This window comes from Thermobia domestica, chromosome 3, assembly GCF_964235325.1.
Source record: "Thermobia domestica chromosome 3, izTheDome1.hap1.1, whole genome shotgun sequence".
Classification (NCBI taxonomy): Eukaryota; Metazoa; Arthropoda; class Insecta; order Zygentoma; family Lepismatidae; genus Thermobia; species Thermobia domestica.
The window spans coordinates 258,367,640-258,439,728 of NC_137456.1; the positions used below are offsets into that span (position 1 = coordinate 258,367,640).

General features: G+C 36.6%; 1 long non-coding RNA gene across 1 annotated transcript; it reads right to left on the bottom strand.

Moving 5' to 3' along the window:
• Nucleotides 1–19,281: 19,281 nt before the first annotated feature.
• Nucleotides 19,282–43,869, bottom strand: LOC145681622 (uncharacterized). Its single transcript, XR_014130840.1, has 3 exons — nt 43,287–43,869; nt 39,258–39,395; nt 19,282–20,266 (listed from the first exon to the last, which is right to left on the bottom strand). It is a non-coding gene; the product is annotated as an uncharacterized LOC145681622 (long non-coding RNA).
• Between the last annotated feature and the right edge of the window lie 28,220 nt (nt 43,870–72,089).

Below are 72,089 nucleotides of genomic sequence, written 5' to 3' on the forward strand. Positions count from 1 at the left end.
CCACCTCCTTACCTGAAACGTCTATATAACTGAGGGGATTTCAACGACAGTTGTCAGTCACATGACGACGAGGGAATTGCAGTGCCACCTCCTTACCTGAAACGTCTATATAACCGAGAGGATTTCAACGACAGTTGTCAGTCACATGACGACGAGGGAATTGCAGTGCCACCTCCTTACCTGAAACGTCTATATAACTGAGGGGATTTCAACGACAGTTGTCAGTCACATGACGACGAGGGAATTGCAGTGCCACCTCCTTACCTGAAACGTCTATATAACCGAGAGGATTTCAACGACAGTTGTCAGTCACATGACGACGAGGGAATTGCAGTGCCACCTCATTACCTGAAACGTCTATATAACCGAAAGGATTTCAACGACAGTCTCGATTGGTCAACCCCTCCTCTAGCTTGCTTTGGAGCTCTACGAGATACCTAACCAAAGAATGAAATTTGTTTCGGAACTCTAGGATTTATTTCTTCCCGCTTAGCTTGCTCCGGAGCTCTGCCAGACAGTCGTTTAGCTTTCTTCGGAGCTCTGTGATTCTTAACGCCCTCTTTGTTTACTTCGGAGCACTGGAAATTCCTAATCCACTCCACCTAGCTTGCTTCGGAGCTCTTAGGAGATCCTTGTCGAGGCTGCTCGACCCTTTGTTTACCTTTCTTTATCTTATATTAAAGAAGTTACATTATTCTAGTATTTCTGTAAAATACTGTTTATAGAGGATTTTATAAATTAAAAAAATGCAGTGACGCCTATACTACTTGTAAATTCAGAATTAATATAGTCCATTTTAGTAATATTCTAGACCAGTGATCGCCAAACCGTCGATCGCGAGCTATTAGTAGCTCGCGGGAACATTTTCGGTAGATGGCGTTAACGCTCCTCCACTGAGCTGACTCTAACAACAGGGTGCGTTGACGACAACAGCTGCTTGTTTCTTTCTCGCAACTGCTATTTTCAGCCTCATCTCATAGTTCATTGTGGAAGAGTGAGGTTGTGTACGTTATGTTTTCCGTGTGTATATTACACATTTGCTAAACGTTATGTTTTCCGTGTGTATATTAGACATTTGCTAAACGTTATGTTTTCCGTGTGTATATTAGACATTTGCTAAACGTTATGTTTTCCGTGTGTATATTAGACATTTGCTAACTTGGATAGCTTGATTTCATATTACTTTCAAATGTAAGTTTATAGGCAATAAATAAATGTAAGAAAAAAAATTGATAGTTCTCTTGATTGGTAGTTCACGTCAGGATTTATAAACAGTACGGTAGCTCAGAAACTTCATAAGTTTGGCGACCATTGTTCTAAATCTTGAATATATATATATATATAAATATAAAACTATCCGAAACGTCAGTACTTTCATACGTCATTCAAATGAATTTTACTCGAAACGACTAAGTTTTTGAAGACAGATTTCTCTATTCTTCCTACTAAACAATTCTCAATATTCATTTATTATCTTACTCTCCCTTCTTCCCTCTTTCCGCTTAACTAAATTAATGTTCAAATAAAAAATACCGTGTCTGTTTAATTTTCATTGCACATTTTTTGTTGTCTTATAAAAAAAAATAAAAGAATAAAATATGTTGTCCACTCACCTGTAGACTGTGGAATATTCTTCATCTAATCAATGATTTTCAGGAAAAAAGCTTCCATGTTATAGGGAGTCGTGTTTTACTTCATAAAATTAAGACATATATTCTCCATATACTTATGTCTTTTGCATATCAAGTCACAATCTTTTATCTTTACTCAACTGTTAAATAATGTGATTCTTAAATGCTTTGTAATTTTTCTGCATAGGCAAACTAAAATTGGCATCCAAGGTTCAAAACTATACATGGTACCAATCACCGATTCACACTTAAAATCTAAAATTCATATTCCTAAGCTTTCTGAGCTCACTAGTTTTTTTTTTTTTTTTCAGCTGTAGAACTCTGATTTGCCGACCTAATAACACTTCGTTGTGAATCACTCATTCGAAGCTGAAAGATATGAAAAGAAAAGGGTAAGAATAATGAAACGGGTGAGGAAGCAAACAATGTTTAGTTTAATTAACTTCACTTAAGCAATACTGATGTGCGTGAGCACCGATATTTCATGCATGCGTATTCGTATATGCCGATTGTCCGATTGGCTTATTCATCATGTTAGCAAATACGAGTTAGTTATCCAACAACGTTGGAGGAGACTTATGTCGTTACCCATTTGTTTATATCAAGTATGGCTCTTATAGCCGATCAAGTGTAGTTATGGATGGGTCAAGCAGGAGTACTTCAGCCACTACTACCGGAATCATATTTCCCGTAGATTCCAAAGAAGAGTGCTGCATATAGAACATAATACTGATAATATGTTGCATAATACTGGCCTCTAAACATTATGATAAAGAAACAGAATAGTAATTGTCTAAATTATCAAAACAAGAAACTTTAAGGATTTAGTAATTGAAAGCAAGGAATATAAGAGAACCTGTGAAAATAAATGTAAAGTATACAAGGATTGTTCGTTTATTTCTCATACTGGTACTGCAAATAATAATCATACGGACTACTTTAGGCCTATCTGTCTGTCAAAAGCGTCATTTTTGCCTTACTGTATTTCTTCTACTCACCAAATTAGCTTTTCTGTTACCTATACTGAAATGTATCTTAAAAGGCAAACGATTTGATACCAGCCAGGGCATCGTAGATCAGTCGTTCTTTCAGAAAAAAATGTTCCAGGGAGGGCCGGCACTAGCAGTTTTGCCGCCCTGGGCGGTACTTTCAAATGCCGCCCCTTTAACCCGCAATCTTATTTTGACAGAAAACGTTCAAGTGTCACGAAAAAGTAGGATGCCCCGTTTAAAAACATGTATGAAATGTAACAGTAAACAAAAAAATTGAACTACCTCTCTCGAATGATTACGTAATATTTAAATGACTCCATATATAACACAATATTCAGTATGCTCGATTTCGCTGTATACCTGTGATATACAGCAGCGCATACAGAAAATAAAATTAAAAAAAAAAAGTGCTTTAGTCACAACTAAGAATTTTAATTTTTAAACTTATTTTATATCAAAAGGTGTTTCCAATAGAGTTGGTTGATTGAGTTGATTTTTAGTTTAGCGTCCTATTCGACACCGAGGCTATATGAGACGTGGACCTACTGATTAACGTGGAATCTGAACCACATGAGCTCCCGCCGGGAATCGAACCCAGGTCTCCCCCGCCAAAGGTTTTTCCAATAGAGTATGAAGCATGAAAATAATAGTGAATCAGCTATTACGGCAAAATTAAGTGATTAGCCTAAGCCTTATGATGTACTAGAACACAATAGTGATACATGAATTTAACATGCCTTAATTGAAAGAAACTTCTTACTTTGATATGAGCAAATTTGTGTATAACATTCGCGTAGTCCAATGTTTCAGCCAATCCGTGTTGTATTGATATAATCGCTAGGCCACTCAAGCGTGTTTCAGACATGGAAGACGTAGATAGTTTTTAATAAGCTTAAGTTTCGAAAACCTTCTTTCTCCACTTGCCACGGTTACCGGTAAGGTTAACAAAATCCTAAGTGCAACACTAACATTGGGAGTAAAGTCATGTTCCTTAATTAATTTTAAAGTTTCTTTTGTTGAACTTTTACGCTTAACGATAGCGGATAACACTTTTAGTTCGTCTTTCAAATCACTGGAGTTAATATCTTTCGATTCTTCGTGTGTTAAAATGCCGGCAAGTTCAGTACCTTTTCAGACAAAAGTTCAGGTGACATATCTTTAAGATTACTTATATCGTAATGAAAATTGAAATACTCGATGTGATGTTTAAGTTGCTCAATCTTTTCTCTTAAAGCTAACACAATCACGTCTAGAACTTTGCAATAAAAATCGCTCTTGTATCTTGTTTGTGGATCTTCAATAGCTTCATCCTCTGCCTCGTACTGAAATTGTCTCTTCCTCTTTCGACTTCGAGCTTGCACTGTATTACCTATCCTTGGGTCATCCACGTCTAATGCAGATGACAACTCCATCATATCAACTAAGTAAGATTGAAACTTTGCTTCATTTCTGCTCCTCTCAAAGTATTCAGATATATTGTCAAGAAACCCCAACTGCATCCAACACACGAGAATCAATGCTTTGGAGACTATTATTTAATTACTATGTTTATGTGGAATAAAAAATCATACCAAATAACTAATGAGTAAAGGAAAGGAAAGTTATGCAGCTGGTTTGCTATACACAGAGCATCGACGGCGACCATTCTATCTGTTCTATTGCCATTACTTATTCGAAGTAAGGCATCATAAACTTTCCCTGTTTGATACGAGAGACTCGTATCTGAATGGAGTCGGAGCATTAATTCGGCTCTCGCATCTTGTGGTGCTCAATGGTTTTAAAGTGAGACTGCTAATATGTTCCTTTAGTATGGCCCAATGTTGAACTGATGCAGAAAAAATCTAACTTTTTTAGCTATACAAAAAATGGAACGGCGTACTGAAATGTTGTGGCTGCATCATTAACGACAAGGTTTACTGAATGCTATTGCGAAGAACATAGAAGACTCGGGAATTTATTTCCAAAATTCTCTTCTGAATACCTGAATGTTTTCTTTTCATATTGGAAACATTGTCATATCCTTGGCCCCTTATGTCTTCGATAGGAATGTTAATTTCCTTTATATGTTTAATTATTACTTCTGTCAGTCCTATACTAGTGGTGTTTGTTACCGCTACGAAACCAAGAAAGTGTTCTCAAATTTTTACAGGGCATTCTCCATTACTGTATGTAATTTGTACATGAACGATTATTGCCATTTGCTCGGTACCAGAAATATCTGGCGTACACTCTAGTATTATACTATAATATTTTGCAACTCTCAACAAAGACAGCATTTTACTTTTTATTTGTTCACTAAGAATCTGAATGGTTCCAGTTTTGACATCTTTTCCTAAGTAATTGTGGTATTTATTTTGTCCTCCCATGGGTCTCAAGTGGGAGTGTACCTTTTACATACTTGGATTGGAGCGTTAGAACATTGTTGAATAGAAAAACATATAAAATATACCTTGATAATCTTATCCACCCTAGCTGAAAATCTTATCTACGTCGCTGCAAGGGAAATATTGAACAATACCTGTTTGATAATTGAAAATGAGGAAAAATGCTCCGGATTTCCTGAGTAAGTATTTTCCTAAATGTGAGTGAAGTAAGTTCAATTATACTCTCAGATGAACACAGTTTTATTTTTACATATGGGCCCATATTTTGATGGTATTCTTTTCCTTTTCAATTCTTGTCGCCCATTGGACTTGCCGTCCTGGGCGGTGGCACGGCTCGACCCCCCTCGCGCCGGCCCTGCCAGGGGGCACACTTAGTATTCCGGGGGACACTGCTGGTACTTTTATATTTATTATTATACTGCAGACGTATTATTTTGGTCTTTTCCGGGGGTACTCTCAGAGGTTCCGGGGAGCAGTGCCCCCCAAAACACAGGTCTGGAAGAAACACTGTCGTAGATAACAAGTAAAGGAAATTTCAGCGCATTTCACAACAGCCACTCCAAGGCTACTTCCGCAATGGCGACAACTTTAGAATCGGAGTTTAGCTGCAGCACGAAAGCACTTTCAGGGAGATAAGCAAAGATGGGGACTACTTTTGACCTATTTCTGTTTTTGTCTCCCTGAATGTGCTTTCCTGCTGCATCTAATCTCCGATTCTAACGTTGTCGCCATTGCGGAAGTAGTCTTGGAGTGGCTGTTGTGAAATGTGCTGAAATTTCCTTTTCTTGTTATCTACGATACCGTGGCTGCTATCAAATCATTTACCTTTTAAGATAAATTTCAGTGTACGGAACAGAAAAGCTAATTCGGTGAGTAGAACAAATACTATAAGGCAGGAATGACGTTTCTGTTAAAGAACTAGTATACCACTCTTGAAGTGGGACCCAAAATATTGTCATTGTGCAAATTGTGCAAACGCTACTGTTCAGATACCCACTTATCTGGCACATAACCTTTGTACTGTTATAATCATGTAACCGCTGTGGCACAATTCTGTATCAGAGCCCTGCACGGGCCGAACCGGGCCAGCCGGGCTCGGCCCGGACACTCTGAAAGACGGATCGGAAACTAATGTTAGCCTATGCTAATCGTAATGTGTTTGGGAAACTGACTCTTTATTCAAGACTGCAAAGTACTGTAATACCACTACTATTACCACTTCTACTATTAATACTACTACTTCTACTATTACTACCATGACCACTGCTAATACTACTACAACTGCTACGACTTCGCGTCAGAGTTGACATGTCTGGTGGTACCGAATTTACCTTCTAAGTACAGAAAAAAAGGAGAAATACTAGTTACTATGGCCAGTCTGCGTAGAATGTGAACCGATGCTTGATCTAGGAGGGACAACGGTGGTTCATTAGGAAAAGCACTCACATCTGGTGTTAGAGGTCGTCGGATCAATTCCTCCTCGTGCTATGTGAGCTTTGTGGTGGACAAACACCGTGTGCGTGGGAGTTTCCGGGGTGGTTCCGCTTTCTCCCACTGTTGTCATTCCACCAATTCATCTAATCATCATCCATACGCCCTGAGTCGTAGTTACCTAAGGAACATATGATAAAGTCAAGTACTTAACCTACTAACAAGGGACATGTTTCGGTTCGAACGCGAGGATCAACATAAAACTTGGTAGACATATACAGAACTAAGTACTGACCACTGTAGGGGTAGTCATTCTCGTGTAAAATTCGTTTTCCGCCGACAGCGCCACCTATCCTTCCAAACATAAGCAGTTAAATTCCACGTTCTAGGCGCTGAGTGAAGATCAGCCAGGTGCATCAGTGTGTGGTAGTAAGCTCCAATTAGTGTTAGGTATGGTAGTCAGTGTGGAAAGATGGGGGGAGCTTTTGGTGTTGTTAAAACGCAAAGTAAAGATGAAGAAAATGGTACGGCACAGGAAGACATCTATGATAGCAGTTCAGAGCTGGGACAAGGCAGTAGTCAAAGCGAATACGAAGTATCTCCAGCACGAAAACCTAAAAGAACAGATGTTTTATAGCAATTTACGGACGTGGAAATCCGAAGTACTACAAAGATTATCATGAAAGAGGATACAACTTGTATAGGAAGCTTCTGTTACGACAGAAGAAAATTATTTCGTTAAATAACTGCAAATCTATTTTGGATTATGGACACACGCTGTTTACGAACTCCACTTCGTTCAAAAGAAATCAGGAAGTGAAAATCCAAACATTGAAATGTGTAGTCATCAGATTATTTGACGAAGTGCGAGGACATGGAGCATCAGTGCTTTAAAAGAAGTTGACTTAGCGGAGTTCAAAGCATCGCGAACTTTCATTGAAAATCCTAAGAAACAAGCAGGAATTATTTGACCCACTCTGAACTGCTATCATATACGTCTTCCTGTACTGTGCAATTTTCTTCAATATTTCTGCCGAGTGTCGATGTATGTATCACTTCTAATTCATTTTCGCACTCACTGATAATTAAATTGCACAAACATGTCGCAAATGACTCATGTTCAAATCCAGCTAACGTTTGATCTTTAAATCTGCACCTTACTTTGCGTTTTAACAGTTCAACTACATGAAGGGGGTTGATGCCAACAGCTTGCCCAATTTTTCCACTCACTGCCACACCTAACACTAATTGGAGCTTACTACCACACACTGACGCAACTGACTGATCTTCACTAACGCGGAATCTTAACTGCTCATGTTTCGAAGGTTAAGTGGCGCTGTCGGCGAAGAACGAGTTTTACACGGGAATGATTCATCCTGCAGTGGTCAGCACATAGTCCTGTATATATCCACCAAGCTTTATGTTGATCCTCGCGTTCGAACCGAAACATGTCCTTTATAAGTAGAATTTGGTACGCTACCATTAGACCACAGAGGCCAAAACCGTGAACTGGCGTGCTCATAAGATCAGCGCAATTTGTAGTAATGTTCAATTAGAAAGGGAAATACCAAATGATGTTACATGTTCCTGTATTGTTTATAGTATGATACTACAAATATAACAAAATATAATGATCAAATAAATCACCAAGACGCCAGGGTCGATAAGGTGTTACTGGAACGGTGGTCAGTGGTTTGAGTGTTCACCTCTGGTGCATGCGGTCCGCGGTTCGATCCCAGCTCTCGCCAAGTGAACTTTGTGGTGGACAAACACCGTGTGGGAGGGGGTTCTCGGCGTTATCCCGTTTCCTCCCACTTTATTCATTCACCATTTCTCCTTTAGCCTAGCCGGCATAACTGTCGGACGTAAAACTCAAAGATTTCAGTTTGATTGCTTTGTTTTCGTGTTACTACGAGTAGTAATAGCAGTAGTGGTATTCGCTGTCCTATTAGTATAGTAATGAGTAGTAGCAGTAGTGGTAGTAGTAACAGTAGTAGCAGTGGCAGCAATAGTGGAATTAGCACTAGCATTCGTAATCGTAATAGTAATAGTAGTATTAGCAGTAGTAGTTGTAGTATTAGTATCACATATGGTGTCGCAGTTTTACATATCTTCTCTGTTATTCGTAATGCTCTAATGAGTGTAGTATAAGACTTTTACGTCCATGAGCTGCATTATTGTACCTAGGTATAATAAACATGGCTGGAGAGAGCAAGCACAGATGACACATACTCTGACAGAATAGGGATATAGAAAACAAACCTTGGGTAACCTTTCACACGATTTTCTCACCCAGAAGCAAATAGACATTGCAATATTATAACGACACATTTCTCGTTTTTCATTGCATATTGAAGGATTGACTTGACTTGTCAGACTTGGTTGTTCTCAGGCCGGTTACGCCCGGCCCGTTTAGAGCCCGGCTCGTTTGTGCCCGGCCGGTTTAGGGTCCGGCCCGTTTGTGCCCAGTCCGGTTAGAGCCCGGCCCGGTTAAAGCCCGGCCCGTTCTCCGTCCGGCTCGAGCCGCGCACAGAATACAGATCTATCCGGGCCGAGCCGGGCCGTCTTCGGGCCTGGATTTGCAGGATTCTGTTTTGTATTCCTCCTTATTGGCAGTTTGGTTACTTGGGAAAAAAATGTGGTTAACGATCCCGAATCCCTTTTTGTCTATACACCTGGATAAAAGATGACTATCCTTAAGTCCGAACATACTATTAAGCGATATCTCAAGGTACAACGTGGCTGTCTGACTGATTTTTTAACACTAACTTTTCCCTCTTTTAACAGGTGTTTACTACTTAGTGAGGATATCAGAGGCTATTAGCTGATGTCCATGAAGACTACATTCATATTCCATACACACTCCTACATTTCTGTATTCTCTTCTTAGTTGTCAGAATCTCAGAATTGTTTTCTTGATATCATAACTTCACTATAAATACGAATAATTTTACATTAATACATACACAGGCATTAATATATATATATAAAGCATGTCTTAGGACTTACCTGAGCCCGAAGAGTAACCATGCACAAGTCCTGTACTAGAACATATGAGTGCATGGAACATTTTAGTTATCCAAACATGGATCTTCCAACTAATACAACATTTCGTTTTATAAAACCAAAAGCTGAACGAATTAAGCTAATCCAGTGACTGAAATCCCTAATTGTAAGAAAAATACCAATGTTCTCTAAACACAAATAAACCATGGTCCAAACTGAAATTAAGAAAGAAATAGTTTATAGCTTTTGGCAATCATCTTGTCTTATCTGAATGTTGTGTTAAAGTTAGCTCCTAATCCATTCATCAAACATATCTATGCGGAGGAGGAAGGCTGTACGCCGCTAGGGTAGAAGTGCAGAGACCTATGGAATGTATGTATAAATTGGAATTTAAGTGTCTGAAATGGATACAAGGATTACACTATACTAGACTACCCTCAGTGTAAAGATCCGAATTATTTACAGAGGCGTCGAGCTTTCTAAATTATCACATGCCTTACTTGGCTTCGTTTTTGTTGCCTTATCGAAGCAAGGCTTCTACTATTCGACTCGATTGGCATTTGCGTGTCTGTCCATTTCTCCGTCTATTCCACAATAACTCTCACAAAATTTACTGATTTCTTTCTCGGGCGATTTATTCAAAAACAACTCTAGCAATGTTGCTCATATTTCATAAATAAATGTTCAATTAAGAAACTTATAGTATAATATACATCACTTTTCATTTTAAAAATTCACAATGGGCAGTTTACTCTTCGTACGAGTCTTTTTACGCTTTGCTCAAAAACAACTTAGGAAATTTACCTTATATTTCAGAAGTAAATGCTCCATTAGAAAATCTACAATACAGTATAAGTCATTTTTCATTTTAAAAATTCACAACGGGTAGTTTACTCTTGAGAGTGAGTTTTCCTCGACGATTTACTTAAGAACAACTGAGGCAACTTGGTCCGAAGTTCATAAAAGGATTCTCTAACAACCCTTCTATGTATATGACTTTAATATTTCTCATGAAAAGATCCTCAAGGGATAGTTTGGTTTTGGGGATGTTTTCTTCGTATAGTTTTCCAAAATCACTATTACACTTTTGTTGCATTACACACATAAACGTTTTCGTAATAACTACAGTTTAATACGATTTGAGTTAACAAATAAGAGCGAGAAAATTTGGTCCGGTTGTCTATACATTTTATTTCGTATTTGATTTACAAGGTAACCAAGAAAAGTTCTTGCCGTTCTAGGGCAGTGATGAACAAAGAACAATACAGTAGATGATACATACTTTTAGGTTTGAAAGTAATTTCAATCAGCATTCCGACATATTTTCACAACCCACCTGCAACTACACAATACCCTAGTGATAAAATTCGGCAGTCGTGGATGCCAAGAAGTTCGTCAGTGCGTTCCGCAGGTCTCCCTCATTTGCGAAGGATCTTCCAGGAATGTGATTATCGAAGGGATGAAACAGGTGGTAATCTGTCGCAAGGTCCGATGAAATTGTGTATGGCACAATATCTCCCAGCAAAGTCACTGAAGGCCCTTCCGGGTTCTCTTTCCCACGTGTAGCTTGGCATTGTCATTCAGGGGCAGCACACCCTTGCGATTCGCCAATGCCGACTTTTTTCTGCAATGCACCGTACACCCTTTGCATCTGGTGAGAGAGAGTAGAAAAATGAAATGAAATCTTTCGAGTTTTACGTCCCACGGTTATGCCGGTGAGGCTAAAGGAGACGATGATGATGAGTAATGAATGAAATGGTGGAATGAAGAAAGTGGGAGGAAACGGGAGAACCCCGAGGAAACCCACGCACACGGTGTTTGTCCACCACAAAGTTCACTTGGCGGAGGCAGGGATCAAACCCGGGACCCCAAGCACCATGAGAGAGAGTGTAGAGGTAAGCAGTTTATGGCCTGACCAGGCGCAACAGTTGCTGATAATTGTACCATACAGAGAGCATAACCTTTCGTGTGTGTAGAGGTTGTCTTGAGGTGTGAGGAACAGGGTTACGTGATGACATCCAATTTCTGGTACACTTGGGAGTGTTATAGAGGACCCACTTTTAGTTCAGTGAGCAAGCGCTCAAAGATGAGTGCGTTCAAGAGCTAAGTGAGCAAGAACAAACAGGAAGTTACTCGTTGTTCCTTATTGGCTGCCGACAATCTGTGGAGTACCCACTTGCGTAACTTGTATGATTTCCCTATCCCATATAAGTGCAATTTGGCTGTTTCAACGGAAACATGGAACCATTCTACAAGTTCATCTCACATTAGACCACTGTTCTCCTCGATGGCTACTTGCAGAACCTCATCACCCTCGTCATGGCCTCGTCAGAGCCATGTGGTCATCCACTGCGAGGTTCATCCGAAAGGTTCACATGCCGAACGGAATCTCTGGAAACAATTTCTGGAAACAACAAACACACGCGAGTAAGCTGTTTTGATACTTTCATTTCTGTTCGACACTGGATGAGCTATGACTTCTGTATGTGCACAATGTGCCTGTATTACTAAAGATCGATGGTCAGATTAACTCCCGACCGCTTGGCAGGCACGTGAGCCGTTTCATTTCCTCCCTGTTAGTACATGATTAATGGGATATCAAAAACGACAAGAACAGTTTTGGTTATTTTGTTATAAAGAAGTAAAGAGGGTGGGTGGAAAAATTATCGGCGATTACAATCATCATAATAAGAGTCCGTAGCTAGGAGTTTCTTAAAGTTAGAGACATAAAATTTGCTTTCTGATTTCTCATTTAAAATAATAAGACATTTGATGTAGCGTTGTATTTTTATGTTGACCTACAAGGGAATGGTCTTCTTGTTCTTTTCTACACGTAAATGGCAGAAGTATTACAAGATCTCTTACAAGACCATTGGAGATAGATTTGGCTATAAGAATTTCTTTCGTATCTATCTTTATAGGTTATCCAATATGAAAGCTTTGAAATATGCACGCCTCTCTGAAAAGTATCCAATCTTCTTTATTTGGGGGGAAACTACAGTGTTCAGATTGGTTGCACTGCTTCCATTGGAAGAAAGGTACGTGATATAGGTCTAATTGAAAGTGGGGCTACCTCCATTTGCGTCTGTTGAGGTCAAGACCGTTTGACTTCGGTACTGTCGTGCAGTCTCACAAGTTACTGCTGCGAGTATCTTTTTAAAGCGTGATTTATTAATGCAGCGGATGGACGTAAGGCATGTATGTGCCCGGGGTTTTGACACAGGAACAAAACTAATTTCGTGTAAAAATTGGGGTATTCTGAATACTGTAAACACAGATCCTCCTTTCCTGTGGACTATTGACTTGAATCGATTTCAGTTTGGAGTCCCTTTCAGCAGCGAGGCTATATGAGACATAGACCTACAGTTTAAAGTGGGATTCGAACCAGACGAGCTCCTGCCGGGAATCTAACCCGGGTCTCTGAATCATCTCAAGCTCACCAAGGCTCTATTTTCGACGCGAACACAAAGACATTTTATCAATCTTCTCCATTGTATATTTTCAAAACACATACATCCAAAAGTGTGCAACACTGTACCACTACACTTTACCCTTATGTTTAGTGATAATAGTGCATTTTAAATCTGTGCACATTTGTATATGGTGCTATTTCATACAAAATACTTTTATGCTGAGTTGGCAACACTGCTTCATCTATGGCAACACTGTTTGTGGTTTTCGATACGGCATTTTGTTCTCATTATATTATGCACCTTTTGTTTTGATTGCTTTAACGGTTTTCAAGATATTAAAACATAGTATATATTTCCATGATATAATTTTTGAATTTTCAAAAGTTGAAACCCCGTAGGTCCTATCCTTCTGGTTCATAGCACTTTAAATTTTGCTCATTTTCATTTCTCATGATGCTCTATCAGATGTGCTATGTAGCAATCAGATTTGAGCGACAACTTGTGGGACTTTTCCTTGTAATTAAAATACTCTGTACCACCAGCGTAGCCAGGATTGTTGTTTGGGGGGGGCTTAGTGCTTATATATATATGCGTTTCTTGCTCAGAATTATTATTATTATTATTATTATTATTATTATTATTATTATTATTATTATTATTATTATTATTATTATTATTATTATTATTATTATATCTATTCTGAGGTGCTGACTTCTCTAGATATTTCTTCGTTGCTTCTCAATTGCTGCTTTTGCACACCACTACTATTATTTTCTTCGTTCTAGACGTTTTCCTACATCGTTCTGCGAGTCTTGCTCTGAATTAATATCTTGTTTAGATTATTCTCAGTTGTTTTTTTTTTTTTTTTTAGTTTCTTTAAACATTTTTCCCACCGAAATTAACACAATTGCCTTTTTTCCGCTTTAACTACTTTTGTAAAACGTTTTGCGACATTTTGCAATTGCAAAGTAAGTTCTTATTTCGACACCATGAACTCGTCTAACTTAACCAAATCTGAATTGCTCCAATTGATCAAACATTAGATATTGTTGTGAAATAGTCACGTGTTTACTATTGTTTTCCACCCTCTCGTGCTAACATTTTTTCCTCAAATATTTTTCATTTAAATGAACCAAAACATCGAAGAAAAATCTATTTTTACCCCTTCTTTCTTTCATTCAGCTTATCCAGAAACTGTTTAGTGAGATGTTCTTAAATAGAGTACGTGGAAGGCAATTGCTGTTTATTCGAAAAAAAATTACAAATATCAAAACACCAAAGTAAACTGTCGGAAGCTTTTGGGGGGCTCAGCCCCCCTGGGCCCACCCCTTCCCTACGCCACTGCTCTGTACAGTCTAATAGTTGAATCTAAAACTTGATTGGTATGTGAAATAAAAATAAGTATTAGTTTAGAAAGGTGATTTTACTGCTCACTAATTGAAACATTGGAACACTTTTCGACGTGGAATTAACCTGAAACGTTAAATAGTAATCGTGTTAACTGCAGTTGCCCAATTATCCTCAGCCACCTCTTTTAAAAATAGTTTGATTAAAGCCTAAAGCTTCCGAGGCATATTCTAACCAGTCAAAAAAGACTAACAAATGGCTATACTTACTTATTAAGACCACGTGAAATCTCATTTACTTTTGAGATCATAGGAATCTCCTTTACGCTGGTATCATAAAAATTTCATTTATTTGCTGACAGAAACAAATCTCAAATATTAAACTTAACAGACTTTGCGAACAAGACGCTAAAGAAAAGGAAAACAGAAAAGTTAGTTTGTTACATATGGAAGTCCCTTAAAAATTTTAAAAGTATTAAATTAATTTCAAAAATAAAAGTAGCATTGCAATTAACGATAAAAATCTGCTAGTTCTTCCGTAACAGATTATAAAAATAGGAAACGACGGACAGTATACAATGCAAGAAAGTTTTGTCTATCCAAAATACGCCTACGTCTATAACGTTTTCTTGTTCGCCACAACCATAGGTTAGTGGACAACAAGGGAATTTTAAAACTTTTCTCTTTCTTGGGAGAGCTGTTTTATACTTTGATAAGGTCTCTTCCACGTAACTGCATCTAGATATTCTATCCTTGGTCTTCCTCTTCCTGGTTTTCCTTCTGCTTTTCCCTCTTCCAATCAGAGTGACGAATAAGATGGCCAAACATGCTGTTTCTTCTTTTTCCTATTATCTTCATGATTTGTCGTCCTTCATTGGCTTTCTTTAGTACGTCTTCATTCCTTTCGGTCCATGATATACACAGCATTAACTTACAAAATTTAAGTACAGTTCAGAATGCTATTTTGAAACAAATTCCTAGTTACTACTTATCCTCGTAGCTCAGTAAGGCTTCTGAGTATTATATATCATCTATGAAATCATCAAATATTTGGCATTCCTGCAAGTGTGTGAGCTATTGCAAACATAGTTGCGAGAAAATAATTCAATCGATTTTATAATTTTAATACTCATAAGAGTTGCTGTAAAACATCATAGTTTGTTAGAAAACATCTCGTACACTGATAAGCTAAGTGTCAGTGACATACCACTGAGATTTCTTTACTTCCAAACAAATATTGGGATTGTGAAATGTTGGATTTTTCGTGTAGTGGATGATCATTCTATGTAATGAAATCAATGGATGGAGCGAAGCCACACGCACAAGCCTCAGTATATGTACAGAAAATACGCACAGGTGCTCTGTATGTCAGGATGAAATGTGTTGTTAAAGGAGGTCATGTGAAAGAGCATTGTGGAGAACATACAATTGAGAGTGATTTTCCTTTACAACTTCAAAATGGGACATTCAGTATACCGGCGTTCGAGAAACACCCGCAGAGCATTTAGATTAGAAATGGTGAATGAACGTAATATATCGCCGTTGGTTTGTGAATTTTCGTGTCGGTGATACAACATTGAAAATTGAGCACTCTGGCAACCGACCAATAACATCTTCTGATGAGGTCCTCAGTAACACCGTGAAAGGGGATCCTCTGAAAAATGTTCGTGCAATGCAGACGGGTTAGAAATACACCACTGTCGTTCGGTGAATCTACAATCAGTGCCCTCGCTGTGCTGAAAAACATTAGATATATAGGTGCTTCCTGAGTTCACACGTGATTTAACAATATCTGTCTTGTGTTTTCTGAGTGTACAGAATAAGAGAAAACGTTTCCTGCATCAGATTTCCACTTTTGGTTAAAAAAGGACTAACTATGACCATGAAGACTCCAGAAGAGTTTCCAAAATTCGTAGATGGTGTAGCTACTGATATGGTGTCTATGGTACGGGTGGTCCACCATGTCTTTTTCAGTTGAGGCGAGGCCACCATCGCAGATCGTTATAGCGCTGAAGTCCATAAAATACACCACACAATAGACCGTAAGTATCCATTAATGTTACAAAACAATGTACGTCGATACGTCGTTCAAAGAACGGTACGGACGCTCGAAGACTTGCAGTATGAAACCCTTTCTCATCCACTTTATTCTCCTGACGTCTCTCCTATCACCAGCAATTGCATTGGACAAAGAATTTCCCTGATGATCAGACTGTGGAACGTAGGACGTCTTCGCAACGTAGATTCCAGACTTATTTCAAAGTGAAATCCAATCGCTGGCCGAGGGATGCTAAACATTCTGGCAATGGCCGAAAATTATTTTGACTACCAAGTATAATATACGTAGTACGGAAGGAATAACGTCGTTGGCTTCCCGCGAAAAGTTGTAGTGACGTTTATGGGAGTGACCAGCTTGGTTACTCGTGGCTCGCTGAGTGGTGGCTGGATACTCTCTTATCACACCCCTAGTGACGAGCAGGTCCAAACGCGGGAAGCAAGCGACGTTATACCTCCTGGACTATAGTTTTCATTATTTTGACCTTTAAAAGTGACACAGACCAGTCGGACATTTTTACTGCACAACTCGTTGTTTTCTAAAAGTCATACTGTTAACTTTTTTAATATACTTTCCTAAATAAGAGTAATTAACATTATTTTCCATTATCTTGTTTTATAGCTTAATATAATGAGCATTTTTAATTAAAAATAGAAATATTGTTGTGCTTCCTGCTTACGAAATCTTCTTTATCATTTTTAAGCGTGTTATTTGTTCTAATAACAGTTATCTATATAATTTAATTTCATTCTGTGCAGTAATGCGTTCGAAAGGAATATTCTTTCGTGATAAAGAACAATACTACCACAAAATACAAAATTATTCTACTGTATCCTGCGTCATGAGCGGGTTTGAGTAGTTCAAAGTTGATTAACTTATTTTAAAAACTGAGAACAATGATGGTTTCTACCTAGTTTCAGCTAGAGTAAGAGGAAGTGTTCTTTGACACTGCGAATTTGTGGAAATTTGTGTAGACTGTACGACTACTTTAATTCAGTGAAGTGCAATACAAATTTTGTTAATGTATTACCAACATGGGAATGATGTGACCGGTGTTTCCAATTTAACTGTAATCTCACTTGTTTAGAGAAAGTATACAAGTGAGGTTATTAATGTTGTATTGTAAGGTTGTTAATTAAATACAGGGTTTGTTCACGAAGTTTCAAGACTGGTTTCCGAATAACAAATGTATTACACATGTACAACAAACTAAAAGTCTTCGAAATATGACCCTTGGACATCAACACATCACTGCCAGCATGTTTTCCATTGTTCATAGGCTCCCTGAGTCTTCGCACGCAAGGCTGTGAAGCGACCTCGTAGAAGCCGCCTGGACCGCTGGAATAGTGTCGAATTTATTCCTTTTCAGGTCTTCCTTGATTCGGGGGAACAAAAAGATCGCTGGAAGCGAGATCGGGGCTGTAGGGTGGTTGTAGCAGTATTGTCATGTCGAACTACGCCAAAACTTCGGCGGGGGTGAGCGACGTATGAGAGAACGCATTATCGTTGTGAAGAACCCAATCGGCTTTGATGTCTAGGCGAACTCGGTGGACTCGATCCTTCAAGCGGTAGAGCACTTGAACGGTAGAGTGGTAGAGAACAGCGTAAAATGGACCTGTTACATTCTGTCCGGCAGGAACAAACTCTTTGTGGATCATCCCTTTGGCATCGAAGAAAACAATGAGCTTGCTTTTCACGTGTGACTTGTTCGTGCGAGATTTCTTCGGCTTTGGAGATGAGGGGGGGTGCTACTCCGCACTTTATCATTTCGTTTCTGGATCATACTAGTAGACTCAAGTCTGATCACCAATAACCACTTTCTCCAAAAAGTTGGGATCATCTTGAAAACGTTCAAGCATTTCTTCACAAACAGCCAGGCGTCATGCCTTCTGTTCATTCGTCAGAACTTTGGGAATAAGTTTGGCACACATTTTTCTCATCTTCAAATCTTCTGCCACTAACTTGAACACCGTATTCGCACCGAATCCCAGTTCATCAGCAATTAATCTAACACTAAGACGACGATCAGTGTTTAAGAGTTCACGCACTTTCACCAGATTTTCTTCAGTTCGGCTTGTTGCAGGTCTCCCAAAGCGTTCATCGTCTTCGACGTCCTCACAGCCCTCTTTGAACCTCGTGTGCCACATGAAAACCATTCCACGTGACATGGTGTCTTCTTTGTAGGACTCTTGAATCATACGAAAAGTCTCTGTAGGTGTTTTGTTCAGTTTCGCACATAATGCTGCTCCAAATGCCGTTGCATCTTCCACTCACTCAGGTTTCGACGGGGGTTACTGACACGCACTCACGCCACTAGCGATCTACTTACTCCCATGTCTCGGAGACAAATGACGCTCGTGAGGTCGGTTAGCTGACACCCCCCCCCCCACATCTGCACCCTGTCGGTGGAACGGGACTGCGCGCGCGCCCCTACTCAGGTAACACTCAGTCTTGAAACTTTGTGAACGCACCCACAAGAATCTACAATTTTAAATAAAACACGAGTGGTTGGTTGAAGGGATTGACTCTTTCCAGCAAGCGTACTAAATGATAAGTTGACCTACAATTTAAGATGGAATCCAAACCATTGTAATACCTTCAAATTGCTATATTTCGAACTATACCGGGTATATACTGATTTTGAACTCGAGACTCCACCAGCACAAAAGAAAACGCGTAGTAGTAGTCTACAAGAGAGTTTTTTTTTAGATAATAGTTGCCAATACTGTTGAAAAAGAGCTTGGTAAGTTCACTACGAGTGTAATTTACTACACTACTGCTTAGTAACCTTCAGTTTGTCGTTGAAAATAAAGCTAAACAACTTGAAAAAGAAAACACACAGAGAAAAATGGGGTATAAAGTCTACATAGATAGTTACGTAATTACTTACCTTCCTCTAATCATTTATTGTAAAAAGAAGCATCTCAGGGTCGTTTTTCTTAACAAAAACTTGATCTTTATAACCATTACAATTCACAGTTTAACTATAATCAACCACACAGGTATTCAGAAAGTTCTCTCTTTGTTTGCATTTTTTACTGTCGAGCACTTACGCAGCACTATTTAACTTCATGCCTTAGCAACTCGTTCCATAAATACTTTTAGTGCAACGTATATAACAATTTAAGATACGAAAAGCTATATAAATAGTATTCATTGATGTTAGCCTCAAATTTATAATGATGTCCTCAAATTTAGAAATAATATCAGATTCTTAAAAATCGATGATAGTCATACTTGTACTTCATGACACCAAATTTAGGGAGAAGAACTTTATCTCTGAATATAACAGAAGATGGAATCTATGCTCCGTTGTAGTTCCTCGGTTGAGGTTTAATCATGTTAACAGTCCTATGAAGAACCGTCTGGAATAACAATTCCTTTACTTGAGCCTCCCATGGACTCGCACTGTTGAATTAGTAATGCATCTACAAGCATCTATGTATTGTATTTGCTGAACTTGATTATGTAATCTTTCCAATAACGCTTTAAATGCAATAACATTCGCCTATACGTTCACGTACTCAGAAGTTCTGTCCTAATACACTATTATCTGGAGCACTTAGGCAGAACTTGTTTAACTTCATCTTCTATCATAAACACTTTAAAAGCTCTGCATATAATAATTTAAGCTATAAAAGTAGAGAAGGAAACCATATAAAGGTAGAATTCGTTGATGCTTCACTCTAGATCCCAAATTTAGCAATAAATTAAATGGATTATATTCAAAATTGTCTCCAATTTGTACTTTGTTTCCACTGAATTCAGAAGAAAATCTCCGTTTCTAAAAGATGGTAGAACGTATGTTCCACTGTGGCTACTTAATTCAGTTCAACCATGACAACAGTCCCACAAGGAACGAAAGAAACTTCTCTCTAGCATTTTCTGGAATAACAATTCCTGCACTTAATCCTTTTATAATCTTGCACTTAGGAATCTATCTAGAAATAAAGCTGAAGTATTAAATGTAACTTCAGTAAAGAAATGTCTTGATGCATAGTAAGTACCTGAAAGATTAAGATGCAAGTTCATTAGTATTTTACTGGTTATAATAATAATAATAATAATAATAATAATAATAATAATAATAATAATAATAATAATAATAATAATAATAATAATAATAATAATATAATTACACAGCAAAACAAAAAATATAGAAGTTCTGTACACCGAACCCACAAAATCCAAATTTCGAAACACCAGGACGATTGACAGTGTCAATTTTGTTTTATGGGCGAAAAACTACGTACCAAAATTCACTGAAGTTTTTCGCCCATAAAAAAATGACACTGTCGATTTTCTCGGGATTTCGAAATTCGGATTCTGTGGACCAAAATACATCGAATCCATACCTTGGTGTCCACTGCACAGAACTTTTATTATTTTTATGTGGCTATGTTATTGTTATTATTGTTATTATTATTATTATTTTAAAAAATATTTCTGTTTCTTGTCAGTAATTCAAAACTAAAACTCAAAAGATATGTATAATTCTACAACATTAGGACATGACGGGGACTAAAGTCGAAGATGAAGCATTTATAAATCGATACAAGGTGTATTCAAAAAGAAAAAAGACCGAACTTTTGTTGTTCTTTTTTTACTGGTCATTTAATACTCAACCACTATTCCCTTTAAAGTACTACCCTCTATTATCAATACGCAGTTGCCATTGTTTCTCCCAAATTTGGACAGCCCGCTGGAAATTTCTTTTTCAATAGTGGTCACTACTCTCGTTGCATTTTCCTGAACTTCCTGTATGGACTTGAAACGACATCTAAAGCCTTCAGCAACGTAACAGTGTTGAAAGACAATTTACACGAATTAGAACGCGTAAAATCACAGCGTATTGGTCTTCTGTTAATCTATAAGGTTGTCAAGTCCTTGGATTTTTTGGCACTGGAAATTCTGTCCTCTTTAAAAAGTTTAAACCATTCGGCTAATGCTGTCATCCTCACATGCTACGTTCAACATTTGGAATGTTTTCGTAAAAATTTTAGACGGTTTTGCGAAAAGTTTCACACAGTTCAATTATCAATGCAACTGTGTACTGTCAGTAGTTGAGCCGTGTTCAAGAAAAATTCAAAACCCGGGAGCCATCATTTCTGAATGGGAAACGAGTCCTCCTGTTACATGACAACGCTAAGCCCCACATGGCTCGGATGACCCGGGACACCATTCTATGCCTTGGATAGGGAACACTATGCATCCGCCATACTCCCTGAACATTGCACCGTCCAAATATCACCTGTTCCATTCCTTGAACAATCATCTCAGAGGACGCCAGTTCAAATCCCTAGTAGAGGTGCAAAATGCGCTTGATACCTTCTTCATTTCACGGTCCACAAAATTCTACAGCGATGGAATCCATTGCCTTCCAGAATGTTGGCAGAAGGTCGTCCATGTTGATGGGGAATATTTTTGATCTTCCAGGTACATCTTAGGTGACGTATCGATGTTGGAAGATGGTGAGTGAAAACGCGACAAAACTTTTTTGGTTGCATTTATATTAAGAGGAAACTTCTAGAGAATTACACGTACGAGGAAAGTAGTGTTAATCGCACATCCATCACGAGTGTTTTGTCCCTGCATAAGTGGCAAGCTAGAAGTACATCAGCACCTGTTAGAGGATGACACTGATCGAATTCTCGGAATGGACAACAGAGCAAATACGCAAAAATCCTCGTTTAATCTATGACGTCTTATTCACAGAGAAGGCCAACTTTTGCGTTTCTGGTAAAGTTAGCAAGTAGAATGTTCGCTACTGGTCGGATACCAATTCCCATTGGTGTGGAGAATCTGCTGGCATTCCTCCAAGAGTGATCGTGTGGTGTGGCGTGTGAGAAACCCATGTTGTAGGTCCTTTATTTATCAATAGTATCTTAACAGCAATCGAGTATCGTCGAACGTTCGAAGGAGATATCTAGCTAGCTATCCTCTTATCTGAAGATGGGACATTACCCGTCTTCTACCAACAGGATGGTGTTTCTTCTTTTATGGAAGTTACGTTCGTGATTATTTGGGTGTGAAGTTTCCCAACTCGTGGATTGGTAGATGTAGTGCTGCGGAGTGCTCACAACATTCTCCTGATCTCACTCCCTTAGATTATTATCTTTGGAGACATCTCAAGTCCATTGAATATTCAGTGAAAATTCGGAATATTCATTACCTAAAGGAACATATAACAAATATGTGTGCAAGAATGTCTGAAATCACTTTAAGAAAGGTTTTGGATGAATGAGAAAAAGAATAACTCTGAAAATTCAAAGGAATGGACAACACATCAAAGACGGGAGAAACGATGGTATGTGACTGACGTTGTGAAAACCAAAAAGCAGTCAACTTCGTTAAAGCAAGTGATAAAGCAAAAACAAACTCATCATTCAATTTCTGAATAAATTTTAGATGAGAACATATGGTTTACATTTAAGAAAATGAAAGTGAATTCAAAATTGCGGATTTCTAGATGGCGACAATCAATATCACATTTCCTAAAAGTTTTCTCCTCACTTGTACTATCAAAGTACAGTATTACGTTTGCAATTCTTTTAAAATCCTTCTTTTGATGTTTCCTCACTTTTGGACTGCCTTGTATAGAGTTAACCTTACAACACACGCTTACGTATCTTCTACTCTTAAAATTGTACTTCTTTAATAATAATAATAATAATAATAATAATAATAATAATAATAATAATAATAATAATAATAATAACAATGTGTGTGTTGCATCAACTTTTCACCAGATCTATTCACATACGAAGCATTTTTTTTCCACCTCTAGGGAAGATGTCTAGCTTACATGCCTTGCCTGCATGCAACCAGCAATACATGTTTGTTTCGCGGGCTCATTTACACAAAAGGATATGATTGGTGCTCATTCACTTCCTAGTTACGTAGAATAGAATGAATAGAATTCTATTAATTGGTGACATTTCCGATTACATTTCAGCCTAATTCCCAGTAAGGAGGGCAGTAGTGGAAGTATGTAAAACTATCAAAACGACCGATATTAGTGTCGAATTCATAGTTTTCGAAGTAGTTGAGATTGAAGATAGTCAAGATTACATTCAAAACAAGTTTAAGCTAAAAGAAAAAAGACATGTCAGCTAATTCAGGAATTAATATCAGCAACGCCGAATATTTCACTCATATGGACAGAGACAGTGCCAAAGACTTTTTCTTCGTTATTATTATTATTATTATTATTATTATTATTATTATTATTATTATTATTATTATTATTATTATTATTATTATTATTATTATTATTTTACTCATATTAACAGGAACATTGCCAAATGCATGGTCTTCGTTACTTATTTCATTCCTATTGACGGGAGCAAAGCTAAAAGCTTTTTGGATGAAAAGATGCAAAACATTTCAGGCAAAAAATTTCTTTTAAGTCTTATATCTGGAGAACTACATATTGTGTAGCCAAACTTAACTCAGTATGATGTGCTTATTCCGCAAAAGAAACGAAAACTCAATTTAGAGACCGTTCAAGAATTTTGTATAGTTTGATCCAAAAACTAATTATTGGCCAAGAACGCAATCTTTTGATGCATTTTTTGGATCATTCATAAAATTCTTGTTTCTTCCTTATTTTTTCACTCATATTAACAAGAGCAACGCCAAATGCATTGCCCTTTGTTATTCACGGATTTCACTCATGTTATCAGAATCAATGCCGAAGGTGTTTCTCTTCCTTAAGTCTTCTAGAACGGCTTTGTCCGTCCACCAATCAATCTGTTTCTCGACAGATATCAGAGCAAACACGATAAGGAATATGGAGATGTAGTTCACTGCAATTGATTCATCTTTCCAAGGATAGGTCCTGTCTCTTCTGTTAACTCTCTATTCGAACTGGAAGTGGTTCAAATTAGCTATTTCCTGTTTCAACACTTATCGGCATAGAACAAAAATAGTAATATAGATAGCAGGCAAGCAGTTTTATTCAATCGATTCAGTTTCTTAGCAGAACATATCGCCACAACCCGCAACAATTATTCAAAACCAGAAGTGGTTGAAATTTACTACTACATCCGGTTTCGATACTGATTTTCATAGAGCTCATATGTATCTAATACCATTTTGTTCTATGGCTATAAATGTTGAAACCAGAATTGGTTAATTTGAACAAGTCCTGGTTTCAGTAGAGTGTTAATGGAGAAGATAGAAACTATTCTTAGGACGGTGAATCAATTCCAGAAAAACGGATAACGATATCGAGATACGTTTCTCTGGAATTGATTCACCGTCTTAAGAATAGTCTCCATCTCCTCCATTAAAACTCTACTCAAACCAAGACTTGTTCAAATTAACCAATTCTGGTTCGCATCAACGTTCGTGTATATCCGTCTTTAGGGCGAAAACATTTATAAACTGTTAAAAGAACTAAAAGATGATATCTCCGTGATTAAAAAAAAAAAAAACGACCTTGAGCGTGAACTTGGAAAGTCTCTTGACCTGGCGCATCAGAAACTGGATGAAAATGCAGACATCATCAAAAAACAATCAGAAAGCATTTCAGCGTGTCTTGCTACTATTGAACGGCTGAAGGAAGAAAACATCGCTCTCAAAAAGCAGCTACTAGACACTGAGATGAGATTAGATGAGCTCGACCAGTATGAAAGGTGAAACACGCTAGAAATACAGGGTGTACCAGAAAAAACGAACGAAGATACATATGAAGTTGTAAAACAGTTGAGCCGTGCTTTAGACATAAACATTGAAAGAGAAATGATAGATGTATGCCATAGAGTTAAGAAAGCTCCTCACCAAACATCAGGAACAATAATGGTTAAGTTTGTAAGGAGAGAGGTTAAAGAAAATTTCCTCCAGAAACGTAAAGTAAAGAGGAATCTCAATTGTACCCACTTAGGATATAACCATAATGAACCCATCTATGTGAATCAAAGTCTAACTCTAAACCGCAGAAAGGTATTTGGAAAAGCCAGGAAAATTAAAAGCGAAAAGAATTATGCCTTCCTGTGGGTAGATAGTACAGGTAGCGTAAAGTTGCGTAAAAGAGAGGGAGATAAAGATGTTTTTATATTACGTAGCCTAGAAGATTTTGATAAATTGACGTAATTTTCAGCAAAAGCAGGTAGTAAGAATTGTAGGAAGGGTTAAATAAATGCTTGAAACATGTTCTATAATTGAAGATATAAATACTCAACAAAATATCGAAACTAATGTATGCGAAACTGTTACTTTATTTAATAACGTGTTTAAAGGTAAAATTGGTATCAACATCTTGAATCTTAATATTAGAAGTGTTCGTAAAAATTGGGATGAGCTTTTAGTTTTATTACAAAATTTAGAATTTAATTTACATGTATTAGTTCTCTCCGAAACATGGCATAATCAATATGAAATAAATTTAAAAAATTATCATTGTTTCTTCACAAAACGATCTCTAAATAAAGCAGATCTTGTAATGGTATTTATAAATAATAATATTAGTATTGAGAATATTACAGAATTAGAATTAAATGATGCTTCTGGTCTAAGTTTAAATATTTCATATGGCAAAGAAAACTATAATTTAATGTGTATTTATAGAACACCAAGTGGTAATGAAGGAGAATTCTTACGCTCCTTCGAAAATGAACTTAAAAATGTCAAAACAAATGGGTTGGTTATTGGAGACATAAATTTTGACATATTAAGTAATAGGTACGACGAAAATGTAGACAACTACTTAAACATACTTTATAAAAACGGGTATATATCATGTATAAATAATTATACAAGAGTAACTGAAACAACTAAAACATGTATAGATCATATCTTTTTAAGACAAAAATATAATCAAAATGTCACTGCAGCAATATTGCATACGGCAATTACAGATCATTATATTACTAGTGTTAACTTAAATATGGAAATTGCCGATAAATCAATAACAAATAAATCTCGAACTATTATAGATTACCAAAGACTAAAAAATGAAATACAGAAGTGTAGTTGGTTGAATGTGTATCAAAGTTTGGATGTAAATTAAGCTACTTCAGCTTTCATTTCGACATTACAAAAATGTATTAAAACTTCACAAATAGTAATTGAAAAAACTATCCCAAAATATCGTAAGTTAAAGCCATGGATAACAGATGAATTGAAAATGAAATCTTTGAGTTTTACGTCCCACGGTTATGCCGGTTAGGCTAAAGGAGACGGTGATGATGAGTAATGAATGAAATGGTGGAATGAATAAAGTGGGAGGAAACGGGAGAACCCCGAGAAAACCCACGCACACGGTGTTTGTCCACCACAAAGTTCACTTGGCGGGGGCTGGGATCGAACCCGGGACCCCAAGCACCAGAGGTGAACGCTCTACCACTGAGCCACCGCGGCCCCCACAGATGAATTGATATTACATATACGAGAAAGAGACAAATTAAGCAAACTTGTAATAAAAAATAAAGATAATCTAGAAATAAAAGAACACTATAAAAAATATAGAAATAAGGTAACACAACTAATAAAAATGGTAAAAAAATGAGTACTATAAAAAGCAGATTGTTAATTGTGAAAACAATACAGGTAAATTATGGAATGTAATATCAAACACTATTGACAAAAAAGAAAACAAAAGCATGGACAATAAAGTAATACAAACGGCTACGGGTAACATTAACTTTCAGCAATATCCTAAACTAGTAGTTGACACATTCAACAAATATTTCTGCAATATAGGTGAAAGGTTAGTAAAAAATGTAAATTTAACCAAAATAAATGAAAATCTAGAAAACAAAGCTAAAAACAGTATGTTTTTTACGCCTATTACTGAACAAGAAATCTCATTTCATATAAACCAACTAAAAGCAAAATCGGCTCCAGGACTAGATGAAATAACTGCTAAAATATTGAAAAATGTAAAAGAAGAAATAACTAAACCACTGTTGCATATATATATAATATGAGTTTAGAAACAGGTATTTTCCCTCATCAATTTAAACTAGCACTTGTGAAACCAGTATATAAAAAAGGGTCAAGAAAGGATCTCAATAACTATAGACCAATATCGCTACTTAGTAATTGTGCTAAAATATTAGAAAAATGTATTAAAAAGAGATTAGTTTCCTTTCTTGAAACTAATAACATACTTGCATTAAATCAGTTTGGTTTCAGAAAAGAGAGAAGTACATCTGATGCAATTTATAAACTAACGGAAATAATAACAAATTACATGGATCATAATGAAAAAATAATAACAATATTTTTGGACTTAACCAAAGCATTCGATACAATATCTCATAATATATTGTTAACTAAGCTAGAACATTATGGAGTAAGAGGTGTAGTACTCTCATGGTTTACTAGTTATTTAAGTAATAGATTGCAAGCTGTTAAAATTGGAAATTTTATGAGTGACTTAACACAGGTTAGCTATGGAGTGCCACAAGGATCAGTATTAGGTCCAATTTTATTTATAATTTATATAAATGATTTGTACAATATAGGCATTGATGGTTATATTCAATCTTTTGCAGACGACACCACTATAACAATAACAGGGAATAAATGGGAAGAAACTTATAAAAAGCGGAAATAACAGTAAAGAAAGTAAAACAATGGCTTGAACAAAATTCCTTGGTACTAAACTTAACGAAAACCAATTATATTGCTTTCTCATCAACAATAACCGGACAGCCACAAAATTTTGTCTTAAAATATCATAACTGTATTAATACTTTAGACTGTAATTGTAATACAATAAATAAAGTAACTGAACAAAATTATTTAGGAGTGAAAATTGATAAACATTCAAAGTGGACATCGCATATTCAACATTTAGCCAAGACATTAAGAAAATTGCTGTATAAATTTGTACAATTAAGAGGGTGTTTAGAATTAAAAGTTTTACGTATGGTATATTATGCACTAACACAAAATATATTACAGTATGGTATTTTAAGTTGGGGATCTGCCTATGAGACGCATATAAGACCTTCAAAAGTTCAGCAAAATAATATTATAAGAATATGTTTAAATAAAAACAAAGAAGACAGTCTAGAAAACCTGTATAGAGAATTTTCAGTCTTAACTGCTGAAAAATTATATATAAAAGCAGTCCTACTCTATGTAAAAAAAAAAAAAAAAAAAAAAAAACATGAAAATGAATGGAATAAAATTTCTCATGAGTATGGAACAAGAAAAGTAACTTAAAAAAATCTTGAAACAATAAAAGTAAATAAGGGTATATCACAAAATCAAACATATTATTTGGCTCCGAAACTATAATAATATTCCAAAAGAAATTAGGGAAGAAGGAAAAATGCATAGATTAAAAATACTAATAACTAATTGGTTAAAGGAAATGAAGAATGAAATGAAATGAAATGAAATTTGTGAGTTTTACGTCCCACGGTTATGCCGGTTAGGCTAAAGGAGACGGTGAAGATGAGTAATGAATGAAATGGTGGAATGAAGAAAGTGGGAGGAAACGGGAGAACCCCGAGAAAACCCACGCACACGGTGTGTGTCCACCACAAAGTTCACTTGGCGGGAGCGAAATGAAGAATGATGACTTAAGAGCGTTAACGTATTAAATTAATGTATTAAATTAGTAAATAATCGACTAACGTCACTTGAAATATGCTTATCTACAACCACTGGGGTTTTTATTTTCATAAAGAAAAAAATAAAGGAGAGAAGGAAGAAAAAGAGAAAAAAGAGGAAAAAATGATAAAATTTCACTCATATATACTTTATGAAGAGGGTTTCTCACTCACAAGCGAAAGCTTCTGTGAAGAGCCATCTATCATAATCATATTATGTCATTAGGTTGTATTATGTATGTGTCTTCTTGTTGAAAGATAATGTAAAATTAATAATAAATTAAATGATAGTTAATTGAAATTGTAGTAAAAAAAGTAACAGCTATAAAAATGATTTATAATATAATACTGATTAATATTAAAGAAACCCTGTCAAGAACTGGTACTTAACCTCACGGATTTCCGGAGGTTACCAGTCGTAGTGCTAATAAATGTAAAAAATAAATAAATAAAAATAAAATAATTTTATAGTTGTGGTGTGTGTATTAGAAGTGTTGCCACAAATATATATATGTATGTGTCTGTCTGTCTATGTATTTCATAGTATGTGTTTTATTTTATTTTATTTTATTTTATTTATTTATTTATTTATTTATTTTTTTTTTTTGGCCTCGTGGAACACCGGAGGCCATCCGGCCATATAGGCTGGTTTCTAAACTAAGTTTTTTGTATAGGAATGATAATAAGTCTCTGGAGTTCCGGAGAATTTGCGGCCTAAGAATATAGATATACTATTTATGTGTGCAGTGTGTGTGTCCACTATGTCTGTATTGTTACTTGTATAAATAAAATAAAAATAAAAAATAAATATGCGGTTAAAAAAAGCTTCTAAATCCTACATAAGCCAGAAAAGTAGAAGAAGAAGAAAATAAAATGTTTGAGCTTTACGTCCCACGGTTATGCCGGCTAGGCTAAACAAGACAGAGATGATGAGAAATGAATGAAATGGTGGAATGAAGAAAGTGGAAGAAAACGGGAGAACCCCAACGAAAACCACGCATATGGTGTTTGTCCACCACAAAGTTAACTTGATGGGAGCAGGGTTTGAACGTGGGACCCCATGCACTAGAGGTGAATGGTGTACCACTGATCCACCACGGCCTCCAAGAAGAAGAAGAAGAAGAAGAAGTGTAGCAAATATATTCTGATTACTATTGTTTTATCTCTTGTTCGTTCCCAGATTTTATGTTGATTGCTGTTAGTGACTGGCCGTTATGACAGCAAACGTATATTGTTTCAGACGACTATGTGGATGATAGTGTAACTAGGTACTTGTTTATAAAAGAAAAAATAATACTGAAGATATAGGATAGTCACAAAGCCCCGTCACCCCTTGATAAATGCTAATGTAAGTTTTCCCGTTACCCTATTATAAATGGTAATGTAAGGATTTCCATTGTTTCAGATTGTGTGAACGATGGCTGATAATTCCAGTTACAGTATTGAAGAACATGTTATTGTAAGTTGTTGGATGCTACGAAGCCCAGACCTCACCACCTGTCACAATGTGCGCTATAGTTCATAAACTGAATCATTGCACAAAACCGTTACGATACCACTGCCGCACTGACATAAGTTGTGAAACAAGCTATTACTCAAGTTAAAGCTGCAATGCTCCGCAAAATGTCGCACAGAACCTGGCAGCTTATTATCCTTTGTCATGAGAATGCCAAAGACCAGGTCCACAGACTGATCCTTTGGACATTTAATGTTTCCTATCTCAATAACATTTCTCGAAAGCATTGTTGTTTATGTCATTCAGTTCGTTCCGTGTAGTTATTTACGTAGGTTTAGTGGTTTATGTTACTTATTTTCAGGGTCAACGGAACTGTGTAGCCACTCTGTATAACTCGGATGAACGTAAGATAAGGACATATGTAATCTATTTGCTCTGTATATGGAAAATAGTTGTAATATGTTGCATTCTAAGCCCCCCAAAAAAGTTAAGCGAGCATTTATTTATATGTGGAATTGTGCGTACAAGACCTAATATAAAAATGTGGGATTATACAATCAAAAAATTTTGGTTATCAGTTTCAACATTTATAGCCATAGAACAAAATGGTACTAAATATAGTATATGTAGTGCGTACGGTTTTGTGCAATCTATTTAGTATGTCAAGAGAACATGCCATCACAACCCACAAGACTCTAGCGCAAGAGGTTGAAATTTACTACTGCTTCCTGTTTCAATACTGCTTTCCGAACAACGGAAACGGTCCAGGGGCGGATCCAGGACGGACTTTTGGGGGGAGGGTGTTGTACTGCTACTTACAGCTACTTTTAAGAGCTCTAAACTCTGGGATGAGTTTTATTTTTATAAAATAATCGCCCCGATCGCCCCTGACCTGGATCAACTCCTGAAACGGTCAGAACTATCGAGTTGCAGTTTCTTGCAATCGATTTAGCTTCAAAATTGTAGGTTTTATCTCCTTTATTGAATCCGGAAGTGGTTAAAAATTTACTACATTTCTGGTTTCAACATCTATCGTCATAGAACAAAATTAGAAAGACAAAGCAAGTAATGGATTTCTGATATACAGCGTGTTTCAAAACAACACCGACAACGTTTGAGAGGTGATTCCTGACATCAAGATAAGACAAAAAGTAAACACCAACCTGCTTGCACAAATGCTTCCTTTCGGAGTTTAGGCTGCCAAAAATATGAAAAAATGAAATTATAGGTCCGTAGCTCGAAAACTATGGAACTACCTTAGTCGGGTCAAGACTTTACTTAGGACCTAATATGTGTGCTATCCAAAAAAAAATGTTTCAAAATCCTAAGATACTCACGAAGCAATTTTTATAGAGGGAGTTTGGCTACAAGCATATAATTTGAAGTACTCTCCAACTACCGCTATAAAAATTGTTGCGGAAGTGCCACAGGATTCTGAAACTTGGATATTTAGATAGGGCACATACTAGTTCCTCAGTAAAGTCTTGACCCGATTACGGTAGGTCCGATTGTTTTTGAGCTATGGACCTTTAAAGTTCATTTTTTCATGTTTTCAGCAGCCTATAACTCTGAAGGGAAGTATTTGTGCACCCAATTTGGTTTTTATTTTTGTTTTATCTTGGTGTGAGGAATCACCTCCCAAACGTTGTCGGTGTTGTTTGGAAACACCCTGTAGATTCAGCGTTCCGGGAACACGTTCTATCTTTGATCTTATTAATCTACTGTGTCGAGTAGTTATAGACTTTCTTCAGGTTTGAGAATTGGATTCTCATAGTTTGTAAGTCCACTGTAGTAATGTGAAACGAAACTCACTTGTTTACTTATTTACTTCATTCGTTTCCTTTTTCTCAAATATTTTGCATAAATTTTTCCTCCATTTTATGGAGGAACAATGGGCATTTTAGGTAGTAAAAAATTTAGTAATGTAAAATACTGTTTAATAAGCCCCCCCCCCGCATACACACACAGCCCCCTGCTGATCTAGGTAGCTGAGTAAACTAAATACGATCCTGCTTCAAAGTCAACCAATCATTCAGGGGAGAACGGTGGCCCAGTGGTAGAGCGCTTACCTCTAGTGGGAGGTCCCTGCTTCGATCCCTAGCTAAGTGAGTTTGTGGTGGACAACATCTTGTCCGTGGGTTTTCTCGTTGTACTCTCGTTTCCTTCCACTTTTTCATTCCACCAATTCTTAGTCAAATGAAAAGGTCCATTTGGATATATTCGGACAATGTGTTGAGGGAAATGTTAGTCCAGTTTGCTGTTTATGTCCACATATGTGTTACATTTGTTGCGCATGGGCGTAGTGTGCCACGTTAGCAAAGGTTGGTTACTGATCAATGTTCCTTCTCTCCCCCAGGTAAGACGTGGCGCCGTGTGACACAACAATGGAGGTACCAGTGACCAGCGTTACCAAGAAAGAACAGCGAGATGTGATACGCTTTCTTTATTCGGAAGGTGTCCATCCAGCGGTCATACACAGGAGAATGCAGGGTGGGTATGGTATGAAATGTGTTTCAGACAAAACAGTGCGAAAGTGGTGTCGGCGTTTTCGTGGTGGCAGGAAGACACTGACTGGCGACCCAGGCAGGTGACGAATCTTATTGCTGATGAGACAGTTGCTGCTATTGACAACTGCACTCAAACTGATAGACAGGTCTCCTTGGATGACATTACTGCTCAAGTACAGGTGTCCCATAGCGCTGTGCATGACATTGTGCGCAATAGACTTGGTTACCGGAAGATTTGTGTTCAATGGGTCCCCAAGTGTTTGTTTGAAGAACAGTGACACAACAGAATGGGAATATCACAGAACCATTTGACGCGATATCAGTTCTGACACGGGGGACGACGATTTCCTTGGAAAGACCATTGTCAGAGATGAATCCATACGTCCAATTTTTCAATAGGAATCCAAACGTGAGAATATACAGTGGAATTATGCAGGGTCACCTAAACCAAAGAAAATCCGTTCCACAATATCAGCTGCTAAGAACCAAGCCTGTGTTCTTCGACGAGCAGGGGCCTCTACTAATGGAGTTCCTCCCAAAGGAGAAACAAACGCCATCAAGTACTGTGACATTCTCCGTCGTCTGCACCAAGCAATCAAGAATAAACACGGGGTAACCTCACAAAGGTCATCATTTTATTGCACGACAATGCCCTGCCTCATGTTGTCTAATAACCACAGGATCTTTTGGCGTCGTGGAAGTGGGAACTGATCTACCACCCCGCGTATAGTTTTGCCTTGAGTCCCTTGATTCCCACATTTTTGGGCTACTTAAGAAGCATTGCCGGGGCCACCACTATGGATCGGATGAAAATGTGCAGCAACCTGTGACAGACTGGTTCCATGCTCAATCCAAGTTCTTCTTCCAAGGCATTCGTAATCTCGTGTCAAGATGGGATAAGTGCAATGGTCATTATATATAGTTCTAACAAGTAATAAAGTCTGTACATGGAAATGGACCTTCTCATTTGACTGCACCTTGTATAAAGTAAAGGCTCTATGTAATACTGATCATTGTTGCTGGTGCTGGAGACGTTGACTGGTACTATGTCTTAAAACTATTTTAAACTAATTATTAAATGCTACATGGTTAAATCCCTAAACTTTTGTCATACATTGTATGGGATTGCGCGTCGCACAAGTGTGTTGCGACACATCATTTGGGGAATACTGGTATAATATATACCATGTCCATAAATGTTTACTCTGATTTCAGGATTATGTATCAATTATATTTATGATTCTAACGTTGGATTTTTATTACAGGTCTACTTGGGAAACCATGAAGTTTCTGTACAATTGTGTCTCGTTCAACACTTTCACCACAAGGAACACTGTGTGAGCTATATCGTAAAAATGGCGATAAAAATGTCAGTTCAGAAACGCACATGAAGCAGCAGACCATCTGCTTCTGAATAAGCTGTGTAGGCAACGCAAACCGCATTCACGAGGTCGACACAGAAATCTATTAGACAAGCTTCGCGGCAGCTTCAAGTGCCAAGGAGTACAGTACATAAAGTGGTTGGGAAACGTCTTAAATTGTATGCGTACAAAGTCTAAATTGTTCAGGCATTACAACCAGATAATCGCCCAAAACGTGAACAATTTCCTAAACACATGCTGAACCATTTGGATGAAGACAATGATTTCTTGGAATATGTGTATTTTTCTGGTGAGGTTACATTTCATGTCTCTGGATCAGTTAACCAACATAATGTATGAATCTCGGGATCAGAAAATCCTCATGTCATACGAGAAGACATTTGGGACAATCCAAAGGTTAACGTGTGGTGTGATTTAATGTGTGATCGAGTGATTGGCCCATTTTTCTTCCTTGAAAGTAATGTAACCGGTTATATTTACTTAGACATGTTGGTGAATTGTGCTGTTCCACATTGTTGTCTTTAAGCACGATAGCGCTGTCCCACATTGGGTTTATGAAGTCCGCGATTTTCTTAATGAAACTTTACCAACTGGTAGATTGGCAGAAATGTCCCAATTCCATAGCCCCGAGATCATCTGACATTACTCCTTAGATTTCTTTCTTTGGGGATATGTGAAAAATATTGTGTACATAACAGCAGTTCCTGATATTATGAACTTGCAACAATACATCAGAGATGCTATTGACACAATCACACCAGACACATTGCAGAATGTGTAACAAGAGACTGAATACCGACTTGGTATTTTGCGTGCTACCAGGGGTGCACATTTTGAAGTCGTTTAAATGTTGAAGTGTATTAATTGTATTACATATTTCTGTATGGATCAAAACTTAATAAGTAGAAGCATATGTGGTAAAACGCATGTTTCAATTACTGTATCCAATTCAGAGTTACATTGTTATAGTGACCAGCACATAGCATGGCAGCTCAAGGTCACTGCAAGAGCAGACGAATTCCGACCAGCGATCCTACCGTCAATCAGCTTTCCAATAACCACCAGTGCTGCCAGCTCTACACAATTATTCCAGCATTCAATAACAACAAGTATAGACTGTTACAGAGGGATTAATAACAGATAAAAAAGAGTCCTTATAGTAGAAATAATAAAAATAAATTAATAATGACATGTGTGCGTTATTTCTGTCTCAAAATTTTAAAAGTGAAATGAAATCTTTGAGTTTTATGTTCCACGGTTATGTCGGTTAGGCTAAAGAGACGGTGATGAGTGATGAATGAAATGGTAGAATGAAGAAAGTGGGAGGAAACGGGAAAACCCCGAGAAAATCCACGCACAGGTGTTTGTCCACCACAAAGTTCACTTGGCGGGTCTGGGACCGAACCCGGGACCCAAGCACCATAGGTGAACGCTCTACTACTGAGCCAACGCGGCTCCGTCTTAAAATTTGAGATTAAAGTGCAAGAATTCATACAAAATGATGACATTTATATTGTACAGTGCGTCCCACTAGCTTTCAAACCAGAAAATAAAACGTTATAATTTCCGAACAAATGTACATAAGAAAATGAAATTCACAATACACGTACAGTATTTTGTTTCATGCTAAACACGAGAAAGGGTTGAACAGAAGCGCACACGTCAAAACAAAGACGATAGGTGGCGCCAGGGGAAGTGCTGCTTGGCGTAGTGCGCGTGCGTTAGTGTGACTCGAGTCGCTGCATCGCGAGGATGGTTCTATACACCGTACAGGAACGCGTGTTCATTGTTTAAAAATATTGGATATCGAGATCGTATCAGACTGTTCAACGTGAATTTTGCCGTGAATTTGGATGCCGTAAAGGACCATCGAAATCATCAATGCATCATTTGGTGAACAAGTTCGAAACAACAGGAACGTTGCTTACGGGACATGGAGGCGCGCGTCTACGGATGTCCGAGGAGACAGTACAGAATGTGCGCAAACGTCTTTTGCAGTCCCCTAAGAAGAGCCTGCGTCGATTATCTCAAGAGGTAGGGATGTCAAAGTCAACTGTGCAAAGTGGTGCGTGAATTGGGAAAAGCGCGTGATGTATTGTCGTTGGTTGCAAGCTTTGTTGCATGACAGTCCAGGAATCCTAGACTATACTTGGTTCTCAGATGAAGCTTCGTTCCATCTCTCCGGTTATGTGAACCCTCAGAATACTCGGGTGTGGGCGGCCGAAAACCCGCATGTGTACCATGAGATTCTACTTCATCCCTTGAAGGTGGGAGTTTGGTGTGCAATTTCCCGACAGCGTATCATTGGACCCATCTTCTTTGAAGATACAGTAAACACACAAGTTTAGTTACACATCTTCAGTGAATTTGTGAATCAGCTGGACGATTAAGAACTGCGTCGCGGTTATTTCCAACAAGACGGAGCAATATGCCATACTTCCAACGTGGCTATGGCAGAAATTGAGTCCTTTTTTGGTGACAGGATAATCTTCAAAGGATTGTGGCCGCCAAGATCCCCGGATTTGACACCACCTGATTTCTTCTTATGGGGTTTTCTTAAAGCTTGTGTCTACAGAAACAACCCACGATCACTGCAAGAGTTGAGAAACAACATGAGATCACACCGGAGAACCGGAGACTCTACATCGGACTTTTCATAATATGGAACGCCGTGTACAAACATGTCTTGTCGTCCAAGGAGGACACTTTCAGCACCTACTGTGACTGTCATGTATTCAGCATGAAACAAGGTACGTGTATTGTGAATTTCATTTTCCTATGTATATTTGTTCGGAAATTATAACGTTTTATTCAGGTTCGAAAGCTAGTGGGACGCACTGTATAACCCATTTTTATTTTAATCCGAGAAACTGTGTAATATATTTAAATTTTATGACAGCTATCCGAAAAATACACGAACAATAGTACCAATTTGTCGTTTGACGTCCTTACATTAATCTATACTGTGTAACATGAACATAATTCCAGTGTGTGAGCGACAATATTTTCGCGTATTTACTAGAATATTGTGATTGTGTTTTATACACATACGCATACCTCATAACTCTGGGGCACTGTAACGTACACTCTGCAGTGCAATGTACCTAACTACCCTACCAACCCTGCAAGAGAATAAAGTGGAAGCTCGCCTCGGCCAGCACATTGTGACCTTGAGCAGTCATGCTACGTGCCGGTAACTATGTCAGCGTAAACATTTATGGACACCTGGTAAAACACTGCAAATTTTCCAATTAGTGCTTGCCTGTCTTCTTTTGAATTAATTCTCTTTTAATGTTGAAGCTATAAAATGAATAATTCTAGCGTTCCTGACACATTCTAAATTCTAGGTACAGCATTTGTCCAGAAAGTTCCAAACTTTTTCTAAAAATTCTTTAAGAAAGATTTTAAAATACAAGAAATGAATGTTATGCTGTTCTCTAGAAGTTTGTAATAACTGGAAAGAATACTTCCGTCAGTGTCAATTCTGCTGAAAAATGGATCTGGAACGACAATAATAAACCATGACAGCAGTCAGATTTCGACCAAGGTCCAGGAGGATTCCAAAATCCGTAGATGGTGCTGTTGCCGTTATTATGTCTATGGTAAGGGTAATCCACCATGTATTTCTCCGTTAAGGCGAAATCACCATTGATGATCTTTATAATGATAAACTCTATGAAATCCACCGCACATTGGTCCGTCAGCATAAATCAATGGTCACTAGATACGATGTTCTCATGCTACAGAATAAGGCATGCCCACACGTCACTCAAAGAATGATGAATAGTCTTCATGAGTTTCAATACGAAACCCTTTCCGACCACCATATTCTCCTGACGTCTTTCCCATCGACTACTACCTCTTCCAAAGTCTCAATGACTCTTTTGGCAGGGCAGAATTTCACTGATGACCGGGCGGTGGAACGTGTGGTTGACAACTTCTCGGTATCGCAGACTTCAGATTCTTTCGTCATGGATTCCAATCGTTGACTGAGCGAAAGCCAAAGTGTGCGGCTGCAGACAAAGACTACTTTGATTAACTAGATATTGTAGTTTCCATATTTGCGTCGTTTGAGTGATACAGGTCTAAATTGCGCTAAATTATTTTTTACGTAACATTTAGAAACTGATAAACATAAATCTGCATTAAATGAAAGTAAAAAATAACTTGAGCAGGATCTTGATCATTTCTTCTTATGCTATTTGTCGTGAGTAACATGAGTTTCCTCCAGATTTGCGCAAGAATTCATAGAAGTAAACACTACTCTACCGTGAAAATTAAAAAGTACCTCTGTAATGTGTTTGTTAATAAAGTACACATGTGAGCAGATACAGACTGAATCAACATTGGATAAAAAAAAACGTAGACGTGCTAATCGGGGTCGTTGAAAGAATTACGAAAAGAATTACGCGAATGAAAAGAAGCGTAGTTTTAACCGACAAGAAGGGAAGGTGTGGGAAGGTTTCTTGCTACATGATTATCAGGTAGAAAACGTACGCATGAGCCCAGTAATATACACAAGATGGGTTTGGGGTTAACCTCCCCTTCAGCAAGATATTATGTAAAAACAAACATTTACTATATTAAGATAAGTAAACAAATACCTAGGAATATGTGAACTTGAGAGGTTGAACTCTCCCTAACTTCTCTGTACACCATTGCACGAACATCAAGATAAATGAAATACCCATTCCAAGGGTTTTTTTCTTTAACTTTGCTGCTCCCAAAAATTGTGCGATTGATAAAGGTTTTGGGTTTCGATTTGACAAATATTAATTATATTTGCACTCCGATTTCTAAGTTAAAATACAGCCTAATAGTGGAATTTAAAAGTTGAATGTTATGTTAAATAAGAGTAAGTATTAGTTTGGAAATATGATTTTGCTGCCCACTAAATGAAACATGGAAACACTTTTCGATGCGAAATTCAACTGAAACAATACACTAAATAGTATTCGTGCTAGGCGCAGCCGCTCAATTATCCTCATCCGTTTCTTTAAAAGTAGTTTGATTAGAATAAAAACTTAAAACTCCCGACATACATTTTAACCAGACAAAAAGACTGAACAAGTGACTGTACTTACTTTTTAAGACCCACCAAAAACCTCCTTCCAGAAATAATAGTAAACTGGTTACAGACGCAAGAAACTTCTTTGTTCAGCTTACATCCCACACTAGAAACCTTCAATAGTGGTCTCAACATACTGGTGTCAAACACCACCCTAAAGAAAAAGAAAAGAAAAATGTTAGTATGTTACGTGTAGAAGTCTCTTGAAAACATTAAATTAGTTTCAACGATAAAAGTCGCATTGTAAGTAACGATAAAGTCTGCTACCTCTTCAGTAACAGATTTTAACAATATTAAAGTATTGACTATCGAAGATGCAAATACATTCCTAGCGTCAAAATTTAAATAAAGTTCTCGATGCTAGTTTGAAACAAGTTCGTACTTTACTACTCATCGTCGTTTCTCAGTAAAGCATTACTTTCAAAGAATAATGGGGTTGTGAAATGTGGTATTTTACATATGGTGGACAACTACAATGTGTAATACAATCAATAGATGGACAGAAATCATACGTACAACCTCACAACCTCCGTACGTCTACAGAAAATATGCACAGGTGTCCTGCATGTCAGGATATAATGTGTTGTTAAAAGAGATCATGTGAAAGAGCATTGTGGAGAACATACAATTGAGAGTGATTTTCCTTTACAACTTCAAACTGGGATATTCAGTATATCGGAGTTCGAGAAACATCCGCAGAGCATTTAGGTTAGGAATAGTGAATGAATGTAATATATGCCGTTGGTTTGTGAATTTTCGTGTAAATGATACAACATTGAAAAGTGAGCACTTTGGCAACCAACCAATAGCATCTTTTGATGAGGTCCTCAATAACACCTTGAAAGGGAACCCTCTGAAAAATGTTCGTGCAATGCACACGGGTTAGAAATACATCACTGTCGTTCGGTGACTTAATGCCCTTGCTATTCTGAAGAAAGTTAGATATATGGGTGCCTTCTGAATTGACACGGGATTATAACAATCCCTGTCTTGAGTTCTCTGAGTATACAGAATGAGGGAAAAGGTTTTCTGGATCAGAGTTCCACTTTTGGTTAACTCTGACTATGGCCATGAAGACTCCAAAGTGGTTTCCAAAATCCATATATGGTGTTGTTACTAATATGGTGTCTATAGTACGAGTGATCCACCATGTCTTTTTCTGTTGAGGCGAAACCACTATTGCAGATCATTATAGCGCTGAAGTCCGTGAAATGCACCGCATCCTAGTCCATAAGCATCAATTAATGTTGCAAAACAATGTACGTCGACACGTCGCTCAAAGAACGGTACGGACGCTCCAAGACTTGAAGTATAAAACCCTTTCTCACCCACTTTATTGTCCTGACGTCTCTCCTACCAACTATCATCTCCTCCAGCAATTGGATTTCTTCTAGATAAGGAAGAAGTTCCTTGATGATCAGGCGGTGCGGTGCCGGTTTAGGACGTCTTCGCAATGTAGGCTCCAGACTTCTTTCACTGTGGTCAAGCGATATTTACCAAAAGTTCTGGCTGCAGATGGAAATTATTTTGACTACCAAGTATTCTAGTTTTCATTATTTTGACCTTTAAAGTGACACAGGACAGACGGGCATTTTTACTGCACAATTCAGAAATTGAATTCCTTGTTTGCAAAAGCCATACTGTTAGCCTTTTAATGTACTTTCCTAATTAAGAGTACTTAACATTTTACAGAGGTATAACATTATTTCCCAATATCTTGTTTTATAAATCCAGATTTGACACATTCAACTCACTGTAATGACCACTATTAAATTAAAAATGGAAATATTGTTATGCTTCCTGTCTTCTGACCTCAAGAAATCTCCTTTAGTATTATTTTATTCCAACCACAAGGAATCTACAAAAAAATAAACACACTGCTGAACAAGACTGCACTTATTTAATATAAAAACACATTTAATGTAATGTGTTACGTGCAATACGTGTAAATGTGTTTTTATATTAAATAAGTGCAGTCTTGTTCAGCAGTGTGTTTATTTTTCTGATTTTATTCGCAAGACGTTGACTATGATTGTGTGTCAGAAGGAATCTACATAGTTAAATTTTGTTCTGTGCAGTAATGTGTTGAAAAGGCGTGAGATATTCTTTTGTGATTAACAATAATACTGCCGCGAAAGAAAAATTATTCCAGTGCATTCTGAATCATGATTGGGTTCGTAGTTGGTTAGCTTGCTTTATGAACTGAGAACAATGATGATTTCTACCTACGTACAATCAGAGTAAGAGGAGGTGTCCTTTGACATTGAAAATTTCTAAGAATGTACAACTATTTTATTTGAGTGAAGAGTAATACAGAATTTGTTAAAATATTATCAACATGAGGAATGAGGTGGCCGATGTTTCTAGTTTTACGGTACTGTAAGGTCAGTTCTCCGAGAAAGCAAACAAGTAAGATTACTAATGCCATATTGTAAGATTGTTAATAAAATATTTACAAAAAATCTACAATTTTAAATAAAAGATGATTGGTTGGTTGGAGGGATTGGATTATATTGATTCTTTCCAGTACTTAGACCATATGAGACGTGGGGCCTACAATTGAGGAGTGCTTTGTAACAAGGGCCAATAACGAGAAACCATGTTCTGAGAAAATCGCGTGTAAATATTTCAAATATAGATATGTATTTTTTTATTTAACGTTTGTACATGTGCACCCTACAAGAGAAACATGGATTTATTCTTTTTCTTCTACAAAATACAAAGAAACTAACAGTCTATTTCATTATAACATAAATATGAATGTTTTTTTTTTTTAAAAAAAAAAAGCTTACAATAGGTCCTTCTTTTTTTATAGAGAGAACGACTTTGCAGGATTCTCGCGTATATGTCGCAGTAGTCGTGTGATACACTTTGTGAAAAGGAGTTAGGAAATGTAATTGCAAAGTAAGGAATACAGTATAAAGTAAACAGAACAATATATGTGCAATATACAATAATACATTAAAGTAGTCAATTTATCATGTATAATAGAAACTGGACATGTAACAGTCCTGGACACTAGAAACAGTTTATGCATTATGTCGGGCTGGTAAAACATGACCATGAAGATCATCTTCTGCATCCCCGCTGTTTGATTCTTGGTTTACGGTTTGGGTTTGACGGAACACTTCCTCATACCAATCAACAACATCTGGGTCCAGCAAACGGAACAAACTCCGTACGTATTGTTCTTTGCCTCCGTACACCTACTGTGTAGTAGGTCTGACAACACGATATCTTTTTGTTCCTTTGAACTACTTCCGTAAAATTGAACAAACAAGTTTTCTTGTTCCCCAGCATTTAAATTCTTGCAACATTTACCTTTACAGCATCTGTTTACTAATGCAATTTTGCCACTGATGCTTGTATAGCTCTCATTTAAGTTCCTTTTCTGTTTCTTTGCATTTGGATAGCTTTTAGACTGTCATTTCTGTTTCTTCGGATTATAATCGAACTCGTGCTTGCACCCTATGACATGTTCAACGTTGTTCAAACAACTTTCCTATCAACATAACTGCAGCAAATATTCGCTTTGGTCTCACGACGACCTCTATTCCTTCACTGTAGCAACATCAAGACTGAAGATATCGGAATGAAATTTTGCAGATGTATAGAATTAATACCAAAAAATTTAGAAATGTAATCTCCCTAAAAAAAAAAAAAAAAAAAAAAAAAAAAAAAGGCCTATGCCCGTATTGGTCCCTATTACATAGAACTCCTCAATTTAAGATAGAATCCAAATCATCGTAATACCTTGAAATTTATAGAATTCGAACCAAATATATATTCCCGATAGGTTTTGAACTTGGGGCTCCCGCAGCACTGAAAAAAACGCTTAGTATTATTCAAAATGAGAGTCTTTTTCTGATAATTAGTTGCCAACATTGTTGGAAAAGAGCTTGGTAAGTTTACTATGAGTGTAAGTTGATACACAACTGTTGAGTATCCTTCTTTCTGTCGCTCAGATTAAATCTATAAACAACTTGGAGGAAAACATAGAGAGAAAAAGTTTATAACGTGTCTACATAGTTATGTAATTACTTACCTTCTTTCCCTAATGGTTATTATGGAGAGAAACTTCTCTGTGGATATTTGTTGAACACACTTCATTTTTATGAAATTTGCATTGGCGCAATTTCACTGCAATATCAATTATTTAAAATTCAGTACTCTAAAGTTCTATTACTATTTGCACTATTCTCTCGAGCACTTGTCCAGCTTCGTTCTCACCACACTGGTTTCATAAACACTTTGAAAGATGCCTGCACGTATATAATTAATTTAAGATGAAAAAATCATAGAAGAAAATCATATGAAAATAGTATCCTTTGATGTTAATCAATAGTCTTCAAATTTAGCAAGAATATCAGATGATTTAAATATATTATAATCAATGATGCCTCTAAATTGTACTTTTGTGGCACCGAATTTAAGGAGAACTTTATCTGTGACTGTAACAAAAGGCGGAACGTAGGTTCCGTTCTGGCTCTTTGATTTAAGTCCAACCACAACAACAGTCCTATGAAGAACTGAAGACCTTTTTCTCTGACCTTCCTCCTCCAGAATAACAATTCCTTCTCTTAATCGTACCACGTGCACTGTTGAACTAGTGTTCTATCTAGAGCTGGTTTTAAACGTCATTTTCACACTGGAATCCATTGACGCGTGTAGGCAACTGGAAAATTAAAATGCAAGTTTATTAGTGTGTTAGTAGTAGTAATAATAATAATAATAATAATAATAATAATAATAATAATAATAATAATAATAATAATAAGGTATGTATCCCTATGTGTGTGTGTCATCAACTTTTCACATAGAAGGAAGTTACCTAAAGCGATCAAATTTTGTAAGTATATAAATCTTCATCAGATGAAATCACATATGAATTTTTTTTTTTTTTTTTAATTTTCGACTTTCGGCTCGAGGAAGATTAGTAGAAAATCAAAAGCTATGCAAAAAGACAAAAAGTAATATCTTTTTTCATATTTGTTCCATGTTCATGTGTATAGCCATGGCCACGTCTACACATTTCTCTAGACTCGATTCTATTCTTAGTTTCTTTATTGCAATAGTACGCTTTCGTATTCCCTCACTTTGAATACCTAAGGAGGAACTCTTGCGATATCTTAATATCCAGACTCCGGGAGTACGAAGAAATAACTCTGACCTGAAATTTCTTCATAAAATAGTTAATGGAAACTTAAGCTCGGAAACATCACTTTAGGAACTATCCTCACATGTCCCTTTCCGTATAACCCGGAATACTTACCAATTCCATGATACAAGCCCTAGGTTGGCAATAATATAGGTCTTTTTTTTTTTTTTTTTTTTTTTTACAGGATACCTAACTGTTATAATCTCTAACAACTGATGTGGACACTTTTTCGAGCCCGGTGTTTGAAAGACTAATTAAACTAGCTTTGACGATATAATATTACTTTTACATTCTTTGTTGACACTTTTGTTTCTTGTTTGTTTTTGTTTGGTTTTATGTTTTGTTATTTCGTTTTGTTTTCTTGTTTGTTTGTTAACATTTCCCTGTGTGAAATGGCAAAGTTATGCTGTATCTGGGAATTTGTTCAATAAATAAATAAATATTCCCCTTCCTTGCATGTGACCAGCAAAACAAACTTGTAGAAAAAAATACTAGTTTGTTACGTGGGGCCATCTACACAAATGGTATAATCACATCCTATAGTTGAGTAGAAGCATAGGCGGAACTAGAGGGGGCCAGAGAGGGTCGACCCCCCTAGAAGCAAAGCTGGCTCTCCCCAGAATTTTTCAACTGGACGAAAATAATGTTATTAATTTACCTCAATTTATTCATAACAATTTTAGTAATGCTTGTATTTGACATATTTAATAGCGTCTATATTCGTCCGCCCATCGATTTTTCTTTTTGAAAAAAATATGCTTTGGTGCCTGGATGTAATAAAATCCCTGAACCAATGTGATTGTCGGCAGTATAGCGACCTCTAAACTTGCGCTATATGCTTTTTTTTTATTATTTGATAGCTTCAATAATGTAAATTATTTTTTGTATTTTTTCAAGTAATAACAATTTTGACGATTTTTTTTCTTGTTTATATATGTATGATAGGCCAGTCTTATTTGATTTTATTTATAGTATAGTAATGTTTGAATAATTAAGATTTTCAGAGCAAATTGTTAAGGTACACTAAAAAACAACAGAAAGGAAAGAAATTATTGTACCTAGGGACAACCATAAATCTGATGATAATCGATTACTGCCAACTAATTTGTTTGTTAAATTAAACAATTATAAGTACAATACAGAAACCATAGCTTGCTTCCGCGTTCTCAAGAGAATGCGAATTTTTACATTGTCAAGTAACCTTCTAAATACAAGGAATATAATGCTATATAAAGCAAATAATATTGCAGTTTTATCACATTGTTTGCTGAAATAGCATGCAATAAGTATTTAACTAGGCATATTGGTTTTTAAAAAATACAAATTTGTAAGTTTATTAGAGCTACATCAAATAGCTATCATCATATGCAAAGTATTGTCCCTTGGTACATGAAAATTCGTGTTCCTTGGTACTTGATCGTTCTATTTATAAATTAAAGTAAATTTAACGAAAGGACTGCATAATAAATTAAAGTGATCAGAATGTAGAAGCAATACATTGGTATCTTAAATATGCTGAAGCATTTACTTGTTACTTCCACATATGCGCCAGCAAGAAAAACTCTCCAAATGTCAGCAAGAAAAAAAAGTACTTTGATATACGAAAAAATATATATTGCCTCCCATTTCACTTGTTTCTCTCTATATGCAATTATTTTATGTTGCCCAAATGAAGCATAGAAAACTTAATTCAGTGATAGGAAGGCAAAATTGGTATGAAATTCAGAAGAGCTGTAGGAGCTATGTCCCCTGGTACATTGTGTCCCTGCAAAGCACGACTTTCCCTACTTTACGCATCTTCACGGAAAAAAAAAATATAAAGGACTAGATCGTTTTTATAAGAAAGGAAAGAATACAGATAAAGTGTAAGTTCAAATCTTAAAACCACATTAATAATTTCACTGTTAAAGCAAGTATAGTTTTATTGAGAAAGTGCACAAATGTCTGTCAAGTTACTAAGATTGCATGCGGTCCAGATCGGATGGACTTTCCATGAGTGCGCCATAGTAAAAACAAAACACAATCATTTAAAAAAAAAAACAAGATTTTTTGAATATTCGGTGGACCTCTCCGTGGATGCCCCCTGGCTGTAACCATATTTTCCGACTTCCCCTGCTTTATAACTAAATAACTAGAGAATTTAGAGAACTTAATGAGAAAGCGTCTATATCTTTTTCTTTCATAAAAACAGTACCTTAAAATCTAGAATAATTTACACAAAGTGTTTTCCTAATTTTCAAACCTTTGGCCTTAGGCGTGATAATTAATAGCATATCAAGACTTAAGAAAAACTAAACATAAAGTTCAATTTTACTATTACTGAAAATCAGCAACAAGTTAAACAATTTTAAATACATTTGATTTCAGCACCTCACAACAATTACAGTACAATATAACCTTCTCCCTCCACTACCACTTTGAAAGAGTAACATGTATAAAATCTAATAACATTCATTGCCTGGAAAAACTTCACAAGGAACATGGCCCGCTATAAACAATACCAACTTCCCCTTCACTCTTTCTTCTACATGCTATGTTTCCATTTGTCAATACAGTTCCCCTAGTACTATGAAACTCTATTCCATGGTAGAATGGGAAAAGATTATGTAATTGACGCTTCTTTACAACAATATAAACCAAAAAATTCAGTAAAAAACACGTTATAAAATTTACTTTTTGAGGCTCGTTTTGGCACCCCCTGACTATGGCGGCCCGGGCAATTGCCCGGATTGCCCGGCCCTTGGTCCGCTCCTGAACGCCGAAGGCGTTTTATTTCTTTTTTTATTTATTTTACTCAGTGACAAGAGGAAAGCCAAATGCATTGTACTTTCTTATTTATTTATTTATTTATTTATTTATTTATTTATTTCACTCATTTCCCTTCTTTCAAATATTTTTCCGATTCCCGGCGGTAGCTCATGTGGTTCGGATTCCACGTTAATTAGTAGATCCTGTCTCATATAGCCTCGCTGCTGAAAGGAACGTTAAACTCAAAATCAACTCACCTGAACTCTTTCAAATATTTTGATTAACCATACCTTCCCCATGCGAAGAACGGGCATTTCAGTTAGTAAAGAATTTAGTAATCAAAAAATCTATTTTAGAAGCACCCTCCGTCAAATTGCTGATTTAGGTAACTAAGTAAACTAAATACGCTCGTGCTTCAAACTCAATCCATCACTATCTGTTAAATCCTAATCCTACAGTAATTGTCTGAACTTAAAAAGAAAAAAGCATTTCTTGTCCTATAATTTCAATTAAAATCTCATAACATTTGTTCACTTTCAACCTCTCATCTCTATTTCAACCTGGCATGTTGGCAGACTTTCAATTTGTTATATGTGATATTTTTAATTCGTAAAGATTCATGCGTTTTACTTTATTTTTCAAAGTGTAAAAGAAATAATCACCTTAACCGCTACCGTCAAATGGGATGAAATCGGACGTAGGAGTGTAATCGGACGCTTGCAAGTTATTTTGTTGTTTTCGTAGTTTAATCTGCTGTTGTTAAACCTAGACAGTCGCGGTGTGGGCTGGTTGTCAATTGATGGTCACCGATGCATTATATGTAAATACTGAAGCAATAATGTTATTTACCACCCCTGTACACATGGATGGAAATGTCATTGTGGGAACAAAGAAAAAGTGTATCCTGGAAAACAACGTGATTGGAGATCAAAGTAATAAACTACATGTAACCTATTAGCAAAAATAATGACCCTCAGTTACTTGCTAAGAATATACGCTGGTTTGACAAGCAATAACCTTTCATCTTGCAACGTTGTGTATGTTTGGAAGTGGAGTGGAGTGGAGTGAACAGGTGATTTCGGACGGCGCCACATTACTATTTGGCGTACAGCCAAAATGAAATTACGATTCGGCGGACTTCAAAAGTTTTATTCGGGTTGTGGAAGAGGGAAAGCTGTCCTATCGTAAAGCAGACATGCTTATCAGGTGTCGCGATAGATAACAGAAAACAAGCACTCCAGAACTATGAGAGGCCGAACTAGCGTTGCCAACTTTACTCAAGAAAAAGTCGGAACGGGATAATCGGCGATAGAGCCTTCCTTTCACCCCCTCCCCCCGGAGACAACTACACGTACAGCAAGTCATTCAAAACAATGTAAATAATCAGCTGAATAAACGAAACTGAATGAATGTGGCACCTTATTTCTTTTATTTTCCAACCCACTGCTCATCACTAGGTATAAGCAATATTCGTAACGAATTCAAACCAAAATAAATGCTATTTATTTAACATAAACAAAAGTTAGAGAGAAAACTATATAGAATGTTTTTTATTACAAAAAAAAATAGTTAAGTTACTTTAAAGAATGACTGAAACGGAATATCAACTAACCAAGTCTTTTCTTTGGCTGTTCCCTTTGGTAAACTTAAATTTAAAAATGCAAAGGAAGACTTCGTGTTCTTCCTGCAGAATTTAGCTTTTTCTTTTAAATGTACGTTTCGGTACTCCTAGTAGCTTTGATCAATTTCTTGTTGCTCTTACAAATTGAGATAAAGTCGGCACAAGACATGTGCAAGTTTAAAGCAATGAGCAGCTCAGCTCTCATTAAGTCGACAGAACAGCAGTTTCAAACATTTGTCCGGAACATGAGTCAAATTAAAACACAAATTTGTTAAATTGATTCTATACATAAAACTATTCGTGTAAAAGAATAAGTTATTTCTTCGTAAAAAGGGCTCAGTAAAATATTAATTAACTTTGAAAAATCGATAAATCGGGACAAGATGCGTCCCGACGAATGGGCGGTCGGGACGCGGGACAAGTAAGTCAGAAATCGGTACAGTCCCGAAGAATCGGGACATTTGGCAACCCTGGGCCGAACTGTTCTAACAAGTAAGTGCAGAAAAGGAAACCATGTTAGTGCATGGCATTCTTAGAGCTGAAAATTGTGGTTTCCCCTTTACATCTGAATATATAAGGTATCTTGTGAATGAATATCTGGATAGAAAGGCTATCTGGATGATGAAGTTGGCAAAGAACAGATTTTCCGAGTGTTACTTAAGCCTCGTGAATTAAAGAGTAAGTAAGATATACTGTACTTCCACGAAAGCGTATATCAATCTGAAGCATTGATGGACAATCAGAACATGATTGTGTGTAATACTTTTTTCTTGCTTTCTATCCTTCTATTGCTTCAAATCAATATGTATGTTTCTTTTGAAATTTACAGGGTATTCGTATGTCACTATGTTAAATTTGGTTGTAAATTTGTAAACGAAACTAATAAAGCATTCAAATAAATGTCCGACATACTTCCATTTTGCTGTCAAATATTGTTTACGGTCCGATTGCACACCGTAGTAACACAGCTTCGAATTATTATGCAGAAATGTTATAGTGTCCGAAGTCACCTCACCATACGGGATGACATCGGACATATTTTATGTTTTCTATGTGCATAGTTGGTCAAAAATTCTTTACCTTCGTTTGTTGTATTTCTGAAACATACCCCAACGATATACAGCTATTTGCATTAACAAAATAATGTAGTGTAGTTCCAGCACAGATAAAAATGTCCCATATCCGTCCGATTTCACTCCATTTGACACTAGGCCTCTTTGAGAAGCGTTCTTTCCTAACATAAGCTTTTTTTAGTACTTTGCTTTGTCATTTTAATCTTTATTTTATGTCACATTTCCTTATTCATGGCTAACCAACATAGCCTATTATTTCCTTTAAAATAGCGCTCAAGTACTTACTCTGTAAAAGTATCAAATACACAGGGATCTGTCTGAAGGTTTGTCAAAATTTCAAATCTTCAAATTGCTTTTACTTTTTATTTTTATTTATTTATTTATTTATTTATTTATTTTAGATAGAAGCAAGTAGTACAGTGCAATTAGGTTTGAGCCCGGACACTCAAAAAAACAAGCCGAAACCTTTTCTAAAATGATCATGATACTCTATTCAGTAACTCAGAGAAAGTAAAAAAAAATCCCATGTCGGGTTTCGTCACTATGGCCGCAATATTGGGGCCCTATTTCCAACTCCAAAAGTTTTTGTGGAGATCTAGCATTCACTTTAACTGACTATTGTAAAGGTTATAAACACAGCTGAGATATCAAATATACCTCATTGAAAAGATATTTAACAAGTTGTTCCTATTGTATGAAAATTTTCACTTTTAGAGGGAAAAAAGGACAATTCCATAAACTTTCTCAGAACAGAAGTGAAAAATTTTGTATTTTGATCCTCTCGAAAAAAAAAACGGCTTTTTTGAAAAAAAACTCGGTTTTTTCTGCTTCGCTTTTTTGCTTCGGAAATTTTGGGCTTTTTTCAAAATTCTGCTTTAAATTGATAAAGCAGACTTTGTTTCGTTTCTCTATAACATAAAAAGTCATTTAATTAGTGGTTGATGCCGATAATTACATAAAACCTCGAAAATAAACCATGAATTTCGAAAATATATTTTAAACAATTTTACTTCAACATTTTTACATTATGAATTCCAAAGGATTTACCAATGTATATAATAAAAAAAAATAACCTCCTATATACAAAAGTAAGCACAGTTGGCAAGAACCATGGTTGTTTCTGAAAATGCCAAAAAGCCGTTTTGGGGGGCAGTTTAAACCAGGCTTTTTTGGGGTTTAAGCCAGGTTTCTTGATTTAGATATTTTGCTTTATGTATTTATATTACATATTCACAGAAATAAGTTTGTTTCGCCTTGGTGTTATTATGCAACAACGGGGTTATGCTGGAAGAGACCCCATAAGCTTAAAGAAGTCCGGTCAGTAAATTTCTTAAATTGAGAAACTCCCGCCCTAGCCATCGGGAAAATCCCGTCATTCTTTTAAATGTAAAACAATAACGGGAAAATCCTGTTATTGCTTTCCATGTAAAATTTAAAGGTCAACGTATTATAATCAGTACGCTAAAACTGAGGTATTAAATTACAAATTTAGTATGTAGATATCATTGAAAGTCCAATCCAAGCTAATGTTGGAAGCTACGTAGGCAATTGATAAATTTTACCAATTTCAATCAATATATTAAGCAACCTTGGCTACTTTATAAAACAACAGGCATGCAGAAATATACAGGGTTTGTCCGGAAAGTAATAGAACTGAGTCGATTTAAAAAAAAAAATATTGAGCCAATCGTTACAATTCTTTAAAAACTTTCAAAATAAGCTCCTTCTGTGTCGATGGGGCGCTGCCAGCGCGATTTTCAAGCATTGAAGGCGTCACGGAAGTCATTCTCCGGAATAGCCTTGAGAGCCGCGGTGCAAGCTGCTTGGATCCCCTCTGTCGTCTCAAAATGCTTGCCTTTCATCGGGCGTTTCAGGCGAGGAAACGAAAAGAAGTCCGGGGGCACATCTGGGCTGTAGGGCGGCTGCGGAAGCGTTGGGATGCCGGCCTTGGTCAGGTAGCTGTTCACAAGAAAGGCGGTGTGAGCCGGGGCGTTGTCGTGGTGCAGCTTCCAGTCGGCTCCGATGTCTTGTCGGACCCGATTGACCCTTCGTTTGAGTCTCTTGAGCACTTCCACGTAAAACTTGGCGTTGACGGTTTGTCCAGGAGGAACAAATTCATGGTGGACGATGCCTTTGATGTCAAAAAAGACAATGAGCATCGTTTTCACTTTGGATTTGCTCATTCTTCCCTTTTTGGGGCGAGGAGACGCTGGCGTGTGCCACTCGAAAGATTGCCTTATTGTCTCAGGATCATACTCGAAGATTAAGATCCATGATTCGTCACCTGTGATTACGTTATTCAAAAATTGGGGGTCACTTTCACACATGTTAAAATTTTATTGGCACAATTCCACTCGCCGCAATTTCTGGTCGTCAGTGAGCACTTTGGAACAATCTTCGCGCACACCTTGCGCATGTTCAAATGCTCCGACACAATTTCATGAACCACAGTTTTTGGTAAATTTAACATCTGGACAATTAAACGAATACTTAGTCGACGGTCTGAGTTCAAAACTTCGCGCACACGAGTCACATTGTCGGTGTTTGTCGAAGTCGAAGGTCTTCCAGCACGGTTTTCATCGGCAACCTCTTCCCGGCCCTCCGAAAAGGCCTTCTGCCACCGAAACACACCACTTCTTCCTAAAACATCATCTGGGTAAGCCTGCTTGATCATATCAAACGTCTCTGTCGCAGATTTACCGAGTATAACACAAAATTTAATCGTGTACCTCTGCTCTAAAATATACAAATAACTAGTAAAATTGTATGTAGTATTTTTACTGCAAAAATACTCCATACCCTCTTTTTGAAACAAAATAAAATTAAAATAAAACATAAGAGAAATACGTAGATTTATATGATACAATTAAAGGCTGCACATCTGGAACTTTTGGTTCTGTATATTCTTGAAATTCTACAGTCAAGTTTTTTATAACCACCATCAAGGGTGCCCATCAGAAAGGGGGCGCTTGCCCCCCTAGAGGAATACGTACTTCAGAATATTGAAAATCCAATAGAATTTTTAAATTAGTTACAGCAAAATTTGAAACTATTTTTGAAACGTCGCTTATAATTGCCCCTCCTTGGAAACTACAACATGGGCGCCCTTGACCACATCACGGTTTACCCAGTCCTCAAGTTTTCTGATTTTTTAACAAGAGGGATTCAACATATCATTAGGGAACTCCCCCCCCCAAAAAAAAAAGGACTACGGAATATATTTAAGTTAAGCTAAATACAACTGCACAACAAACATGACTGAGTGATTCGCTTTTGCGCTTCTATCGGTAAGTTCGGGATTCAACCAGCATTCGACCATTCTGGCAAAGCTTTTCTTCATTCCATCTGTGAATGTAGAAATAGTGCCTGTACTGTGAGTTGGGCGACTTCCTTTCTTATTGTTTTTAAATCGTTATTATTACTAATTACCAGCAGTGACGGTTTTGCGAAAGTTAGGGGATCGGTCATTCGGACTGAAGCCTGTTCCCCAAAGTTGCGGAATGTCTAAAACGAACGAAATGTCTATTAGTTATGCCTTTACTAATAAACTTTAAGCTCCCGTCCAATAAAAATTTCTAATGTTTAGAAAAACTAAACATTAGTAGTAAGAAAACCCCTCCCAAAACACTTTTTTAAATTCGCCACTGATTCTCAGTATAAAATGATCTTCAAGGTTGTATCCGGAAGAATATTGCTAAACATATAAACGAAACGAAATATTAGTTATGCCTGTACTCATAAACTTCAAGCACCTCCCAAATAAAATTAGAACTTTTTAGAAAACGAAACAATTAGAGAAATCCCTCCCAAATATTTTTCTAAATCCGCTACTGATTATTTGTATAAATTGGTATTCAAGGTTGTATCTGGAAAATTATTGCTAAATCATTGCACAACTACAGTATAATAGAAATGTGGAAGTACGGTTTGACGGGCATATTTAAAAACGTATACGTTGAGGGATATATAGAAAAACGTAAGTTTAACTTTTGTGCTAGAAGCTAGAATACTAAGCTCTTAGAAATGAAACACGGATGACAAACTAAAATGATCTAGAGAAGGAAAAAAATGTCGATAACTCAAAAGTTAAAATAAAGTTAAATAGCCTGTAAAATTGTCCTCAAATACTACATTCTTCATGTTAGCTTTAATTCGTAAAATATGTGCTCCATCCATCTTGATGGTGAATTACACAGCTAAATATGGCATTTAGGTCGTGGAATTCTTATCTAACTATAGAATATACTATAAGAAAGCTATTTGGATAGAAAAATCATGAAAATGAAAAAAGCCAAAATTTCCAAAATTCTCGTTTTTTTTTTTTTTTTTTCAAAAAAGGCGGCTTTTTATGTGAAAAAAACCATCGATTCAAAAAAGCCGGCTTTTTTGCATCTCTAACATTAACACCTTCTAAAGCTGGGATTTTAAACTTAGGTTCACGTAATGCTTTAAATTCCTTCTTGTCCAAATATTGTAAAATTTTCACCTGTGCATCCACAAGTTTTGAATGAAGTTATCAAAGGATAAGCATTTGAAAAGACTTCAATATCTCTTACAAACCAAGATGTTGACTGTTTTGGGGAACGGGAAAAGGGAAAATCCCAAAATTTGAGTTTTCTTTTTTAAAAAATGCTCTATTCTTAGCAAGCCAGCTTAGCCGGAGGACTTTGACATGTATACAAAATTGTTTTTAAAAAGTCATGTTTAGTAACGTATAAAAATTCGTAATGTTTGAGCTAGGAAGAGTCCTAAAAAGTAATTCTTTATTATGTAAAGGTTTCTAACTTAGATAATTTTGATTTGAAAGTAACTTATGTTTACTTGAATCTATCCCAGACGAGAATGTTTGGCATCTCGGAATGTCTCTTCTTCGATATCCTTTTCGGGAAAATACCTACTCATTGATAACTTCACTCAACACTTGTGGATGCAGAGGTGAAAATCTTACAATATGGATCAAGAGGGAATTTAATGCACTGTATGATTCTTCAAAATCCCAGTTTTAAGACAATATTAATATTAGGATGTAGCCTATAATTTAATTAGAGTGCAGTCAATAATTTTGTACATATTTTATGAATCTTCTCCCTACAATGCTGTAATAAAAATCCCACAACCCAATTTTTCACTTCTGTTTGAGAAATTTTGCAAAATTTCCTCTTCTTTCCCCTTTCGGGAAAACGTAAATTTCTTCAATTATCATACAGTAAGAACAACTACTTAAATATCTTTTCAACGAGGCATGGTTCATATCTCTGCTGTGTATACAATCCTATATTATAGTCAGTTAAAGTGAATGATAGGTCTCCACGAAAACTTTTGGCATTGGAATTAGGCTATTCAATATGGCGGCCATAGTAACAAAACCCGACGCGGGATTTTTTGGGACTTTCTCTGAGTTTCTAAAGTATCATGATCATTTTAGAAAAGCTTCCGGATTGTTTCTTTATTTCTTGTCTCAACAGTGTTGTAATAAAATCCAAAAACAAATTTTTCACTTCTGTTCTAAGTAGTTTTGTAGAATTTCCCTTTTTTCCCTTTCGGAAAAATGTAAATTTCCTCAATTTTCATACAATAAGTACCAACGGCGCCGATTTCTCTGTAAATTTGGGGGGACCCATTCAGATGCAGAAGGTATATATATGAAGATTTTAAAAGAAATTGCACTCAAATTATGCCAAATATTGTATATTCTTAAATACAACAGGAGGCCCATATGAGCTTTTGGGGGCCCCCTCGAACCCCCAAGGATCGGCGCCCTTGATAAGTACAACTGATTAAGAATCTTTTGAACGATGTATGGTTCATATCTCTGCTGTTTTTCAACCTGTATTATAGTCAGTTACAGTGAATGTTAGGTCTCCGCAAAAACTTTTGTCATTGGAAATAGTCTATTCAATATGGTGGCCATAGTGACCAAACCCAACGCGGGATTTTTTGGTACTATCTCTGAGTTACTGAATAGAGTATCATGGTCATTTTAGTAAAGGTTTCGTTTTTTTTCTGTCAGGGTTTTACCCTTTTTTTGGTCTAATTGCACTGAACTAAAGGAAATATAACAAATCCCTTAGTTTTCTTTGTAAGTTACTAGCACACTAATTTTTATCTTATTTTTCAACTTTATTTTTGAATCATTCTGTACATCAACGAAAGATTAGTCACTTTTTGCATTAGTATCTTTAAACAAACTCAACTTAGTTCACTTATGTAAAACTGAGATCTTGGTTAAAAACTTTATTCTTATTCGTAAAATGTCAGAATAGGTTTTGTGTTAACACTTACGGTCATTTATCTAGCTGCACACCTTCCAACTATAAATCCCTCTCCAACAGAAGCAATATCGGTTCTATGGGCGAACACAATATCAATTCTCTTGCAAGAGGAGCCTACGTCTCGAAAGCTTGCAACTGCAATAAAGAAAAAAGCTATATTAGTAAATTTAATCAGGTTTCAATCATTAGTAAATTATATTGTCATTGAAAATGTAATATGTCGTATCGTTATGGAATAATCAACAAATGCATTTCAAATTCTATTACTTTATTCAACATACACCTTTTAGTGATGCACCAGATCTTTTCTTTTTTTTTTTTTCCTTCTTGAGATCCGCCTTTGCATTGACTTGGGATCAACACTGTCTCACTGTGTTTCATACATGGTCAATAGGGCTTAGATTTTTAAGCCAAATACGCCAGCATAGAAGGCATATGATGGAACACGGAAAGAAGGGGCTTATCGACATTTTACATTTTTGTCAGGAGAAGCAGTTTAAAATGTCGATATGCTTTCCTTGAATATCTGTTTTCTTGTGTAAGTTTCTCTGCAACGCGTCACTTTTTTTTTTTTTACAACTTTCGTAGTGCATTTAGTAGAAGCTAGCAACAACAGATAGTGTCTATAACAGCTTTTTCGCAAAAATTGCAATGAGCCCCTTTTTCCGTGTACCCCTCATATTCCAGGTAGAGTAGGCCTATATTCGGTTACCCTGGTAATATAAGAAAGCTCGTTATCTTTCCGGAAGATTAGATGTCACAAAGCATCCTGAAAACGTTGAAGAGCAGGAATGGCAATGTAATGAATGTACGATACACTCAGGGCCGTAACTTGTGGGGGCAGGGGCAACTGCCCCCCAGAGAAGCTCCCCGCCGTTCGAGGGGGGTCCACGAGGAAAGACAAAATTTTCTTACTCCATATACGATATGAACATGAAATTATAAATGAAGCATCAAACAGGTTCATTACGTTACATAAACATAACAGCATACAAAAGATCAATAAAACAAAAATGAGTCGTGGGCCCATTTCAGTACAAAATGTCTACTATTAGGGGCCCTAGAAATAATATTTATTCGTATAGTTTTGAGATTTGTCAATATTGTCTCCTTAATTAATTTGTCATGTAAGGAACGGGCTCAGGGCACAACTAACGGTAACACAGTCCTTGCCATGCGGAAGGGCCCACAGGCTCCGGGGGCCGATAAAGAAAAAGAGGAAGATGGGAAGAGGGGCCCAAGAATTAGAAGAACAACTTTTCTAGAGGGCCCAAATAAGTGTATCATTTGCCCCCCCCCAAAAAAAAATAAGTTACGGCGCTGGATACACTAGTCACACTCCCCTAAATGAAAACCAGAAGTGGGTGGTATATGAGCAAATAGTGTATTCTCGAACAGTTTGACGGCACTGATGGGACGGCTCTTTTATGCATTGTGCCCAATGATACAGCTTCCTTGGATTGACCAGAATATGAATGTGTAGCTACAATTGTACCGCACAATTTTGTCTAAAGAGATTAATAACATGAAGCCCACTTATTGTAGGAATCCCGTTTGTGCGTGACTTTATGATGAGCGACCCCAGTCTGGGGGTAGCGTGTCAACAGACTTGCAACACTTCGTCATCGCACTGGTTCGGCACCGGGTGGTATGTGCTGCCATTTGTTTCCATTCTCGCTCGCTTCTAATCCGCATTGATGGGTTTTTCGCCTACGAACTAGTAATCACTTTCCACATGATGAACCTCGACTGCATGCGGCACACATCAACTCAATATTCCTTCTACTGCATCCTTGACTGTCGCACTTACCACTCCTTTTGTTGTTTAAACATGTTTGACTAATCACTGCTGCACAGTACCTCGCACATCAGATATTTCCATATTCTACAGTTGATTTTCTGTGGCGAAATATCACAGACGCATTGGCTCGTCGTGTCGCAGTCATTCTGGACAGCCATATGGATTCACGCTTTTATGTATCTGAACTTTCTGCTAGTTGACATGACATAGTTACAGATTACAGACAGGGATAGGTGTAATTATTTGACATTTATATCTTCAGTTATCTCTCTTTCTGGCCAGTAATACTTTCCACCTAGATGCTATCTCTTCTCCTTAATGGTTCTATTTTTCATTCCAAAGTTGTAGATGGTCCCAGAAATTAAAAATTTTAGTATTGGTACCTTATAAATGGATAACATAAATAATTTCCTAGATGTGGTACTTTGAAATATATTCCGGTCTAAACACAATTTAAATCTCTAAAAAGCCTTTGCTTTTCAATAAAATGTTGTCAATTTCTTATTAACTAAATTCCTCGCTAGTTAAATACCTCGTTCATCAGAAACCAAAATATTAGGTTGGTGTGAATAAAATCCCGCCCCGGATCGTTATTTCCACAGGCTAAAAGGTCGAAACCGACAACATGTAGTTAATCAAAATAGTCACCGTCTACAACCACGCAAGTTTGTCATCGATCGCCCAACGATTGGATTTGTTGGTGAAAGAAGAATGGAGTCTGCGATGCGAGAGAATCTTCAACCGAAAGTTGCACCACCCGATCATCAAGGAAGGTCTTCCCTCCCAAGAACCGCTCAAGATGTCGGAAAATCCGATAGTCAGTAGGAGACATATCGAGGAAATACGGTAGATGAGAAAGGTTATTATACAGCGACTCATGCAGAGCCTGCAGAGTTTGCGCGCCATGTGGACAAATGTTGTTATACAATATGACGACACCATGTCTGCTTGATGTGGTTGAATACTTGCGAACAAGTTTGTGGTACATTTCGCGGAGTTCAACACTTTAACGATCTGCACGTTGCACGATCTGATGGTATCAGCTTATCTGAGAACGAAAGTAGTTACGGAAACCATTCTGAACCTTGGTCAGATCCAATCTTTGTCCTCACCGTTTAGAATTGTCACAGCATACCCATTTTTCATCTGAAGCGGCAATCCGTTACAGGAAACTTTTCCAGTTATTCCTTACACTCAGTGGATTGCTTACTTCCAGACAGCAATTCTTCTTGGCCAGAGTCAACTCAAATGGCATCTAAGTCAAACTTTTTCAACTTATCGATTGCACGAACTCGCTCGACGACAGTCATATGGTGTATGCCTATAACTTGTCTCCAATAAAATGAACACTTTCTGGAGGGTCTGCTTCTAAGGTATGACTGAAAAGTCCATCCAAATATGATGTTGGTCGGTGCCCACGGGGTTCATTTTGCAATGCTGTGTCACCGGAACCAAATTTGAAAAATCAACAGCGAATGGTGTGTTCATTTGGCATTTTTGGCACGTTAATGGCTTTTTCGTGCAGAATGTTCCAGTTTGAATTTGTAAAGAAAAATCACAACCAATTATGTGTTCTCGGTTTTGAACTTTCATATGAGGATGTTCAACAATGCACTACCTCCTGACTGAAGTACCCCCAGCCTATTTGCTGAACATGTACTGTACTGAGTTTGTGACATTAAGCGCGTGACTTTACTCCACCCACGTGTTGTGATGATGTGGTGAGTTCCAACAAGGCGCAAAGCGGACGTTTCATTCGCACAGCTGAATAAACATTCGCAAGAATACTTGATTGACTTGTAAAAATGATTCGTGTGAAAAATTGGAAATTCTAAATACAGTGTACTCATCTTAACCACCTATCTTCCAAAAAATAAGACATGTTCGTTATCAGCCGCGCTAGATGCTCTATAACAAAAAATTAAGCATATAACAATAATACTTTTAGAATACTGTACTGTACTTCATTCGATATTGTAGGCTCAATTGTATTTTCAGTTTTGTGTTTTCCTTCAATGAATACACATACACCGTAAATAAGTTGATGGTTTGTGTGATAGTCTAGTATGCTGTATTTGATAAACAGTATTTCATTAAGTATCAATAAAGTAGGTTGTAGTCCAAACTTTTGATTTTCGAAATTTAAATTTATTGAATTATAATACTGTAAGCCTTTTAAAACAATTCTAGAGATACTATATAAATTAGGAGCTACGAAATGTATTTTTAGTTTGAATTAATTTTTTCGGCATCAGACCAAGACCTGGTCCCGTGCTGATCGGTTAATTTGTACTCTACTGTATCTGTATATTTCTTTGATGATAAATGTAGCGGGTAAAAATCGTAATTATTTGTTCAAAATCTGTTCTTTATAATTACACAAATATAGTTTGATTCTCACCTTGCTGTTGTAGAATTTTATACCACGTTCTCCATGCCTTCGATGGAAATCGACCCAAACAGCTTCAATTTATCCTGGACTGTCGAAAGAAATGTTATTTTCATTGCATCCAGTCAGGGATCCAGCCAATTGTATGAATTGTGTTCCTCGAACTTTTCACACTCTGGAGGCAACTTAAACCTGCTATAGCTGATGGGTAATCGGAAATGACTCAGTAATAATAGAGCGATGATTCATTTGTGACGAGTCAGATCAAACCACTTACAGACTGCTTGAAGCTAAAATAAAAATTATGTCATCAGCTCAAAGTAGTCTAGCCAGCGGCTCACCACACGAAATTCAGTACACCTCTACTCAACATGTTGTTCTTAGACATGTTCAACAGCAGACTTCTAGTTTAGGAACATTTTCAGATTCTTTAAATAGACGATATTCATCGTTCTCTTCGAACTGTATTTTCGTGAAACCAAATTCAGGAAGAACAGCTTTCTTTGTTATTCTGAGAGGAGGTGGAAGCATATTGGTGTAGCTCAACCACAACAGCAGTCCCAGGAATAATCTTTTTTTATGCTCTTACTCTGTAAAAATGTGGACTGTCATCCAGTTGCACTTTTGTGTCCTTACATATAGAGGAAAGAATAACAGAAAACAGAACGTATCTTCAGTTCACTTGATTCAGGCCCAGCACACGGTTATTTGCCAACACAACAACAACGGTCCAATTCAGAAACCATTCATATCGTGTTCTTTGTCAAAAAGTGATGCCGCTATCCATCGTACTTTTATGCCACTACACCCAAGAAGAAGAACTTCATTTTTTTGTGTGACACAAGGTGGAACGTATCTTCCGTTGCCAACTATTGATTCAGGCTCACCCGCTGCAATAGTTCCACGAAGAACCTCTTCACTGGCCTTTCCTGGAATAACTATTCCTCCTGTACTGAAGCTAAATTTATAATAGTACCTGAAAGATTAAGGTACAACTTTATTAAAATTGTTAGTGATAATAATCATTTCTTTTTAATAAATATTTCCATTTCTTACCCATAGTTGAAGAGTGAAAATCACAAGATACGTATAAGACTACAATGTTATTGCCGTATCAGGGGTCAGAAGAATCAAAGATAAAACATTTACTAATCAATATATCTCGTTGAGCTGAAGAAACATATCGGTGGGTGTAAATCTCCACGTATATTTTATGGAAAAATTATTTTTTGTAACCCTCGTAATTAACCTAATAATATGAAACCGATACTGAAGCAAGGGCGCCAATCCTGGGGTCGAGGGGGCCCGGGCCCCCATAATCTCATGTGGGCCCCCGCGTTTTATGTATGAATATACAATATTTGGCATAATTTGAATTCAATTTGTCTTAAGATCCTCATATATGCCTTCTGCATCTGAATGAGACCCCCCCCCCAAATTTACAGAGAAATCGGCGCCCTTGTTCTGAAGTGTACCTTCATTAAGCTTTTTGTTTACGACACCAGCAAGATGAGAGTTTACAGTATGGTTAATGCAAAGAAGCTCTGATGTTAGGTTAAAGTGAAATTTTTCATTAGCTTACAATACAGGAGATATTTAATATTTGTTCTTGGGCAAACAATGACATGAGTGTATTTAATGGAGATACGTTTGACTGTGTAGGACAGGCTTCTTTTTATTTCCCAGGGAGACGATTCATTTGGATAAGCCCTAGAAATAAGCAGGAAAATATGTGAAAATGTACTAAGTCAGAGCAATTAAATACAGCTAACCTCATGCATAAAATACTGCACTCTTAGAAACAATCCACCAACGGCTCTTTTGATATTTTCAATTAGCATGGATTTTTAAATTTGCTTTGTCATGTCATAAATTTCACTGCTTAAGAGACTCTGGTTTCTCAACCTGGGGATCATGAGAGGGTTTCATGGGGGTCGCGAAGATAAGCCGAAGAGATAAATATAATTAGAATCTAACACCGGAAAATATTTTTATTTTGAACTTTGTTCTGATAGGCATATTTTTATTTCTATACATATTGTTAAGAGCAAAAAAAAAAAAAACGTCTACTAAACATTTTCAACAAGTAAACATTTTTCAAGGTTTTTTTTTTTTTTTTTTTTTTTTTTGCATATGACCCAAAATGAAGTTCTAAAATTTTCGAACGGCCTCCATTTTGAAACAGTATGACGGATCGGATTTGATATTTGTAATATGAATCAACTGATCAAATTTGGTTTTAATCCATTCGGTTTTAGGGACGGTACTGTATCCACTATATGCAAGAAATGGGTTTTACTATTAAAGAAGTAGATAAATATCGTGAGATCTGCGCAATAGGTATATTAAAAATCCCACACAAGCTTATTGCAAACCAGAAATTATAAGGAGATCGCTGGTAAGAGGATTTGATAAAATGGGGGTCGTGATAGGAATTAGGTTGAGAACTACTGGTATAGATTATAGTGATCGCGAGAACTCGTGAAGCCACCAATCAGAACTGGTTTGACTCACGTCGGCACAATTCGTAGAGCCGCCTTTCGAACGCATACTTGAGAAATCATGAAACAACATAAGTGCACCAACAATGTTGTCAAACTTAGAGGACATGGCAAACGAGCGACAAAAAAGAGAAGTTAAAGGTCTGTAACATGAACACTAACAATTATTCGAATTAAACAGTTACAACAATAATAGAAAAATATGAAACAAAAACAATAAAAAATGAAATCTTTAAGTTTTACGTCCCACGAATATGCCGGTTAGGCTAAAGGAGACGGTGATGATGAGAAATGAATGAAATGGTGGAATAAAGAAAGTGGGAGAAAACGGGAGAACCTCGAGAAATCCCACGAGCACGGTGTTTGTCCACCACAAAGTCCACAAGGTGCGAGCTGGGATCAACCCAGGGAGCCCAAGCACCGGAGATAAACGCTCTATCACTGAGCCCCCTACAACAACAAAAATAAATACAAAACGAAACTTATCAACAATCCAGCAAAAATGTACCCTCAAAAGTAGCGTTTCTTACAGAAAAAAAATTCTGAGGGCACAATTAGTATTCGGTGCTGCTCTGCTGGTATTATTATAGTGTAGATGTATCATTTTCTTCTTCTCCGGGGGGCACTTTTAGAGCTGCGGGGGGCATTGTCCCCCAAAAACATGTCCAGAAGAAACACTGTTGTTCTCCGTAAAATGCGAGAAATAAAATTGACAAAATTTCATGAAGTGGCGTTTACTAGGGAATACACCCTCGCGTTCTATTGGGTGCTGAAATTGGTAGATCTAGGTCAAGCTTCACGACTCGTTGCGATCACTATAGTTGTCTGTGGGAAATGTTTGTTGAATTTTACCGTTTCTTTTCAGCACTGTGGTTGTATGAGATGTTGAACTACAGCTTAAGGTGCAAGAATCCGAACCACTGTATTCTTTTCCTAATGGGAATCGAACCCGGGACCATGTTTGTACCAAAAACACACGTACTATAGTATTCGCGCCGAGTCGTGAAGCTTGACCTAGATCTACCGATTTCACTACCCAATAGAACGCGAGGGTGTGTTCCGGTCGTCAACCCTTACCCATCAAATTTTGTCAGTGTCTTCTCTTGCGCTACACGGAAAACATCTCCCGAGAGTACAGTGTTGTCGGATTGGCGTCAAATTCCGTTTTATTAATTCTTTTTTGTTGAGTTATATTTTCGTTGTTACTATTTGTGCTCTTGTTACCATTTTAGAATAGTTGTTACAATAGTTATTGTTGTGCAGTGTTATTATTGGTAATTTTTAAATGCCTTTTTTTATATACTCGTTTACTATGTCTTCAAAATTTGGCAACATTGTTGGTGAATTTCAGCTGTTCGACATTTCCCCAAGTGTGCGCTCGGGATGCGGACCCACGAATTGTACCGAAGTTTTCCGATGCATCGGAGCTCAAGCAAAATATTTCTATGATTGGTTTAGAGCCCAAGCTTCACGACTCGGCGCGAGTACTATAGACATTACACGAATGGGAAGAGCACACACTGGAATCACAAGTAACATTGTTACGAGTACACTACGTGAAGCCATTTCCGTCTTTTATTAGAGAGATAAAGAGTGGGTATGAAATATATTTTCTTGGGACGCTTAATTTATAAATGATTACACAAACGTGAAAATCCTAAAAGAGATAAAACGTATGCCTTGTCCAGATCTTTTCTTTGGAGGCGAATTGCTTCACGCAAATGCTGAAACGCCCAAATAATACTTCTTGTTGACTGTCTGACTTCCTGGCAGAAATTCGTGATGTATATACAACACCGCTATAATCCATGAAAACCGTGAGCATCGCCGTTCTTTTTCGACTGAAAACGAACTAGTTTTTATTTCGGTCTTGGCTCATTGGGTAAACTGCTTGGCCTTTTGTAAACTGCTGCTTTTTAGAGTAGTATTGCCGAAAAACTTTTCCAATATTTCCAAGAGTTTTGCACTATTGAATCCGCTTTTAACGTAAAATTTAGTATACATTCGTTGTTGCAAAATTAACTCCATTGCAAAAATCAAAACATGCACCCAAACCGACGTTCTCAAAACTGCATCACTTTCACAAATGGGAAACTAGGATGTTCGAATTGGGAGGGTATATAACTCACAGGTATAATAACCCACAAAAAAAGTCAAATCAAGGAACAGAGAGCGCCATACAGTGGTGATTCAAGGAACTTTTTGATCAAAGTAGTATTCAATCTGGGAGAATCACAAGAGCAGATTTCCAGGACAACGATACATACAATGATAATTTACTAACTTATTATATTCTATTCATGCTTCAATATCCTTCTTTCTTTCTTTTTTTACCCCTCTACAACTAACAAACTTTCTCCCGCAATTGCTTGTGACGTAAAGAAAACCAGAGATGGTAGCGCAACTTTTTTTCCTGAAACTGCCAAAATTTTGATTCGCTGTTGTTAGTGCAACCCATAGAACACAATTTCAACGGAGAATATAGGGCGAAGTATGTCAGTATTTCTTGTCTGTGTCCCAGTCTTTAGTAACTGTTCAGAGGTGTGTAAATAAGCCTCTTCCACATAAACCTAACCTAAATTAGTAAGATAAACGAAAAGAACAACACAAAAATAGAGTAGTCTGTTGAGTAGATTCGGTGGTTAACTGGCGTTTAATGTAAATTTTCACTTTTAGCACCAAGGCTGTATGAGACAGTATAGATTTCTATCTGATAAAAATACACGTAACCGGGATCGAATCCAGAGACACGCACAGATTGCACATGCTAATCAATTGGCCACGAAGGAGCACTATATTGGGTTGATATTTGGTTTGCCAATGAACTTATATCTTAACAAGACAGAGAATATATTGAACAAAATGTTGACGTATCTAGTCTATATGATTCAATTGATACATGGTGTTGTGTCCCAAAATATAATAATAATAATAATAATAATAATAATAATAATAATAATAATAATAATAATAATAATAATAATAATAATAATAATAATAATAATAATAATAATAGATGTTCCTGAGCCGTATTACTAGCTTGGGTAATTGGAAGGCTATATGAGACGTGAACCTACAATTGCGTTTGCTTTTGAATGTCAATACACTCCCACCGGCAAGAACCCGGAACGAATACACAAATGCGCACGTGCGCTTGTCACTACACCGGCTGAAAGACCTCTGTATCATTAGCAAACGTATTTACAAGTTTGATTCTAGGTCGAGACAATAGTTTTGGTGTTGACTCAGCATAGTGAGGCAATGCAAGAGCCAGTAGTGTATTTAAGGAGCTTCCGGGCTTAAGCCCCCAAAATTTTATTTTCTATTTTAAAGTAAATGAAAAATCTTGCAGAATTTTCACATTTCCAGGAATAAAGTTAGCATAGCCCCCCGAAACAAAATTGTAAATACGCCACTGGCAAGAGCTATTATAGTTAAGATATAAGAAATTCTAGACTTAATGACGTCACTTGTCAGTTGAATATACGTCACCTAATTGATTGTGTGATATGCATGGTGTGGATTTTAGTTTCAATTATAAGTAATACATTGGTATCCTTTATTCTTATTTCGACTCCTAACGAATATCCAGGCTTCAATAAAATAGGGTGACCAGATTCTGACGAGGGAAAAGTAGGACATAAATATAATAGTATATGATAGTTTACTGCATCGGCACTACACATATCCTTATTTCATTTAGCGGTAACCGTACGTTAATCATACATTTCTGCTAAAATGAAAAGCACTAAACGAAAGTATTGAAGGAATTCAACACAACTTCAAATGATTTGATAAATGACAAACAGTGATTTATTTTTATGAACGTACAGTGAAACTTCGTGTAGACTGAAGATTATTTGATTTTTGGAGCATGGGATTGTTTTAAGGAATGAGGGAAAATTTAGACCGGCACGAGGGAACTTCTACTTGCTAACATCACTGTCGTAACTTCAAGTAGAAATCTTTTCTACCCTACCAATATCTCAACAAGCCCTTCTCACTGTCAGTATAACCAATGTATTGCAAAACAATGGTTTATTGATTGTTCTTCTCCTCACTATGATGAGGAGTGTTATAAAACACAGCGGTCCATCATTCAGGAAAAGAGTGCATGTCATTCAAAATGTTTGAATAAAGAACGAAACATTAAAATATTACAAATAAGGTACTTTAACTCAGGACATTCCGCAGGACATTTTGAAAAAGGACATTTCTCGATTTTCTAGGCGTCTTCGCAACACGTAGGACAGCTCTTTAAAAAACAGTACTGTACTGCGAAAATCACTAGACCTACACGTCTGATCACCCTACAATAAAACCCTATCAAATACTTGGTAGCCTATATTAATCTGAAAATTTACATGTAGCTTCATTTTAATGATACACTTCTGTAAGTGTACATTCTAGGCTGTTAACAACATACATAAATGTTAAATGGTAGATTCGTAACAAAATTGTTTAGAGCATGTCCTTAATGTAATCTATAACAGAAGACAAGTTTGAATTTCAATGCGAATAGACAAACATCTCGTAATCCACTAATTAAGCCTAACTAAACTTCAGACTTCATTCAAATACATTTATTATCTTATCCAAGTTAAGTCTTGGAAAAATACTGTATAGCAGGAACATTTTTTTTTTTTAGAAACGTTGTCATGAATTGTAAACTGCTATCAGTTAGATGCCCCAATTGATAAGGCTTGGTACCCATTGAAAAATGAACCACGGTCTTTATAAGATTTTTTTCCCTAATAACCCATGATAGGATATGGAAATTAGAACACTTCAAAAAAACTTACCTCCGGCATAAGCCAATTTAATTTCTTCTGGTTGTATTGAATTACGTAGAAAAACAATAGCACTGAGAGTCACGATTCAATTAACTTAATTTGACATTTGTCAGCCGGATGATTCGTAAGATGTAACATATATATTTTCTTATTTCTCCGGTAGAAAAAGATTATCACCATAAACAAACAATTGTATCTTATACGTTACTAAGCGGTTATTTTGATTGTAACCATTTCTCCATTGTTGTGATACTTTTTTTAAAAAATAATGTTTAAAGAAAAAATGTGGATCAAGTACATCGCACGGTGATAACCGGACAGGGTGGGTTAACAGGGGTAAACTGGCTCATGAAAAGGAGTGATGCCAACCCATGGAAAAAATTCCATTTTGTGAGATTTTTTCCGACATTAATTTCTCGAAAAGGGATAAGGGAAATTTTTTGTCGCAATTGCTGCAAATATTGAATTTTTCATCCGCAGCAAAACATTCTCTATAGGTGGAAAGTAGAATAACGACCTCTTCATAATTTTGAAATCAGTGTTAGGCCTAATTGTCAAATTTTGTTACCGGAATATACATACTAGTGCAAAAGTAATTTTCGGGTTTAAAAAAATAAGCTCCAACCAATTTTTCGATTTGATTTTTGGTTTAACGTTCCTCTCAGCAGCAATGCTATATGAGACTTGGACCTACATCTTAATGTGGGATCCGAACCATATGAGCTCCCGCCGGGAACCTAACCCCGGTCTTCCACGTCAAAGGCACATGCGCTAACCGCTTAGCTGCAAGAGAGCTCTAAAATAAGCTCCAAGAAATTTAAATTGTCTTCTGGTATTTAAAAAATACAAAGAATATAATTAATGGAATAACATAAAACGCAAAATGAGAGATAACCAACTCTGAATACGTTCTACACAAAGCGACTGGAGAATAAAACAGTTCTAATATTCTTACGTTCATTACAATATGATGACACAAAGGAATTATGTAAATACTAAATCCTGACGGAAAAATATACAGTACTTGTTTTTGCTAAAATTCTCAACGTCTCTTTCAATTAAAGAAAGTAGTAATTTATGAACTACTTGATAAATGTATAAGATCCAAGTTACTCATACATTGAAGGAAATGTGTGACGTAAAACAATTTCATTCTTTTTTTTAATTTTAATTTTTTATTTAGTATAACGTGGGAATTTCAAAAGCAAAATGGGAATTTCTGCCTCACGAGATATGATTTTATAATGCTTCAGGTTGTCATCACTGATGAAAAGGACAGGGTACAGATATTGGGAAGGCACCATACCCATTGCTTGGAAAATGAGGTATTTTGTCATTCATAAATAACTATTGCTATAGATACATTATGCTAGGTCTGTTGTATATCCATATATGAGTTTAGTTATAAAATAACATCATTTTGAAATAAAGATATTGCAAACAAGTGTCTAACTAGCATTAATTACCCGCTTCGTTGGGTTAAATTAATAAAAAAAATAGTAATATGTTTCGTTAGTCAGTCACTTTTTACTATTATTAAAGGACTCTTTGATATCGGTTATTTCCGATGACTTGTATATATCCCCTCCCCTCCCGATGTTGAGCGGCACGGCATCGGAAGTGTCATTGTTTATTTCAGTAATCTGAAAAACTATGAATTCGACACTAATATTGATCATTTTCGATCATTTTTGAATGTCTCTCCCCTCTCCCACCTTTAAGTTACACTGTCAAAGTGATATGACAAATACCATCTCAGGTTTAAATATCATCTAGGTTGTAAATTTGATCAACATCGGTCCGATGGTTCAAGAGTTAAGTTTATTTATTTTTATATGTATATCTCCCCTACTATCCCCCTCCCCTAAGTTCTCTCGTCAAACTAAAACGATAAAAAACATCCCAGGTGAGAACTTCATCTATGTTGAAAATTTAATCGAGATCGGTCGGGTGGTTCAACAGTAATGAAGTCACAAAGACAATCACTTTAATTTTTAGTTTTTACATATATCTCCCCCCTTCCCTACGTTGCATCGTTAAAGTTAAATGACAAAAATTATCCCAGGCTCAAACGTCATCTATGTTGAAAATTTGATCTCGGTTGAGTGGTTCAAGTGGTTAAGTTTTATTTATTTTTATACATAAACCTCCCTCTCCCCTCCCCCTCCTCTAGGTTCTAACGTCAAAATTATATATATAAAATAAATTTTCCAGGCTTGAACCTAATCTATGTTGAAAATTTGATTGAGGTCTTTCGGGTGTTTCAGGAGTTATTAACACACAAACATAGTCACTTTTATTTTTATATATATTGATATTTGTATATCTTCCCCTCCTCCCCTCCCCTAGGTTGCTCCGTCAAAGTGAAATGATAAAAAAAACACCCTAGGCAAGAACCTCCTCTATGTCGAAAATTTGATCGAAACTGGCTGTTTGGTTCAAGAGTTATTGTGTTTTATTAATGTTTATAATTCCCCTCCTCCTCCTCCCCTAAGTTCTACCATCAAAGTGAATAGCTAAAAACACTATCAGGCCAGAACTGCATCTACGTCAAAAATTTGATCGAGATCGATCGGGAGGTTCAATAGATTAAGAGTCAATTTTATAATATACATTTATGAACATTGTTATTATTAAGAAAAGATTCTTACATTAAGAAATGATTTTTTATAAATATTATTTGTTTACCTTTTTTACCTACAAGTCCTATTACGAAATAAATTTGCATAAGTTTTCTGAATTCTGTGCTCTTTTCACACATTTTGTCTATATTGATATTGTTGATTTTGGCGACAACATTTATATATTTCTGAGTTTATTTTTAAAAATCAGATATAGTCAATGTCCCCTAGATTTTCGAAGGGTATTCAGTTCTTGGAAGTACATGTCGAAAGTTACTAATTTGCTCTCACATCTACAGTACATAATAGCCTAAGCCTATATTATTAATAAATAATAGTTTCTTTACTGTAGTTATTAAGGGTAAATTGTTTTATTTGTTGTATTGTGTGTGTGTATGTATTAAAGTGTGTGTGTGTGTGTATTTGAGACTGTTCTGGGTTGTCGATCTTTTGCTTCCCCCTTACAATTGATCCCTTGCCCTTTCTTCTTCAGGCCTGTACCCACGAGGGTCAATAGGAACAAGGTGTAAATATATGCAATATATACATCAAATTAAAATTCTGGACAAAGAATTTACAAATGGAACAAGTGAGACATTGAATATGATCTTTTCTCAAGCCGACCAATGGAGGCACTCGCGCAGGCAACACATCAGAAAGTTGACAACCTGATAATGAAAAATCATTGTGTGAAAGTGTATCTTATAGTCCATGAACTAGATATTTCAATTTGTATTGTTTCGTCAATGATCTGGGAACATTCAAATTTCAAATTGGAAGTGAGCTGTCGATGGGTGCTTTATGGTTAATTAAATTGCAGTTTAGAGTTTGTGTCAGCACCAAAGCTATTGGAGATAAGGATTACACCTTATGTGCTTTCACCGGAAATCAAATCCCGCTCTCCCACGCCTAAGGCATGTGCAATAACCATATATCTACAAGGAAACAGGTCATTTTTATCATTGCAGTGTTCGTAAAAAAAATATCTTTGTACCAGAACAAACGTCAAAAATAGTGAAGGGTGATGAAATATTGGTTCATTGTTATGATCTTCTCACCAAACGGAAGTTGTTACAAATATACAGGTTCCCAACTTTTACGGAGTTTTATGTACAACACGTGGCTGAAAATAGCATGGACATTCTCTTTTTTATCTTATTCATTATAACTGGAAAAATTCACAGTATTAATAAAACAGAACTGACCAAATCATCAAATATATATATTAATAAAGATTGTGTACCAGTTTCAGCAATGTAACACAAGTAGCTGTTATATATTTATTTATTTATAATAGTCTCCTACAGAGCCAAACTCCATTTACAAAGGTGTCATTTGTACCATTAGGTGCTTTGGTATTTTTTAAAGAAACAAATGTCCTCCTCTCATGGAATTCATGGTAAAACATTGAGTATAACGGAAATTATACGTCAAGATCATAAAGTCATTCTTAGAGATGAACAAGGAAAAATTATATCTTATAAAATGCATACTACAATCAGGTAATACGAAACAATCAGGTTTAAATCACCCACTGTGCATTCAAGATCTTGCCTATTTCAAAACGTGAAGGGAAATGTCCTAGCTGCGTAATATTTCCCACTAATGAAAAGTATCAAGTAGCCAGTGACTGATCACTTCAGTAGGAAAAATGACTATCTATTCCGAGGGGACCAGATTTCTTTATAAAAATAGAGATATGAAAGGTAGTGGAAGTTACATTGAAAAGTATATACTATATGCTTCATTTTAAGTTTTTATTCAAGTAGATAACTTATTCAGTCTTCTTCGTAAGCATTGCATTTGACATCTGATATAGTCTTCGAAGTAACACTGGATCAAAGTATATATGACAGTCTAAGCAACATGCT